General features: G+C 41.1%; 1 protein-coding gene across 1 annotated transcript; it reads right to left on the bottom strand.

Annotated features, from left to right (window-relative positions):
- Positions 1–2,480: 2,480 nt before the first annotated feature.
- Positions 2,481–57,920, bottom strand: LOC122662363 (protein SIEL). Its single transcript, XM_043857978.1, has 9 exons — positions 57,149–57,920; positions 56,152–56,232; positions 54,789–55,019; positions 53,580–53,771; positions 53,215–53,361; positions 52,407–52,496; positions 21,925–22,216; positions 21,670–21,823; positions 2,481–3,554 (listed from the first exon to the last, which is right to left on the bottom strand). Exons 1-9 carry the CDS (start codon positions 57,836–57,838, stop codon positions 2,639–2,641), a joined length of 2,793 nt encoding a protein of 930 aa, XP_043713913.1. The 5' UTR covers positions 57,839–57,920; the 3' UTR covers positions 2,481–2,638.
- Positions 57,921–61,962: the final 4,042 nt, after the last annotated feature.

Raw genomic sequence — 61,962 nt, 5'->3', positions numbered from 1 at the left:
TCATGCTGTGAATTTTATTTAAAAAATTGTTTGGTTTGCTTTTTGCACCTTATTTCAGGTTCTCTTTGGCATAGTTTTTATTAAAGGGAAAAAGAACTTTGTCCGGGAGAGTAGCCTACGCCAACACTCCCATGAGTCTATCTCTCTCCTCCCTATTTAAAAAGATAGTTCTGCCCCCTTGTTTCAAGGAGGAGAGAGAGACATGGGAGTGTTGGCGTAAGCCACACTCTCGAACAGAAAACTGCTTCCCTTATATTTATGATCTATTTATAAATAATCAATTATGATAATAAGTTACAGGCTATAAACAATGTGCCTGCTTGATAACCTAGTGTTCCTGTTTTAGTTATGTGCTGAGAAACAGTAAAACAGTTTTTTCATTTTCTATGCTAAGAAACCGTTTTTGACCCGCTTGGTAAACCTATTCTTGGAAACAAGCAAAACCCTTTCTTTTTTTTTTTAAATTAACAAAAGGATATGTTTGGCACACTTTTCCAATTTTATAAAAAAGCACAGTGAAAGAATATAGAAGTTTTTCTCGAGCACACTTTTCCAATTTTCAACCAAGAAACAACAGAACATGTTGGACATGTTCTGTCAAAAGTCTTCCAGGGAGCATAAATTTTGATTTATGCTTCCAAAAATAGTCATAAAAAACACTTCGTTATCAAGCGATTTTTAAGTGTTTTTCCATTTCTTAGAACAGAAAAACACAAGAAACTGTTTCTCGTAAGGTTATCAAGCGGGTTCAATATTTCTAAGGGGAAGAATATGTTGTATTCAGGTCATATGCTATTCATACCACACACCATGTACAGATACTGAAATTGTACCACATATACCGTACCATACCATACCGAATAGATGTGGTATGGTATCAATATGAGATATCTGTACCGTTCCAATATTCGATATAGTATCAGTATGGACAAAATGATAAAAATGAACCATACTGTACCAAATACATGTACCGAATAGATACAATACAATATCAGTATGAGATACTCGTATCGATCTGGTATTCGATACAGTATCGATATGAGGTAACTGTATAGTGTACCGTACCGATACCATACCACATACCGGATACCAGTTGACACCCTTTCCTGTAAAGTAATTTAATCAGGTATATTAACAAAAAATACTCGTCAAAGATTCAATAATTGAAAAACAAAAGTGCAAAACCTGGATAACTTCCTTCCCCGTACTTTTCATTTCAATTGCAGGTTATCATATAGTGAAGAACTTCCCCATGGTGTCAAAGTGCAATTTTCCTCTCGTGAGAATTATTATTATTTTTTTTATCTCCAACTCCGAATATATAGGCCCTATGTGAATGATACATTTTTTCAGGACAACCAATGGTGTGACGTGCAAATTCCTCCTCATAGTGACAGTGTAGGAAACCCTCTCTCTATATCATATATTATTAGTCTACGTTTAAAAAGTTAAGGTAACGATTTGATTTGAGGAAGAAAGCAGTTTTTGATGCACTTTCAATTTTTTGAGGCAGCCTGTGGCTAAATTTCCTAATGAACTTTTTACCTCCACCACCAACACTATGCAGGGTTGATCCCCTGACCAATAATGTCAATCATAATTCCTTTTCCTGGTGAGTGATAAATTTATTGAGAAGAGTCACGATACAAAGTCGAGGCATCCTGAAGACACAAGTCCCAGAGCTAAGGAATGGAATGGGGCCAATCTATCATGCACAACACTAGTAGAGCCTTCCAGGATAGGAAGTCAGCAACTCTACTGCAATACCTATTAACATGAAAGAAAGATACAGCAGCAATGTAAGTTTTGAAGGCTGCCACTATAACTAAACCATTCTTATGGATATATATCTCTTGTATGACAGAAGTTTTGATTTCTGCTCTTTCTAATATGTTAGTAGAACAGAGAACTTGCATACCCATAGTATTGCAAAATGGGATTTGAGTTTACCCTTATCAGGGTGTTTAGAAGTCCTCTTTCCCTGAGGATCATTTATCAATTGTAGCTCACGTGGTTCAATAAATTTCCCCTTCAATTGTTTGCACCCAAAAGAAAAAAAAATCAGAGAATCTCTTTACTGTGTGCATTGGCACAAAGCCTATTTACAGATCACCTATTTCTTTTTTCTTTTTTTTTTTTAAGTTTCTCATTGCATTCACATTGTAACAGTTGAGGCCCCTAAATTATAGAACGATGCATGATAGCATAACCATACTGCTAAGGTTCATTTTTAGCTTTCTCATCACCACTGGCACTTCAGGATCAAAACTTGCTTTAAAAAATCCCCAAATTTCTGGCCCACTAATATCCCCCAAATAAAGCAGCAAGAATTTCCTCCTATATCAGCCTAAATAAACAAGGTTATAGTCTCACGTTCCTGTTGATGCAAGAGCTCCATTACAAATGTTGGTGCAGACGACGTCTTGCCAGAAAGCTGCAAACGTTCTTCCCAAAAATGTCAGCTGCATACCAGAGTGTGATGGATGGCCAACACCCCCTCTCCCCCCCCCTCCCCCACCCACCCACCCACCATCAAATGTTCAGCGCGTTCCACCGGCGAAACTTCATTTTCCTGCCTGGAAATGTGGACTTACATTTTCGTGCCATCCACATTTCAAATGTCCCACCTAAATATCCCTTAACTACCATTGAGCAGATATACTTCTTTTTCCTTGCAAAGAAATGCAAGATCATGTTTTGGCCCTGGCTGACCCTTCATGAACTCAACATCATCAAATAAACATTCTCTACCTATACATGCCTTCAATACGAAAGAAATTACTTTTGGAGTTTTGTACAAGGGTACGGTTAAGGTGGTTGTTCTGACCTCATCACAACCTTCAAACTGGATCAAGTCCAAATATGCATACTGAGTGTACTCACCCACAGCCATTTTCAACCACAACCTGTCCTCCCAAGCAGAATTATACAAAGAAATCTGGAATGTGACACCCACCGGAAGACCTGAAATGAAGGTAAGAGGGTTTTCAGAGTCATTATGAGGGACATCCACTTCAGCCTTTATGTGCTTGAATCTTCCGTGTATCTCGACCTGCTTAAAGGAGAAGAACTCAAGTGACCTCTTAAATAGGAATGGATCAAAAGAAGATTCATCAATGAAGGTGCCTGCTTGAGAAAATGATTTCTGTACTTCTTTAACGAATTCAGAAGGTTCAGTGGATCCTTCCCTACAAAGAAGTTCCACACGCGAGATTGTACCATTCATTCTCTTCAAAGTAGTTTGGTGACAGCATACTTCAACCTTGGACAATCTCATTGCACAACTGAATAGCACCAGTTCTAAGACATGCAATTCTTCCTTTTTAGTCAATCCTGAGAAACTGTACCTCAACTCTCTAAGACTTGCATCTAGTTTTTCCAATAAAAGATTCAACCTCTCCATTCTACAAAATCGGAGCTTTTTTGATGGAAGAAAATGCTCGCATGCCTTTGCCAGCTGTTTGATTACCTGAATATATTGAGACGAAAAGGCCAACATTCCGATAGATTCAAGTGAGTCTATGGCAATTGTTATTAGCTCCTCCTTGCATCCCCTGCATGTGAGTAAGAGAATCAGATAGTGTAGCATGAAAATAAATTGGAGCAAGCCTAGTATACAGCTACAAACACTGAACTACTCATGATATGGTGTACATGCAAAGGATATGATGATAAATCATGATTAACTACTCTAGAATACCACTATTGACAAATAGCATTCATTACATTGATGGATAAGAATCAAAACAAGCCCTAGTCTGGAGTTTCAAGATCATTAAAAATAATAGCTCTTAGAAAAAACATTACCCTCAGCCATAGTTCAAAAACTCATCTTGAATCGGTGTCTTGACCAGGTCGAGACGACCAGAGATCTCGACGAGTTTGTGCCTTTTTTTTTGGTTTCGGTGAACAAATGGCCCCAGTTGGCTCCAAAACTTTGAGGGAAGCTTGTTTTAGGCTTAATAAACATATTTAAATTTTTAAATGGTAAAAAAAACACCCAATTTAGGTGTTTTAGATTCGCACCCTTGGTTGGCAGTAAACGTCAAACCCTTAATATAAAATTGCCTATTCTACACATTGTTTGAGTACTCTGAGACATAATTGGCAAGTAAAACAAGTAAATTATGCAATAATGAATGAATACACATAATATTGAATAAGTATTTAAAAAATAGTTAAAGGCTTAAAGTTTCTACTACAAACTCTTCCACGTGAAGTGTTCACAATGCATATTACATAAGACACCCAACAGTGAACAATACATTAGTCATAGACACCCTACTTCACTAGTCTTCCATGTCCCAACTCCCAACAATACAATTGATATCTCTGTAGGATGTGATAACCCCCAGTAGTGTATCCCAATTTTATTGAGTGATGATGTGGACAAAAAGTCAAGAAACAAGGTTTCCTTCCTTCTTTGTCGAGTCACTTCGAAATTTCGAAGTGTGCTCTCGAGTTGGTGCTTTTTTATAATGTAGAATGTAGCAGTTTACCAAAATTTCAGCGAGACAATACAAAATACCGAAATTCTGGTCGAGATATTCGAGTTTGTGCATATTCTGGGTCTCGTATGTTAACTCGTCTCGAGAAGCTCAAGATTCTTGACTTTTCCGAGATCTTGGCGAGTTTAGAACTATGCCCTCAGCAGGTGAGTGGACATCATTCCCACCACCATGACCCAATCCACCCTTTTTTTGAGTGTGTGTGGGGGGGGGGAGAGAAGAGAAGAGAGAGGAAATATTTCCACCAGTGAACAGGCACCACATGCGCATCACACAATTGTGTACATAGAGAAATAAAAAGGGTAGATTCTCTAGCAAAGTTACCTAATAGTAGGTAAACGTAACCCCACCCTCCCTTTCTCAAGGTGATCTCCATTTACACCATGTTCAGAGAACAAAACCCATCCACGATCTCAAAGAAGCCAACTGGTTACCAGCATAGTTCAAAATCTCGGTCTAAACCACCGAGATTTCATAAAATATTTCAGTTTCGACGAAGGCTGAAACGAAAATGGGTGCGACTAATAAGAAATGCAGGGTTTTGACCGGAATTTCAGGTATTGGTGTGAAACGATACCAACCATAGTTTAGAAACATAAATTCAATCGAAATGGGGTGAAATTTTGACCCATTTTGTGAGTTTCATTGGTTTCAACACAGAGGGAAAAACCCAAAACCCCCCCAGAATTCTGGATTTTTTGCCAAATCACCACCATTTCTTGGTATAACAAGGTGTTGAGGATTACTTCATCGCATTTACAGCAACAATTTGCTTGATTTGAGCAAGAATTGTGCAATATTCTAAGTTGGAGGTATACCGATTTGTGCAAGATTTCTTCAGGCATACCATGACATGGTCATTTTTTGTGATAGTCAGAGGAATGATTTTGGTGACGGCATCAATCTGCTAGCGGATTTGAGGCTCCCTGGAGCTCTATGTGGTAATGACATAGAACCAGAGGAACAGTTGTAAGTATACTATTAAATGGTTTTTTTTCATTCCTAATGCATATTTGAGTTGTTTTAATTGAATTTTGTATGTTCTAGCACTAAATTATGGGTAGAATAAGCTATATTAAAGAAAGTAGACAGCAAGGTACAGCGTACACTAGCAACCCAGGCCCAACCAAACTAGCATTTTGGGTATATGTTTTTTTACAATCTAAAGGTTCCAATATGTTTAGAGATGCTTAATTAGGGTTTCCCTGATGTTTCTGGACAAAATATGACTAGTTAACCACCAAAATGGTTAAATGAATCCAGCAGCCAAGATGTGCAAGGTTTCGGTTGAAACTCGAAACCGAAATTCCGAACTCTGGCTACCAGGATTCTTCAAAACCTTATGCGTCCATAACTCCAGTGAATGACTTTATTCACAACCCCTAAAACCATGTTTGGTCGCGTAATCCGGGCGAGGTAATTCTCCTGAATCATGAATCTGATTAAAAAAAACCGTTTGGTTTAAAAAATGAATATGGTTCCACAAATTTATAAAAATCTTGAGAATCATGTTTTACGCTAAAAAATGAAATCTCGAGATTTCACCTCAAGAGGTGAAATTGAGTCCATGATTTAGGATTGGGGTATAAAAAGGAATGAATCTTAAGATCCATATTTTAGCACGAAAAACTTTGCCGCAGGCGTTCTTCACCATCGAAGCGAGCATCAAGAATCTGCATCTCTGGATCGGTACTTCATCTCTGTATCTCTCTGCTCTCTGTACCTCTCTATTTGGTTGCAAATCTGTTGAAGTTTTTTATCAAATTCATTGTTGCAGCGAAAATAGAAGATAAAGTTCGATCTTCAGCCTGCAACTAGGGTTTTAGGGCTTGCGGAAAGAGTGATCTTTTGCTCTCCACTCTCGCTTCAGGTACAATCTTCCCACACCCTCACCCTTGTACAATAATTCTATTGAAACTTTTGTTTCTAAAATATAAAGTGAATTTTTTCAACTTCGTTTTTGCAGGGAAAATAGAAGAGAAGTTGGATCTGGTGTCCTGCAACTAAGGTTTTAGGGGTTGCGGAAAATCGGATCTTTTGCTCTCCACTCTCGCTTCAGGTACAGATTCTAGGATATTAGATATTGCTGATTATTAAGTGGGTGCTTATTTCTTACTAAACATGATTTTTTAGTATCTCTTCCTTGGTTGAAGAACAATCTACTGAATCTCTTTTACTTTATCAATTATCATTGTCTTTGGATTGCCCTCTTCTATTAGATGACTTTTCTTGCTTCCATTTGAGTTTTTTTTTTTTTTTTCCCCATCATGGTCTTTTGTTAGTATATGGGTAATAACATGGTTAGAAGTTTGGAAATTCAGGTTGTAGTAGAAAAGAATTTGTCATTTCAGGTGTTAGTTGCTTAATTGTAGTTTGAACTCTCAAACTCTTAGCCCCTCTCCCCGTATGTCTTTCTTTGTTTTGTTGGTGACTGGCCTCTCTTTGAGAAATTCAGGTTCTGGTGGATGCTCTGTTCACTATGGGATAGCCATTCTGGTGCTGATGCCCAACTGAAAGGGGCCGCGGGGGGAGGCAAACGAGGAATATGAACAGGTTAGACTATGATTTAAGTGGGTGTCTAGTTTAGAGATCTTAAATTTAATGTCTTTGGTTTAGAGATCTTAAATTTAATATCTTTAGCAAGGCAGTGTGGCTTGATTGTGTGAAACCTGCAATAAATTTGAACTTTTGGAACCTGTGTGGTTTTAGGTTCTGGTTCATTGCCCAAGCTAGCCTTTATAATGTGGGCTGTCTCGGTTGAAAATTCAGACCAATCTCGTGACCCGCCCAAGGTACTAAACCTCTGGTCTCGGTACCAACTCGACTCTTGGAAAAACCGAGACGAGTCGAGATCGAGGCGAGAACTCGCCGAGTTGGTGCATTTATTTTTTTGTCGAGTTTTGTTCAATTAGGTAAGGTATTTAAGTGGTAGGTGGGTTAAAATAATGGGTAGAAACCGAGATCCGAGATCCCACCAAGATCTCGCCGAGATATTGCACTTTTGAGACTCGTAGGCAGTCTCGTCTCGGCTTTTCCAAAAACCGAGAAACTCGGCGAGATCTCGCGAGTTCTCGAACTATGGACCCGCCTATAATGGCATTCCGAACAGCCAACTAACTTAGTCTCTATTGAGTCTGAGGTATCTAGCGGAGGACAACACATAAGCTTGGCATACTGGATTTATAGCCTGCGAACCTCACTCAATTCTAGGCTGAAATATAATTTTCTCCTTGTGGGACCCCCGTACCCGTCCGGGTTAAGTTGTCCACATACCATTGGGCCAGGTCTTAGGTAAGAATCCATTCCTATATATATATAGCATTAATGTCTGAAGCTGTTGATGCGGTCCTCTCCTTTGTTGATGCCATCAAGTCTGAAGCTGTGTCTTACTTCAACGGCCTTTTCAACCCCCCCTCCCCCCATCAACCCCTCATCCTTGATGGCCACATCAACAAATTCGTCCCTCCAAACATGCTACCTTCTCTTTGCTCCATCCCCTCCGATGAGGAAATCCTCTTGGCTGTTAGATCTCATAAGGCTAGCAAAGCGCTTGGCCTCGATGGCTTCAGTATGGGGTTCTTCACCACTTGCTGGGACCATGGTACTAAATCTCATTTCGTTTCGGTGTTTCGGTCTGACCGAAATTTTCAAGATACCGAAATTTCGATCGAAATATGGTATTTTTCTGTGGGTGTAAAATGCCAAAAATGACCGAGATTTCCGAAATTTTCGAAACGAGATGACTGAAATTACCGAAATTTTCGAAACGAGATGACCAAAATTTTTGAAATATTCGAAATATTGCATTTTTTCATATTAGACTTGCATTTCGTTTCGGACAGGTCGAGATACTCGAAATATTCGATATCTTGACCGAAATTTCGCGAGTTTTAGTACTATGGCTGGGACATCATCGGCCCTGAGCTTACTAGTGCCATCAAAAGCTTCTTCTTCAACCCCCACCAGATCACTAACATCAACCACACCTTCCTCTGCCTCATTCCTAAATCCCCCGGAGCCTCCTCCATGACTGACTTCAGACCCATCTCCCTCTGCAATCTCCTCTATAAATTCATTGCCAAAATCCTTGCCAATCGTCTCCAACTTGTCATTGACTCGCTGGTCAGCTCCAATCAATCAGCCTTCATTTCTGGTAGAAGCATCTCTGATAATATCATCCTTGGCCAGTAAATAGTCCGCGGGTTTCACCGAAAATCCATCTCCCCTTCCGCCCTTCTGAAGATCGACACCCACAAGGCTTTTGACTCCATTCGTTAGGATTTCATTTCCCAAGCTCTTCTTAAGATGTCTTTTCCCCCCGGTTTTGTCAATTGGATCCTTTTCTGTATTTCCACCACCCGCTTCTCAGTTCTTCTCAACGGCAGCCCTGCCGGCTACTTTCCCTCCTCTGTTGGTATTCGTCAGGGTTGTCCTCTCTCTCCCTTCCTTTTTTGTCTTTCCCTTGAGGTCCTCTCCCGCAGTATCCAATTCAAAACGGACCTTCACCTCATCTCTCCCATGCTCAAATGCAAACCCACCTGGCCTTCGCTGATGACCTCATGATATTCTCTAAGGCTGGCCCAACCTCCCTCCAGTCCATTATGGCCTCCCTCTACCTCTTCCAGGAGCTCTCCCCGGCAACACCATTCCGTCCCTTTTAGCTATCACGGGCTTTACTCCAGGCACCCTCCCGGTTCGATACCTCGGCCTCCCCCTCATCCCAGTCAGGCTTTCAGCCCATCATTGTAACCCTATCCTTGACCTCCTCCGAAAGAAACTTCAGCTTTGGAAAGCCAAACTCCTATCTTACGTAGGCCGCCTCGAGCTTATAAGGTCGGTTCTACAGTCTTGTTACATCTATTGGAGTGGTGTCTTTGGCCTCCCCAAAGCTACCATAAAGGCTGCTGAGTCTATTATGTGCACTTTCCTTTGGAAAGGAGTGGACTCCACCAGGTTTCTTCATCCCTTGAGTTGGTCCTCCACGTGCCTCCCCAAAGCCGGAGGGGGTCTCGGCCTCAGAAGGATCAAGGATGTCAACATGGGTGGTTCGATGAAGCTGCTCTGGAAGCTTCTCACCAACAAGACTAGTATCTGGACTTCCTGGGTATACGTAGGGCCTCTGCGTAGAGACTCTATTTGGACTGTCAGTCCCTCTCCAGACTCCTCTTCGACCTGGCGCAGCATTCTTCGAGTGAGACATATCGCCAGGGGTGCTATATCTTGCAGGATTGATGGTGGGCAGCAGACCGTCCTTTGGCTTGATTAGTGGCATCCTTCAGGTGTCCTTGCCACTATAGTAAGTCCCCGCGTCATGTATGCCTCAGGCTTGGACAGACTTGCCCCTGTGGCCTCCATCATCGCCAGAGGCACATAGACTCCTCCCCCCTCCCCCCCTCTAGCCGATCTTTGGAGCTCCCTCCCCCCCCTCCCCCCAGGCCACAGGGGCAGGGGTGACATCACTATATGGCTTCCTTCCCCATCAGGTATCTTCAGCTCCCACTCCGCTTGGGACATGGTTCGTCATCGAGGGACACCCTGTCCTTGGCATAAGGTAACTTGGTTCAAAGGGCACATCCCTCGTCAGAGTTTCACCGCTTGGAGTGCCTTAGCAGACTGCCTTCCCACCCAAGCCTTTCTCATTCACTGCCACATGCAAGTCTCCCCCAATTGTTGCCTCTGCTGGAATGGGCACAAAGACACAGACTCCTTATTCTTCACTTGCCCTTTCGCTGCCTCCATTTGGAACCAGGTTCTCTGTCATTGCTGGCCGGCTCGAAGAAGACCATTTCCCCTCTCTAGGGAATGGATCTGGATAGATACGACTTTTGGAAGGAACTCGATTTGTGGGCAAGCTTGCCTTTTGCGCTACTATTTCTCACATTTGGATGGAACGCAATCTTAGAAGATGGACATCCAACTCCCGCTCTTTCGATAGGATTTGGAAGGCCATCTTATTTGATGTTTCATCTAAAGTAGGCACCCTTCCCCCTGGTAGTGTTAAAGATACCCCAAGGAACAGGCTCATTGTTGTCTCCTGGTGTCTTCCTACCTCCATTTTGTGTCCCTGCTAGTCACTAGCTTCTGTTTTGTTGGCCCTTGGGCTTGTACATTCCTTCTTCTTTCTCCATAATTTAAATTTTCATTCATCCAAAAAAAAAAAATGCTTTATGGTATAGTAGGGGCAGAATTGTAATTTTCTCTTGTGGGACCCACACCCCCGTGTGCACCCGAACTGCCCGTGTACCATCACAGCCGGGTCCTATATTAAGCCTTGAAACCTCCATCCCATAACTTAACTATAAGTTATTAGTGAGTTATTTGTCTTTAATTACATTGGAGAATCACATTCTCCAAACTAATTCTATTTGGCTTAAGCAAACAAGCCTCAGTAGACTTAACTATATAAGTAACTCTTAGTCTTAGGATTCATTTTACACCAAAACAGAATTCGGTTTCAGCTTAGGAGCTCTAAAGGAGAGAAAGAAGACGAAGAGAACGGAAGGAGAAGGGCTTGGAGCTTGGAGCCTAATACTTGGGGCTTTGGAAACTTGGGACTGCCATCATCAATTGAACTCTAATTTCAAGTAGGACATCTAAAACTTAAATTTACTTTCCAAAATCCCTTTCTTCTCTCTTCAATTATGGTTGAATTCTTGATTCATACCAACCCTAGTATAATAAACCCTAATTTGGGTTGTTGATAACCCTAAACCCTAACCTAATTAAACCAATTTACTATTCTAGGACAGAATCCAATCTTAAACCTGATTTCTCAATGTTTCTCTAATTATTCTTGCTGAATTCTTCTTGGGATTAACACCCAATTCAGCCTAGACCTAAGGTATTAGGTAACTTGTGTTAAAACCCCAATTTAGACTTGGGTATAGTTTGTTTGACCACCAAAACCATGCTGTAATACCAAATTCTTAGTTTCTTCTTTGATTTCAGCCATATTCCCAAAAAATTGCAGAATTTTTATATTGTTTAATTTTAATTAGAAAACCTAGTTTGATCTTACATGCAAATGGGTCAAAACCTCCCCTTTGTTGTACTCTATCAAAGCCCTAAACCAATTTTGAAAAATAACTCCACACATGAAGGATCCATGAGCTTTGGATCTCAGAACAGCTACTGGTTGACCAACCGGATTCAGACAGCTGAGTCCTACAGTCAACCGGATTCAGCCAGTTCTGAATCCGGTTCTACCCACAGCTTTGGTTTTAGTTCTTGTATGCTTTGGGTCTTTGCCCAGGGTTATGTTAGACCTAACAAATGTTGTATATTGACTATATAGGTAGTAGTAACATCAAGAGGTGTAAATATTTGTGTGTATTGGAGCTTCAATTGACTAGGATCATCCTCCAATACATGTAAGGGGATTTTGACTTTAATTTCGGCGTGTTTGTGATATTTAATTTCGGTTTGTTATGGTTGCCATGTCATGCATCATATTAATAACATTGATCATGTATTTTTGTTAGCTTTAATTTCTTTGCATTAGATGTGCATGATTTTAGGTTGCATTTCCATATTGCATTTTGCATTTATTACTTGATTTTTGGAATTTATTACGATGATGATGTTGTTGGACAGAATTGTTGTATTATCTATTATGATTCATATGTCATCATGATAGTATGCATATATTTAGGATTGGCATGAACCCAGTGCTACGACCCTTACCAACAGGGGTTGAGGTGTTGGATAACCCGTGGTAGGTCCGAAGAGTAAATTCCGGAATGTCATTCATTGTCCCATGTTAACTTGTGTAATCCGCTGTGGGAACAAACAGTAGGGTTAGTCATTGGGGGTCTGCTGGGGTCCGATGTGTTCATTCCGGAACTGGTGGATTTCCACCGTAGTAGAATGGTTTCGCTCGGGTGACCGACGTCTGGTTATGTGTTTCCGGGACCGAGGCTAGCATTCTATTACAGTAGCACTTATACCCCATGAGACTTAGTATTGTTGTTAGAAGCATTCTTAGTTCTAGGTCATTCATCATGGACTATTTGCACTTGCTTGTGTGTTTCCCTTGCTGGGCTCAGTGGAGCTCACCCCTGTGGATATCCTTATTTTTCAGATGACTTGGTTACTTTTGGAGGTGGATTTGCAGTGCTGGAGGTTGAAGTGCACGATGCTTCATGCACATGTGTTGATTGCGCATTCTCTTGATCTTGGCCTGATAGTCCAGGCTATCTCCCCACTCTTTTGTACTTATAAACACTTTTGTATAGTTATAGTATAGTTTCTTGTAAAGTTTTACCTTGTGGTACTTTTGAGAACCGTATAGTTGTAACACAAGCTTTATCCTTTATATAAATGAAATATCACTTAGACTTCTCATATTACTGATGTTACCTCTATTATTTAAATTGTTTCCGCTGCGTTTGATTACTGTATTTGTGATATTTGATTGTAAATAGAATACTGCACTTACGATCCTTGGGATTTGTTGGATGTCAGAGACATCCAGTCACCCTTGGCCCTTATTAACCAGGTCGGGGTGTGACAGATTGTGCATTGATCTGGCCATGGGGTAGCCAAGCCAGCCCAAGTTTAATCCCACTCATTGGTTCAGATGTGATTAAACATAAAAGGCAAGAAAATTTTGTATTCGTAGTTTATAGTATGGCTTAAGATCAACTTGCTGTATCATTTGCATACTTCTATATAGTCTATATATCCACTGGCTTTAGCTTCTTGAGCTAAAACCTTAAACAAAATGGCCCTCCAGGCTCTAGCAGCAACAGATACTTTAACTAACCAAGAGACAGCTACCATGAATGGGCTGGAAGGTCTTTGTTGGCCAATGGCTAACGTATCATCCATCCATTCATTATAGCATATGTCTAATGGGTTTGATTAAGATTTTTTCACTAAAGGGGATGACTTGAGCTTTGAAGACTTGAATCATTACTTGGAAATTAATGGCAATCAGGTACCATCCCAGGCTTGGATACTTCCAAGTATTCAACACATCAAACTTTAATATGGAATCAAGTACACAAAGAATTTGAAGAAAGGATTTAACTGTAAGAATATCTCACTTGCTACCCACTTGTGGGTTTATGGTAATTAAAACTTCAGAAGCCAAAGGAACCAAGAGAGTTAGATTTCTTTTGTCCCTTTGCTTCATGTAATCGAGTAGGGGAAGCTATGCTAATTTATGTGGAACGTGAGTGTGTGAAACCCCCAAATTAGGCATTTTTGGCTTCATCTTCAGCTCTTATCTGAATTCTCATCATCATCATCACCATTCCTCCAATATTGGTCCCACACCCACACTGCCTCAACCCTCCAACCTCTCTTTCTACCCCTTCTATTAGAAATCAAAAGAACCTCTTCTAAGCTGAAGTGCATAGAAGTTACTTAATGAATATAAGGATTGCTTGTTTGCATTATTTGTGATTATCATTTTTTTTATTTTTTTGTGATTATCATTGATAGGACCTCTGCATTTGGGTTGAGAATCTGGAAGTGTTTGTTAAAGGGTATCTACTCCAATTAGTTGTCATTTGACACTTAAATAAAATGCCCTAGTTGTTGATTACTATGCTGAAAGAAAATTTAGTGGATTGAGTTCGTTGAGAGTTGACTGTGCGGCGTGATCCATGGTGGTTGTGTTTCCCTTCCTTTTCCCTCCTTTCTCCCTCTGATGTGATCCTCTTTCCTCTGGTTCCTTCCACTGTTCATCATGCTCTGTTTTTGGTGGTACCGCAGCCCCTAAAGTTTAATTCGAACTCCCTCATATTTGATTCCTTCTCTTGGTATTTGAGGGTTTACTTACCTACCATAAGGCAACCCAGACTGTGCAATCTGACTTCAAAAGCCAGTGTGGATTGTGAAGAGCAAATCAAAGTGCAGAACTGGTTCCCTTTTGTTCCGCTGGAGCTGTTTGCTGAGGTTAAATACTCTTATTGTCTAATCTTTGGACCTGCTATATTGTTAACCAATATTCCCTATGTTCCATAAATTCCACTGGGTATGGCAGACTTTAAGACAGCAGAAATGAAGTCATTGATTCTGGAATGATCTATCTATTCAACTCCAAGAGTGGTCCAACTTGATGGTTCAATGGGATTCGGACTTGGTTATAAGATGAAAGATCTGAGAAGTAAGCCATCCCGTAGTGACTTGAGACTTCCACATCTAATCAAATGGGAAAGACATTTGTGTCTGCAAAGAAGTATCTTGTTCATTTGGAAACCAAGATTACCAAAAAAATAGCAGATTCATTAGTAAAGGAACAGTGGTGATGGGATTTACTCTAACAGTATTATAGAGATCAGAATCCAATCATCAGATCGGAAGGCTTACAAAACCAGCAGCCTGAACACCCTCGATGCCTCAGATCCGACTGGTACAGATACCCACAAACTATACTAAAAGATAAATTAAGTAAAATCTAGTTAGATAATTAGAAACCATAAATTCTTGAGGTTCAGATGATTCTAGACCCATGAAAACCATATTTCCAGGTTAACTTTTTTTTTTTTAAGGTGAATCCTTAGCTCAAAATGGAAGAGCACCTGGAATTTAGCCAGGGTATGATAGTCCGAGTCCATCAGGATTCATACATTGTTCCATGTTGTGAGAGATGATGACATTTTTCTTTTTTTCTTTTGCCTTCTTAGAGTGTTGCATTTCCCTTTTATTTTAAGGGATAAAAGTCCATTCAAAGAGAGGTATGCAAATTAACACATTGTCTGGATTCAAAGATGCAAATTAAAACAATGTAAGTTGCTCCATATTGGTTCATTGAGCCAATAATCTTGTTGTGGAGATGCACCTTTACAAATAAATGAGATCAGAAATTGAATAGGTTTTCAAGTCATGAACATCACATGTGTTGGAATAGGTGGTTATAAGGTTATAAGGGCAGATAGGTCTTTTCACTTCATTTATTTCTGTTCTATGTTATCTCGGTTTTGTGTAGGGGCATTATTGTCCTAAACTTTATTTTATTGATGTTATTAATATATTGGGGACAGGCCTGCAATAGATCTCTATGTTCGATCACCGGCTCTCTCCCATCTTGGAGACTTGCGGCTCCTTTTCTCTTCTTCTCCATCTCCTAATTCTGATCTGATTATATTGAATCTGATATTATAACATGGTATCAGAGCTTCTATAATCAGATTGGAAATTTTCTCAATCTCTCTTACTGGTTTCTCTTTTTCGATTCTTCTCTGTGGTGTGCAGCCACCAATAGCTGTGATTACTAAAGCTGACTAATCGGCTCGATCTTTATCGTAATCATTGAAAGAAGAACTGGCCTCGCATCAGATATTGGTTGCACTGATCGGCGGCTTGCAGGTTTCATTCGATTTGTTGTGGATTGGATGATGGGAAAACCAGCAAGCAGCAAGCGGGGCTTAGTCAAGTCAAGCAGCGGGGTTTTCTTCGCAGCTTCGCCTGCTTCTTATTATGGCGGCTATGTTGGCATGGCGGAAATGAACGAAAAGCATGCATTAGAATCACTTCTTCAGCAATTAATGAAGTGTTCTATCCCTAATTACTGCCCCAACAGATTTGTGATTTGAAGATTCTATCATCTACAGCCCTTGTTGCAGGTATCCATCTCAGAGAAGGAAAAAAATCTCACAAGGATCAATCTCTATATGGGAAAATCTTTTGGGATGTTTTCTGATCATAGTTATGATCGTGAGGATTTTTCTAGTTGTTTCTAATTGATGGCATCTCAACACATCAATTTGGTAACCTGGTTTAAGAACCCCGAGATCGATTCTGGTCTGTTCCTTATCTTGGCTGCCTCTATCAGTGTGGTGGTGCTGCTGTCTATTGCTGCCTTTCTTGCTGCAGATCAGTATTTTTTTTTATTATTAGCTGCTGTTGTGGTTGCTGCTTCTCTACTTCTCTTGCTTCAGAGTCGATTTCCCTGAAGTGTGGTTACTATGGCTGATCCTAAGACACCCCATGACATTGTCAATGTTCAGATTACCACCATAAAGTTGAAGGGGAATTCCAACTACTCATTGTGGGCACAGGCTGTCTGGGTTTATATTATAGCCAAGGACAAGCTTAGCAACATTACCTCTCCTCCTCCAGAACCTGACTCTAAGGATAACAGCACTTGGAACAAGAAGAATGCTATTATCTTAATTTGGTAATAGAACAGCATGGAGCCGGACATTGCTGTGAATGTTATGTTCCACACCATGGCAAAGGGATGTTGGGATGATCGCAAAGAGACATACTCTTAGGAGAAGAGTATGACACATATCTTCGAACTCTACGAGAAATTGTTTCAGTTTCAGCAGGCAGACAAGTCTCTCCAAGACTATTACAGTGCCTTAAAGGGCATGGTTGAAGAATTGAATGTTTTCCAGCCTTTTACTACTAACATTGAAAAATTGAAGGCTCAAAGGAACAAGTTTTATGTCTCTAAGTTTTTGGCTGGTTTAAGTCCTAGTCTCAAAGCTGTTAAAGGACATCTATTGGCTGGTGAATCTGTCCCTTCTTTGAATGACACCTTTTCTAGGCTGCAGCATATTGTCTCTCCTAGCTCCAAGCCTGAAACTAACCCCAAGGAAAATTCTGCTTTCACTACTACTAGAGGTCGTGGTAGAGACCGTGGTTCAGGGGGAGGACGTGGATTTAATGGTCGTAATTCTGGAGGACAGCATATTGATAGAGCAGCCCGATTCTGTTGTTCTTATTATGGGAAGACAATCACATTGTTGACACATGCTGGTCCAAGCATGGGAAACCCGAATGGGCTCAAAACTTGGCCAATCATGCAGCTTCTGAAGAGGGTACTGATTTTGTTACACCTAGTGATACTAAGGCTGGTTCATCTGTAGGAGATTCTTCTACCAACATCCGTGATGAGATGCAACAACTCATACGTCGCATCAAGAGTCTGGAATCATCTACTTCCACTTCTAGGGCATCCACCACTGCTGCCACTCTTGCTCATGCAGGTACATATGCTGCTCTCTTTTCCACTTCTTCCACACCCTGAATCATTGATTCGAGGGCTTCCACTCACATGACTGGTAAATCATCTATTTTTAGTTCTATTTCTTCTAGTTCTCATACCCCTCCTGTTATTGTGGCCAATGGTTCCTCTTTTGTTACCGAACATGGTACTATTTCACTTAATTCTAATATTTCTCTTCCTTCTGTCTTACATGTTCCCCAATTTCCCTTAAGCCTTCTTTCTGTTAGTCAACTTACTAAACATTTGAATTGCTCCGTCACCTTCTTTCCTTCTTACTGTGTCTTTCAGGATCTTCACACGAGGAAGACGATTGGTGGAGGGTGTGAGAAAGATGGACTATATTATTTGAATGGTGCTGCTCCGTCTGCTTCAGCTGCCGCTACTACTGTTGGTGGAGAGTCTCCTTTTCAATGGCATTGTAGGCTAGGTCATTTAGCTTTGTCTAGGTTAAAGGTTGTTTTTCCCCAGTTTAAATCTTTAACTAAATTAGAGTGTGAGGGCTGCGAGTTGGGTAAGCATCAACGTGCTACTTATCTCTCTCGCTCTTTGCCCCGTAGTACTTCTTTACTTCCATTAGTGCATTCAGATGTATGGGGTCCTTGTCGGGCCAGTAATAGACATGGTTTTCGGTATTTTGTGACTTTTGTAGATGATTATTCAAGAACTACTTGGCTGTACCTTTTAAAGGATAGACCAGAATTTTTAACTGTGTTTCCATCTTTTTGCAATCAAGTAAAAAATCAGTTTAATGCTTCTATAAAAGTGTTTCGGTCTAATAATGCTTTGGAATTTGTTCAATCTGAGATATCCTCTTTTTGTGTTACTAATGGAATAATTCATCAAACTAGTTGTTCCTATACTCCTCAACAGAATGGGGTAGCGGAGCGGAAAAATAAGCACTTACTTGAAGTTGCCAGGGCCCTCATGTTGCATATGCAGGTGCCCAAACATTTTTGGTGTGATGCAGTTCTTACTGCGTGTTTTTTTATTAATCAAATGCCATCTTTTGTTCTTGGTGACAAGTCACCATTTTCTATTTTGTTTCCCGGTGTTTCGATTTTTAGTTTGCCTCCTAGAGTCTTTGGGTGTGTTTGCTTTGTTCATAATCTCCATCTCCATGGAGATAAATTGGACCCTCAGTCAACCAAATGTATCTTCTTAGGTTACTTTAGGACCCATAAGGGATATAGGTGCTATGACCCTCTCACTAGAAGGCAATTTGTGAGTGCGAATGTCACTTTTTTCGAAGGTACATCCTATTTTTCTGACCAGCCCACCGTGTCCAGTGATCCATTAGCTATGTCTGACCCTCCTCCCATTCCTGCCATGTTCCTTTGTCTACTTCTCCACTACAGGTGTACCAGCACAAGAGGCACATTGGGCAGCTCTATACAGATCAGACTGGCCCTTCTGCATCGCTTCATGTACCTTCCTCAACCTCTGGTGGAGATCCGATTTTACCTCTTCTTCCTGATTTAACAACTGATCCGGATCCTGATGGCTTACCCATTGCCACTCGGAAAGGTAAACGTTCATGTACTCAAAAATCTTCAGTTACCTATCCCATTGAGAAGTTTGTCTCTTTATCTCATCTTCCATCTTGCCCTTATAGTCTTGCTACCTCTTTGTCTTCCTATACTGTTCCTCGCACTCACATTGAGGCTCTTACTATTCCTACCTGGAAAAAGGCCATAGATGTGGAAATGGATGCTTTACTTACTCGACATACATGGGAGTTGGTGGATTTACTTCCTGGTAAAGACCTAGTCAAGTGTCGGTGGGTGTACACTATTAAGTATCATTCTGATGGGTTTGTTGAGCGGCGCAAAGCCCGCCCGGTAGCTAAAGGGTACACCCACACTTATGGTGTTGACTATTTTGAGACCTTCTCTCCTGCGGCTAGGCTGAATTCTGTTTGCCTCATTATTTCCCTGGCTGTAAATTTTGATTGACCCATGTACCAGTCAGATATCAAGAATGCTTTTCTTTATGGTGAACTACTTGAAAAAGTCTATAAGGAGCAACGTCCAGGCTATGTTGCTCAGGGGGTTAAGAGTGGGGGTGTGTGTAGGCTGCACAAGGCCATCTATGGGCTGAAACAGTCTCCCTGAGCGTGGTTTGAGAAGTTTAGTTTAGTTGTGACTGGTTTTGGTTTTACTCAGTGCTTTTCAGACCATTCGGTGTTTGTTCGTTGCCAAGGAGAGAAATTGGTTGTTCTTGTTGTTTATGTTGATGACATTATTGTGTCAGGGAATGATGAGAGTGGAATCAAGGAAGTGAAAAATCACTTACAACATCATTTTCAAACTAAAGATTTGGGCCAGCTTCACTACTTCCTTGGGATTGAGGTTATTCGAAGTAAAAAGGGAATTAGTCTGTCCCAAAGGAAATATGTATTAGATCTCTTGATCGAAACTGGTATGCTTGTTGCAAAACCAGTAGATATTCCTATGGATCCTAATCGCAAGTTTGGCTCTGATGATGTTGAGGGTCTGAAGGATGTTCATTCCTACAGAAGCTTAATTGGGATGTTGCTATATTTGACAGTCACTAGGCTAGATATTTCTTATGTTGTTGGTATTCTCAGTCAATTTATGCAGTCTCCTTGTAAGTCTCAATGGGATGCAACCATTCGGATTCTTCGATATTTGAAGGGCGGCCCCCGGAAAGGGGCTGATTTATCGTCCAAATAAATAAATGGAGCTTGTTGCCTATCTGATGTAGATTGGGAAGGTTCAGCTAGTGACCATCGATATACTACTGGATACTATACGTTTGTTGGGGGAAATCTGGTCACGTGGTGAAGCAAGAAACAGACCACAGTTGTCAGCTCCAATGCTGAAGCAAAGTATAGAGCCATGGCCCATACCACTGCAGAGTTGATGTGGGTTAGGTCTCTCCTTCTTGAGATGGGGTTTTCTGTTCCTACGCCTATAAAGATGTTTTGTGACAACCAGGCAGCCATCTATATTGCTAGTAATCCTATCTTTCATGAGAGAACTAAGCATATAGAGGTGGATTGTCACTTTGTTCGCAGTGCCGTCTTGAAGAAGCTAGTTGAAACATCGTTTGTCTCTTCGTCTGATCAGATTGCTGATGTGTTCACAAAGTCCTTGTTTGCTCCTAGTTTTTTATCATGTTGTAACAAGCTGAGCATGGGTGATGTATATGCTCCAGCTTGAGGGGGAGTGTTGGAATAGGTGGTTATAAGGTTATAAGGGCAAATAGGTCTTTTCGCTTTATTTATTTTTGTTCTATGTTATCACGGTTTTGTGTAGGGGCATTATTGTCCTAAACTTTATTTTATTGATGTTAATATGTTATTAATATATTGGGGACAGGCCTACTATAGCTCTCTATGTTCTATCGCAGACTATCTCCCATCTTTGAGACTTGCGGCTCCTTTTCTCTTCTTTTTCTTTTTTCTTCTTCTCCATCTCCTAATTCTGATCTGATTATATTAAATCTGATATTATAACATGTATTCATATGAAGAAATTAGTTCAGTAAGAAAGGAGTGGCTTTTGAGTGCACAGATAATTTAAATATTTGTTGTATAATTCAGCAACATGGAATAGTACTGCTACATTGGAGAATGAAATGCTACAATAAAGGTGTTCATAACTCATCAAATTGCCTTAAAAGGAGACATCAAAATGAGAAGGGCATCAAATTGCCTTAAAAGGAGACATCAAAATGGCAAGCAATGGCATATTTGTAATTTTAGGTTGTATTAGGTTGGGTGGTAATTGAATATGATTAATTATTTGGGTATATTAATATGGTAATGACATTATTTTTTTATTATTGGTTAAAGTGCCTTGTACTTTTATTTTTAAGATTTGGCAACAAACAGAATTAGGGTAACCAAACAGTTTTTCAGATATATTCAGGATGAATCCACCAGACAGACTCAGGGTAACCAAACAGTTTTTCAAGAAGAATCAGGGTAACCAAACAGTTTTTCAGAAAGATTCACGTCACAAAATGATGATAACCAAACAGTTTATTTTTCAGAAATACGAATTCACAGAAAGTCCATCTTGAAAATACCATTCAAAATCGATACATGCTCCCACAGATTTACGCAACCAAACGCGGTGTAAAGGTTTTTTGCAGATGGAATGCTTCTAAGGAAAACAAGCAATAAAGCAAAGAAATGTAAGAAATAAATGAGAAACACAGTAAGATTAATACCTCAATGTCTTTAGTACTTCACCGGTGCATCCTGCATGTATCAGTGGCCAGCTTTCTGCAACTGTTTTTAGAATCACTTTCACGGCATCTGTTGCTTCCTCATGTGTGGTGGTCAGCTTCTGTTGATGTTTGTCAAATAAAGTTGCCACATGCCCTGAGTTCCAGATAAATTGAAGTTCAGCACATCCATTGAGGACTTGCCATAGAGGCATCCTTTAAAGACTAATTCTCATAATTGCTCTAACTTTTGAATACCTTCTTTGACCCCAGGCGCTATGGACTCATCCTCTCTATAGCTCAATTCTTTATCAACAAAATTGAAGGATCCACTGCAGTAAGATAAGTATCCGAAAAGAGCTTCCTGATCTAATTCATCACCCAAAATGCGAGATATCCTCCCGATCAAGGGAATCGCATAACAAAATATTCTTGGAGGGATAGTGCCAATATGCCGTTCATGTGAAAGTGGTACTGAGATGGCTAACACTAACAATGCAGTCACTCTTGCTCTATCAAATCTAAAATCCCCTTCACAGGAAGGTTCTATCTGAAGCAAATAAGAAAGGCCAATAGATAAAAACAGTCATTCTCGGTTTGATATGGCCTAAGGTCCATGCATTTATCAACCAAATTGAGTTTATCAATGATTCTATATCACCCTCAAGTGGTGTCAGATGGCATGTTCCTGCAAGTTTCAATAATGCTTAACTATTATAAGACCAAGACAATTCACTAGGGAAATGCATCTTGTGCCAAAATAATTGTATTTTGTATTTAAATTTCCAAGTCAAGGTACCATTGTATAGTGTTTAGAATTCAGCCCAGATATTAATTATACTGCTTACATCACTTATCTAATTAATAAGAAGCTGATATTTTCACTGATTGGGAAACATATTGCTTCTTGAATAGACCCATTATGTTAGGACCAGCTAGCCAGTCCATCCAGCAGCCCCTCTCCCTTCTCTTTTTCTCTCTCCCCCCCGCTCTTTGGGGTGGGGTGGGGTGGGAGGGGTTATTGGGGTTTTTTATTCCACCTACAAACCCAAAGAGAGGCATTTGAGAGAGAAAGGGATCACCAACCATCAAAGCATGAAAGGTTTTTGCATGCGTAAGTCAAGAATCCAAGGAAGCTTTGAATGAGAACTCACCACAAGACGAACTCTCATTCCATCAGTGATTTTAAACTCAAAATTCTGCCAAGTTGAGTGGAGTTGGCAAACTATTTGAGCAAAGATAAGAGTCGATTTAAAACTGTGAAGGCAAAATATATATATTGTTACGTTATGTAACCCGATAAGGGAACTTTGGGCATTTCCTTTGCTATTTTGTTTCTTTATTTCTCTCCTAAGCTATCATAGTCGGCTATGGAGGCTATACTTGTAATTCTGTCCCAATTAATGAAATCTATATAGAAGAGCTGAGGAGAGTCACAACTCACTCAAGTCATTCTCACATTCTCTCATTCTCAGTTTAGCTAACATGGTATCAGACCTAACCCTATTCTGATCCAATCTCCCAAACCCTCCATCTCTGCTCTTTCCTTCTCTTTTCCCTTTCTTCTACGTTCGATCCCTTCTCTTCTTCTTCTCTTGGTTTCCATCCTTCACCTTAGGGCAGCACTAATGAGGTGATTTTACGATCTAGTTGCTGCCCTCCAACCTACCTCCTTTTCCCATGTTATAAATCCTTGCTCTATATCCGATAGATGCTGTCATTCTCCTTGCGATTTTGCTGTTCTCCAAGCTTTCAAAGATTCAGCCTCATCTAATTTCTGAGTTGATCTTCCCTCTATTGGAGCTTCATCCGCAACCATCTCCAGCATCTATCCATTCCTACACCCTTTCTTTGAAGAACCCTAACCCCAAATCGATTTTCTATCCATTTCTACATCGATTTCTGGGTTTAGAGTTGCTTGCGGCTGCTGTTTCTTTCCTGGGCTGTTTTCAGTCTTCAAGAAGGCCACTCTACCTTGCTCTCAGCCTCAGATTCTGAGTTGTTTTCATTGGCCCAACAGGATTCCTTTCCTATTTGGATCGATTTCAGCATACAAGGGTGCCCACCAGGTGTTTACTGAATTGTCTCATATAGTTCTCCTTCTCCGTTTGGTGTGAAATTTTGAGGACTTGCTCTCATCACTGAAGAGTACTCGATCAAGTTTTTTAGCCTCTTTCATTGGAGATTTCTTGGAGATATTGCTGCTGCCTCTTGTTGGAGAATTTCTTGAATCATCATGACAGGTTCAGACTCCTCTTTTTCAACTTCTGGGGAAGATGGGCAGCCCCAAACAGACCTCCTTCCTTTTTCAGCTCCACTCAAGCTTGATGGTTCCAACTATCTCAAGTGGTCTCGGACCACCTATTTGACCATTGCTGGTCGAGGGCTGACTGGCCATATCCTTGGGACCAACCCTATGCCGGCTAATGGGTCTCCGAAAGAGAAGTGGTTGTCCAATGATGCCATGATGATGTCTTACTTGCTGCAATCTATACAAGCAGATCTGTCCGAAAATTTCATGCTTCTGGAGACAGCTCATGCGCTCTGGAGTGCTGCCAAGGAGACTAATGGGCGTGTTGGGAATGCTGCCCAAGTGTATGAGATTCGCAAGAAGGCTAATGAGCTCACTCAGAAGAAGTTGTCTGTCTGTACATACTATGCTACACTCAAGAGCTTGTGGCAGCATTTGGATCATTACTCCACTTATCAGCCCTCTATACCTACTGATGTTGCTACCTACCGTAAACACATCGACAATTTCCGTGTGTACGACTTCTTGGCTGATCTGAATGTGGAGTATGACCCTATTAGAATGCAAGTGCAGAACCAGTCTCCCTTTCCTACACTGCAGCAGTCCTTTGCCATGATTCATACAGAGGAGACTCGTCGGGCTGCGATGTTACAAGCTCCTACGGTTACTAGGTCTGCCCTACAAACTACTACAGGCCTTGCTCCTATTGCCAACACCGACAGTGGTAATGTTGCCTCCAAAGAGCCTGTCAAATGTGAGTATTGCCACAGGCCCTATCACACCAAGGCTCAATGTTGGAAATTACATGGGAAGCCTGCTGATTTAGAGGCAAAAAAGGCCAGGGAAAGCTCAAACCGAAGGCCAATCTGACTGAAGCTACTGCTCCTACTGCTACAGAGTGACACTGGTTTCACTCAGGATGAGCTGCTTGTCCTCCTTCGCCTGCTCCAGCCATCTTTCGCTGCACCTTCCACGGCACCTGCATCAGCTGCCTCTTATGGTTCTTACTTTGCCTCAGGTATTCCGGTCGGTAGTCATTGTGCATCAATAGTTTCCAGACCTTGGATCATAGACTCCGGTGCCACTGACCACATGACTGGCTCCTCTCATGTATTTCATCATTATTCTCCTTGTTTTGGTAGAGATACTGTTCGAGCGGTGATTCGGTGAATGGTTCCCTTTTCTCCATTCATGGAAAGGGTTCCATTTACTGGTCCCCTCCCATTACCCTAAATTCTGTTTTGCATGTTCCTTCCTTTCCTACTAATCTTCTCTCCATTAGTAGTCTAACCAAAGATTTGAACTGCAAAATAACCTTCTTTCCTTCTTATTGTGTCATACAGGATCTGGAGAAGGGCCACGCGATTGGGGGTGGTAAGGTACATGGTGGTCTCCACATACTCAACATTGGTCAGACTTGTCCACCATCAGCTTCTTCTTCGCCTCATCAGTTACATACAACAACTTCTTCGGATCTCCATCTATGGCATTGTTGGCTTGGCCCCCCTCCTCTGAGAACTTTAGCCTTTGTGTTTCCTCAGTTAATTAAAAATTGTAACAAGGACGAGTTTTTATGTGAAGCATGTGTCTTGGCTAAGCAGACTCGTTCTACTTACTCTCCAATCAATAAACGAAGTACTTCTCCTTTTGCTTTAGTTCATACTGATGTGTGGGGCCCTGCCCGTTGTGTTTCTATTTCTAGCTATAAATGATTTGTCTCCTTCATTGACTGCTTTACTCGGACCACTTGGGTGCATATGATGCAACACAAGAGTGATGTTTTTTTATGTTTCTAGCTATTCCATTGCATGATCCAAACCCAATTCAATGCCAAATTAAAAATACTGCGGAGCAATAATGGCAAAGAATACATGGAGCGTCAATTCCAAACCGATTTGGCTGAAAATGACATCATCCATCAGACCAACTGTGTAGACACTCCTGCCCAGAATGCAGTCGCTGAAACGAAAAATCGACACCTTTTAGAAGTGACCCGAGCCATTATGTTTGCACCACAGGTTCCTCCTCAATATTGGAGTGATGCTATACTCTCTGCTGCCTACCTCACTAACCGTATGCCGGGAGTACTCCTGTCGACCTCCTTCAAGGTTCTTCCTCCTTTGTGGTCCCCCAAAAATCTTTGGTTGTGTTTGCCATGCTCGCAATCATCACCTTCATGCTAAGCTTGATCCTTGGAGCATCCGGTGTATTTTTTTGGGCTACTCCACCACCCAGAAAGGCTAAAAGTGTTATCATCCCCCCTTCTCGGCGTACGTTTGTTACCATGGACATTGTCTTCCATGAGTCCTTGGCAAACTATTCTCAGCCACCTCTTCAGGGGGAGCATAATCCGGTGTTTGAAGATGTGTCTGATCTTCTATCCGCTCCTACTCGGGGGAAACCTCTTCTACCCGCTCCTACTCAGGGGGAGCCTCCTTCCTCTCTAGAAGCTCCTGTCTCTAGTCTGCCTCCTCTTCAGGGGACACGAAGATCTGTGAGTCAAATCCTAGTGGATCAAGTCTTCGGCCGGAAACACAAAAAGCATGTTGAGATCATCTCTATTGTACCACTTTGTTGGATTATATGGGTCAGAATACCGTGGGGAGTATTCTGGACTTTTTATTGTTTTATTCTTGTTTCTATTATGTGGGTTTAGTCCCACATTTCTTACATGTAATTCTGTCCTCTATTTTCAATAATAAAAATAAAGGGCTTGGGGTGATCATTAATCATCCAAGCATTACACTAGTTTTATTCCTGTTAACATGGCATTAGAGCAGGTTTCGAATTAGGGTAACTCTCCTCTCTTCCATTCCTGATTTCTTCTTCTTCTTCTTCTCTCTTTCATTCTCAAGTTTTTCTTCTACCCTTATCCTATTGCTCTTCATTCTCCCATTAGGGCAGCACTGATGAGGTGATCTACAGATCCAGTTGATGCTCTCCATCACCTCATTCATGTTCTAAAAAATTTCAGAATCAATAGAAGCTTGTGTACCCTGCGTGCGACATTTGAAGCCTTCAGATTTTGGTACTGATTCAACTTTATCTACCAAGGGATCTCTCCACATTATTGAAGCTTAGGAACTGCAGCAGATTTATTGGACAAGGTTCTATCTCCAGCCATACTGAAGACTCTCTTTCCCTATCGATTTTTGCTCTCATCAGAGTTTTTTTCTAAAACCCTGCAAATATCGATCATAAGGTTACTGTTCTCTATTGATGCTGATTTTTAGAAGGGTGATTCAGCACTACTAGAAGGCCACTCGATCCAAGTTTCAGCCCATTCCAGTGTGTTTTTGCTCCCATTCTATCCTACATCGATCTCACCATATTCAGGGATTTTTTCAAAACCCTGAAAAAGTGGATCTAGGGGATTGCACTGGCTGCTGTTGCTGATTCTTGGAGACAAGTATTACCATATTTCCAGCAGTCTCTCCTCCAATTTTCAGCCTTTATCTTGGAGTATTTGTTGGGGTTCTCTTCACAACAGCCCCTCTCTGCGATTTGGGTTTCATACCTCCTCAAATGAGAATTTCATATCTTTCTTACTAATCCAATCAAACTGGATGGTTCTAACTACTTGCTTTGGTCTCGGTCTGCTTCCTTTGCCATTGCTGGTTGTGGCTTTACTGGTCACATTAATGGCACCACTGTTATGCCAACTGAGACTGGTCCTGCTCAAGAAAGATGGCTTGCCAACAATGGTGTTCTCATGTTCTTCCGGATTGGTTCTATGACTTCAGATCTACAACATAATTTTCTTCTCCTTGATACAGCCTCTCAGATTTGGACTGCTTGCAAGGAAACTTACGGGCAGCTTGGCAATGATGCCCAAGTATATGAACTTAGGCAAAAGGTCCTCCACACTACTCGGGGAGAAATTTCAGTTTCCAAATACTATGCTACTCTATGCAGTCTGTGGCAACAATTGGACCACTTCTCTGAATTCCACCCTACTACAGTTGCTGACATTGTTTCATATAAGAAGCATGTGGACAAGATCAGGGTGTACGATTTTTTGGCTGGTTTAAATGTGGAGTATGACCAAATTCGTGTCCAAGTATTGGGCCATAAGCCTTTTCTCACACTTGAACAATCCTATGCCTTGGCGTCCTCTAAGGAAAACCGTAGGGCTGCTATGCTGCACCCACCTATTACTGACAGATCAGCCCTCAAGGCTGCTGCCCCGGCTACTCTTGCACCAGTTGGCACTGCTTCTCTTGGTGATTCTACTACAGGGACTGTTGTTTGTGAGCACTGTCAAATACCCTACCACACCAAAGAGAAGTGCTGGAAACTTCATAGGAAACCACCTGACTTCGAAGCAAAAAGGGCTGCCAAGACAAAGACAAAGCCAAAGAATAAGGCTCATCACACTGAGACTGTTACTATAGCCCCTACTACTGACATTGGTCTATCCCAGGATGATCTATAGGCATTCCTACGTGTGCTAATGACTTTCGCTGATGCTGCCTCTACTACATCTGCAAATACTGCCAACTCCGCTGCTGCTTCAGGTTCACACTTTGCCCGGTCAGGTATTCCATTTGGTGGTAACTGTGCTTCTGTGGCTTCCCATCCATGGATCATAGATTCTGGAGCTACAGATCACATGACCGGTTCCTCTAACCTGTTCCATCGTTATTCTCCCACTTCTGGGAAAGACAAGGTCAAAATAGTTGATGGTTCCCTTTCCTCCATATCTGGAAAAGGAATCATCAACTGTACTTCTTCTCTTCCTTTGTCCTCTGTTTTACATATTCCTAATTTTACTACTAACCTTCTTTCTATTAGTAGTATTACTCGTTATCTTAATTGCAAAGTAACTTCTTTTCCTTCCCATTGTGTTTTTAAGGATCTGTGCTCTAGGAAGACAACTGGATTGGCTAAAGTACATGGTGGATTGAACCTGCTTAAAGATGGTCGTCCCTCTCAACCACCTTTACCTTCTCCGCTACCTCAGAACTCCTTGGTCTCTTCTGAACATTACCAATGGCACTCTAGATTAAGTCAGCCTCCTTTACGAATTTTAGCACATTTATTTCCTAGTTTGGTCACCCCTTATACTAAGGATGACTATTTTTGTGAGGCTTGTGTTCTGGCCAAACAGACACGATCAACTTATTCCTTATAAAAAAAACAAAGGAGTAGTTCTTGTTTTCAATTGGTGCATTCCGATGTTTGGGGTCCTAGTGTTAAAACATCTCTTTCTGGTCACCGATGGTTTGTTTCTTTCATAAAATGGTCCAAACTCAATTCCAGGCTACTCTCAAAATATTGAGAAGTGATAATGGAACCAAGTATAAAGAATCTCAATTTCAAAACTATCTAGCTGACCATGGTATTATTCATCAGACCAGTTGTGTTGATACCCCTGCCCAGAATGGTGTGGTAGAAAGGACAAACCTCCACTTGTTAGAGGTGGCCAGGGCATTGATGTTTGCTAGACATGTCTTATCTCAGTACTAGGGAGATGCTGTCCTCACTGCTACCTATCTCATCAATAGGCTACCTTCCTGGGTTCTTGACTCTAGTAGTCTAGCTGAAGTTTTACTGGGGAATTCCTCCTTTGTTGTTACTCCCAAGGTGTTTGGTTGTGTGTTATGCTAGAGATACAAAATCTCCAAGCAAACTTGAACCTAGGTGGTTACGTTGTATTTTCTTGGGTTATTCTCCAACTCAGAAGGGTTACAAGTGCTACCACCTCCCTTCCCGCCGTACTTTGGTCAGTATGGATGTTATTTTTCATGAGACCGTTTCCTATTATCCTTCACCACCTCTTCAGGGGGAGAGTTCTAGTGAAGATGTACTGTCTTTTCAGGTCCTCCTCTTAAGGTTCCTCCTTTTCTAACCCCTACGACTGCTGTCCAGCCACCTACGGCTGCTGTCCGAACCCGTACGGCTGCTGCCCAGCCTCCTTTGACTGCTGCCCAATCTCCCTTGGCTGCTGCCCAGCCTCCTCTGGCTGTTCCCCCCTCATCCGAAGGGAGTTTTTTATAGGGGGAGACCAGGGGAAAGAGTGTTGCTGATGTTCCTAGTCAGGGGGAGCTGACACCAGTCCAGAGAACTATTGGTGAGTTTCAAAAGAAGATTGACAATTCCAATATGATCACCTATAAAAAGGGAAGCACCAAAAGGGGGTAGCTTCAAACCACTGTCGCACAGATACCCATCCAGCTGCCGGCTCAAGCTCCAGATTCTTCCTCTCTTGGTAAGCCCTCGTCCTCTGACCTACCTATTGCTCATCACGAAGGTACTAGGACTCGCACTCTGCATCCCATATCTCGTTTTGTTTCTTATAGTTCTCTTTCTCCTTTTCATGCATTTGTGTCTTCTCTTTCTTCTGTTTCCATTCCTAAAAATTGGTAGGAAGCATCTACAGATGGAAAGTGGAAGGCAACAATGTTGGAAGAAATGAGAGCACTACAAAAAAATAATACGTGGGATCTTGTAACTCGTCCTCCAGGGAAAAAACCAGTTGGATGTAAATGGGTCTTTGTGGTCAAACAGAAAGCAGATGGGACAATGGATCGGTATAAGTGTAGAAACAGATTTGAATTAGGTTAATGCTTGGATGATTAGTTCATCCCAAGCACATTGTATTTATAACTATAATGAAATAGTAAAAATAATTACATAAGCAATGTGGGATTAAACCACATAAGAAACTAACAAATAATAAAGGAAAAATGTCCAGAATACCCCCCACGGTATTCTGGCCCAATATAACTAACACTCCCCCTCAAGTTGGAGCATATATATCATGCATGCCCAACTTGACTAAGATAGGATGAAACAGTTTGCTACTCAATCCCTTAGTGAACACATCAGCTAGCTGTTCAGAAGACTTCACAAAGGGAACACAAACGAGGCCAGCTTCAAGCTTCTCCTTGATGAAATGTCGGTCAACCTCCACATGTTTCGTGCGATCATGTTGGACAGGGTTATGAGCAATATTAATGGCCGCTTTATTATCACAATAAAGCATCATTGGAAGATGGACAGCAACACCAATATCCTGCAATAACCCTCTCAGCCACAGAAGTTCACAAATTCCTTGTGCCATTGCGCGGAATTCGGCTTTAACACTAGACCTTGCCACAATATTCTGCTTTTTGCTCCGCCATGTGACAAGGTTTCCACCCACAAATGAACAGTAGCCAGAGATAGATTTCCTGTCAGGAGAACCAGCCCAATCGGCATCAGTATAGGCTTCAACCTTCAAGTAACCATTGGCAGATAGAAGAATTCCCTTTCCTGGAGCAAACTTCAAGTACCTCAAAATATGACGGACCGCATCCATACGATAGGAATATGGATCATGCATGAACTAACTCACCAAACTCACAGCAACTGCAATGTCAGGGCATGTGTGGGAAAGGTATATTAGTTTGCCTACTAACCGCTGATAGGCACCCTTGTCAAACGGCTCACCCTCTTTCTCCCTAAGTTTTGTAGTAGCTTCCATAGGAGTATCTGAAGGATGACAGCCAAGTAGCCCTGTCTCAGTCAATAGATCAAGGACATATTTTCTTTGAGAAAGAAAGATACCCTTTGAAGATCGAGCAACTTCTATCCCTAGAAAATATTTTAGGGGACCAAGATCTTTGACCTCAATCTCACGGCCAAGAAGAATTTTCAAATCCCTGATTGCAGCATCATCATTACCAGTCATCACAATATCATCCACATAGACTACGAGAAGAGTAACCTTGTCACCAAGTCGTCTGATAAACAAAGTATGATCAGCATTGCTCTGCTTGTAACCTGCTGAAATCATAGCGTTATGAAATCTGCCAAACCAGGCCCTAGGTGACTGCTTCAAGCCATAAAGGGCACGCTTCAATTTACAAACCTTGCCCTTAGTCCTGTCATCAGAGAAACCAGGTGAAATGTCCATATATACCTCCTCCTCAAGCTCCCAATGGAGAAAGGCATTTTTTACATCTAACTGCTGAAGATCCCACCCAAGATTTGCAGCACAAGATAATAACACCCTGACAGTGTTGAGCTTTGCCACTGGTGCAAAGGTCTCCTGATAGTCAACTCCATAAGTCTGAGTGAACCCCTTTCCAACAAAACGTGCCTTGTACCTGTCCACCGAACCATCAGCCTTCTGTTTAACTACGAAGACCCATCTACAACCCACTGGTTTTTTCCCTGGAGGAAGAGCCACAAGATCCCACGTATTATTTTTGTGTAGTGCTCTCATTTCTTCCAACATTGCTGTCTTCCAGTTTCCATCTGTAGATGCTTCCTGCCAATTTCTAGGAACTGAAACAGAGGAAAGAGAAGATACAAATGCACGAAAAGAGGGAGAAAGAGAGTTATACGAAACAAAATGAGATATGGGAAGTAAAGTGCAAGTCCTAGTACCTTTGCGAAGTGCAATAGGTAGGTCGGAAGGAGATGGATTACCAGGAGATGTAGGATCTGTGTCTGGAGCCGGCAATTGGATGGGTACTAGTGCTATAGTGGGATGCAACTGCCCTCTCGTGGACCTTCCCCTTGTATAGGTGATCATGTTGGAGTTGTCAATTCTCTTCTGAAATTCACCAATAGTTCCCTGGACCGGAGTCTGCTCCCCCTGAGTAGGAATATTAACAACACTATTTTCTATGGTCTCCCCCTGTAAAGGATTCCCATTAGGTGAGGGAGGAACAGCCAGAGGTTGTTGAGAGGTCTCCACAGTAGGATGGACAGCATCCAAAAGGGGCTGGACAGCAGCCGTGGGTGGTAAAGAGGGTTGGGCAGCCAGAGGCTCCTCAGGTAGAGGAATCTCGAAAGACACATCTTCACCAGCACTCTCCCCCTGAAGAGGTGGCGAAGAATAATAAAAAAGAGACTCATGGAAAACAACATCCATGCTAAACATGGTACGGCGGGAAGGGGGATGGTAACATTTATAGCCTTTCTGAGTTGGAGAATAACCCAAGAAAATACAACGGAGTCCTTGAGGTTCAAGTTTGCTGGGAGATTTAGTATCTCGAGCATAACACACACAACCAAACACCTTGTGAGGCACAATAAAGGAGGAATTACCAATTAAAACATCAGAGGGGCTACGGGAGTGAAGTACCCGAGATGGCACCTATTGATGAGATAGGCTGCCGTGATAACCGCATCCCCCCAATAATGAGACGGGACATTCCTCGCAAACATTAATGCTCTGGCCATTTCTAACAAGTGGCAGTTTTTCCTTTCTGCCACACCATTCTGGGCAGGGGTATCAACACAACTAGTCTGATGAATGATTCCATGGTCAGCCAAATATTTTTGAAATTGTGATTCTTTATACTCTGTTCTATTATCACTTCTCAATATTTTGAGAGTAGCCTGGAACTGAGTTTGGACCATTTTATGAAAGTGTTGAAAGCATGAAAAAACTTGATTTTTGGTGTGCAAGAGATATACCCATGTGTTCCTAGAATGACAATCAATGAAAGATACAAACCACCGATGGCCAGAAATAGAGGGTTTACGATTAGGGCCCCAAACATCAAAATGCACTAACTCAAAACAAGAAGAACTTCTTTTATTTGAAATAGAATAATTTGAACATGTCTGTTTGGCCAGAACACACGCCTCACAAAAAAAGTCATCCTTAGTATGTAGGGTAACCAAACTAGGAAATAAATGTGCTAAAATTCCTAAAGGGGGGTGACCTAACCTAGAGTGCCACTGGTAGAGTTCAGAAGAGACCATGGAGTTCTGGTGTAGTGGAGAAGGTAATGGTGGTGGAGAGAAGCGACCATCATCAAGCAGGTACAGCCCACCGTGCACTTTACCCAATCCAATCGTCTTCCCAGAGGCCAGATCCTGAAACACACAATGAGAAGGAAAGAAAGTAACTTTGCGATTAAGCTCACGAGTAATACTACTAATGGAAAGAAGGTTAGTAGTAAAATTAGGAATGTGCAAAAGCAGTTAATGGAAGGGAGGAAGTGCAGTTGATGATTCCCTTTCCGAGAGATACATGAAAGAGAACCATCGCTACCTTGACCTTGTCCTTCCCAGAAGTAGGAAAGTATCGATGAAACAAACTAGAGGAACCGGTCATATGATCTGTAGCCTCAGAATCTATGATCTAAGGATGGGAGGCTACAGAAGCACAATGACCGCCAAAAGGAATACCTGACCGGGCAAAGTGTGAACCTGAATGAGCGGAAGAATTGGCAGTAGCTGATGTAGTAGAGGCAGCAGCAGCGGAAGACCTCAGCATACGTCGAAATGCCTGTAGCTCATCCTGGGATAGACCAGGGTTAGTAGTAGGGTCTGTAGTAACAGTCTCAGTCTGATTGGCCTTCGGCTTTGTCTTGGTCTTGGTCTTGGCAGCCCGTTTTGCTTCAAAGTCAGCTGGTTTCCCATGAAGTTTCCAGCACCTCTCCTTGGTGTGATATGGTTTGTGACAGTGCTCACAAACAACAGTCCCTGTAGTAGAATCACCAAGAGAAGCATTGCCAATAGGTGTAGGAGTGATGGGAGCAGCAGCCTTGAGAGCAAATCTGTCAGTAATAGGAGGATGTAACATGGCAGCCCTACGGTTCTCCTCAGAAGAAACCAATGCATAAGATTGTTCAAGTGTGGGAAAAGGTGTATGGCCCAACACTTGAACACGAATGGGATCATACTCCATATTCAAACCAGCTAGAAAATCATAGACTCTGATCTTGTCCACATGTTTCTTATAAGAGGCAATATCAGCAACTGTAGAGGGGTGAAAATCAGAGTAATGATCCAACTGTTGCCACAGGCTGCGGAGAGAAGCATAGTAGTCCGAAACAGAAAGGTCTCCTTGAGTAGCGTGAAGGACCTTCTTTCGAATTTCATAAACCTGGGCATCATTGCCAAGCTGTCCATAGGTCTCCTTGCAAGCAGCCCAAATCTGGTCGGCAGTATCCAGAAGAAGAAAATTATATTGTAAAGCTGAAGTCATAGAGCCTATGAGGTAGGACATGAGAACACCATTATTGGCCAGCCACTTAGTCTGATTAGGGCCTTTATCACTAGGCTTAACAATAGTGCCATCAATATGGTCAGTGAGGCCACGGCCAGCAATGGCAAAGGAGGCTGATCTGAACCACAGAAGGTAATTTGAGCCATCCAGTTTGATGGGGTTAGGTGGAAAGCTGTGATAATCTGTCTTGTGATTGCCATCATGAACAGAAGTAGCAGTAGAGTTGGTAGAGTCACCCATACCGGCAGCAGAGAAGGCCAAACAACTTTAAGTAAAGTCCCAAACAAATAGAACCAGCAGCCAAAAAGGAACCTTTATCGATTATGGTTTTTAGGATTTTGAACAAAACCCTAAAGTGATGGAATCGATGGATGAGCCTAGGCTGCAATAAATAATATCAAAGTGGCTGAAAAACTGAGGTAGAGAAGTCCTTAATAAGAGAAACACATCTGCAGAAAAATCAGATCCAAAAACAGGTGCAGCAGCCCAATATCGATAGAATTAGGGTTTAAAAAACCCTGTAATGATGAGATCGATCTCAAGGTCTTCACACACCAAAAAACAGATCTGTAGAAGCTAATATAGCTGTCGAAGGAGCCCTTATAAGTGAAGAAAACACCTGCAAAAAATCAGCAACAGTGGGCAGCAATAACCCTAAGATCGATAGATGTCAGGGTTTTGAAAAAAAAACCCTGATAATGGAGGAATTGATCTCAAGGAAGTCTTCAATCTTGAGGAATAATTTCTGAACCAATAAAACAACAATTCTGCAGCAGCTTCTGATCTTCAAAGAGAGGAGAGGAGCCCTTGTATCTGATGTAGAAGCAATCTCCAAGAAGGAACTGAAGAACAAATATCACAGCAGTGTTGATTGGAGTCGATCGAACAGAATTATAAGTCATAAATGAGGTAATGGGGGCAGCAACTGGATCGCATGATTACCTCATCAGTGCTGCCCTATATGGGAATGAAGAACAAGGGAGAAGATGGAGAGAACTAGAAGAGAAGAAGATCGAGAGAGAGAAGAAGAACAAAAACCAAGAAATATTGGTGTCCCTAGTTCGAAATCTGCTCTGATACCATGTAGAAACAGATTTGAATTAATTTATGCTTGGATGATTAGTTCATCCCAAGCACATTGTATTTATAACTGTAATGAAATAGTAAAAATAATTACATAAGCAATTTGGGATTAAACCACATAAGAAACTAACAAATAATAAAGGAAAAATGTCCAGAATACCCCCCACGGTATTCTGGCCCAATATAACTAACAATAAGGCACGACTAGTTGCAAAAGGGTTTACTCAAACTTATGGATTTAACTATCAGGAGACATTTGCACTAGTGGTGAAACTCAACACTATAAGGGTGTTATTATCTTATGCTGCAAATCTTGGGTGGGATCTTCAGCAGTTGGATGTAAAGAATGTCTTCCTCCATGGGGAGCTTGAGGAAGAGGTATACATGGATGTTCCACCAAGTTTCTCTGATGACAGGACCAGGGGCAAGGTCTATAAATTGAAGCATGCTCTTTATGGTTTGAAGCAGTCACCTAGAGCCTGGTTTAGCGGGTTTCACAAGACTAGGATTTCAGCAGGATATAAGCATAACAATGTTGATCACACTTTGTTCATCAGACGAGTTGGTGACAAAGTAACTATTCTCATAGTTTATGTGGATGATATTGTGGTAACTGATAATGATGGTGACACTATCAAGAAATTGAAGCACTTCCTTGGCCGTGAGTTTGAAGTAAAGGATCTGGGGACTCTAAAATATTTTCTAGGGATAGAAGTTGTTCGATCTTCAAAGGGCATCTTTCTTTCTCAAAGGAAATATATCCTAGATCTATTGTCTGAGACTGGGTTACTAAGTTGTCATCCTCCAGATACTCCTATGGAAGCTTCTACGAGACTTAGGGAGAAAGATGGTGAACTTGTTGACAAAGGCCGTTATCAGGGATTAGTAGGCAAACTAATCTCTCTCTCTCACACACGACCTGACATAGCCATTGCTGTAAGTTTGGTGAGCCAGTTTATGCATGATCCTTATTCCTCTCACATGGAGGCAGTCCTTCGTATTTTGCGATATTTGAAGTCTGCTCCAGGAAAAGGAATTCTTCTCTCTCCCAATAGTCATCTGAAGGTTGAAGCTTATACTGATGCCGATTAGGCTGGCTCTACTGACAGAAAATCAATTTCTGGCTATTATTCTTTTATGGGTGGAAACCTTGTCGCGTGGCGTAGCAAAAAGCAGAATGTTGTGGCAAGGTCCAGTGCTGAAGCAGAGTTCCATGCAATGGCACAAGGAATCTGAGAACTGTTGTGGCTTAGAGGATTGTTGCAGGATATTGGTGTTGTTGTCCATCTTCCCATGATGCTTTATTGTGATAATAAAGCAACCATTAGCATTGCTCATAACCCTGTCCAGCATGATCATACTAAGCATGTTGAGCTTGACCGACATTTCATCAAGGAGAAGCTCGAAGCCAGACTCATTTGTGTTCCCTTTGTAAAGTCTGCTGATCAGTTAGCCGATGTGTTCACAAAGGGGCTAAGTGGCAAAATGTTTCTTCCTATCATAGTCAAGTTGGGAATGCACGACATATATGCTCCAACTTGAGGGGGAGTATTGGATTATATGGGCCAGAATACCGTGGGGGGTATTCTGGACTTTTTACTGTTTTATTCTTGTTTCTATTATGTGGGTTTAGTCCCACATTGCTTACATGTAATTCTGTCCTCTATTTTCAATAATATAAATAAAGGGCTTGTGGTGATCAATAATCATCCAAGCATTACTCTAGCTTTATTCCTGTTAACAACTTCTTCAAGCGTCAAAACCTGATCTAGGTCCAGATTCCGCTGTGTTGCCTGGTAAGATCCCTCTCTTGACTTACCTATTGCTACTAGTAAGGGCATTAGATCTTGTACCCAACATCCTATCACCAATTTTGTCTCCTGTGATGCTTTGTCCCCTTCCTATTATGCATTTGTGTCCTCTGTTTCCTCTATTTCTATTCCTCAAAAATGGCAGGAGGTAATAGCATATCCAAAGTGGAAGACAGCCATCTTGGAAGAGATGGCGGCCTTATCCAAAAATGAGACATGGGAGGTGATGGTTCTTCCTTTGGGCAAGAAAACAGTGGGTTGCAAATGGGTATTTGTTGTCAAGCAGAAGCCTGATGGAACAGTGGACAGATATAAGGCCATGCTGGTGGTCAAGGGCTTTACCCAGACCTATGCCATTGATTATCAGAAGACAGTTGCCCCAGTGGCAAAGTTGAACACCATTCGGGTTTTGCTATCATATGATGTCAATCTTGGCTGGGATTTGCAACAATTGGATGTGAAAAATGCATTTCTTCATGGAGAACTGGAGGACGAAGTCTATATGGAGGTCCCTCCAGGTTTTTCTTGTGACAAGACTCATGGGAAGGTTTGCAGACTGAAGAGAGAATTATATGGGCTGAAACAATCTCCTCGGGCTTGGTTTGGCAGGTTCCATAAAGCAATGACCTCTGTAGGATACCAACAGAGCAATGCTGATCACACCTTGTTCACCAAGCAGAATGGAGATAAGGTTACTCTTCTCATAGTCAATGTCGATGATATAGTGGTGACTGGCAATGATGCATGGGAAGTCTCTCACCTAAAGACATGCTTAGGCCGAGAATTCGAAATAAAGGACATAGGACAGCTCAAGTACTTTCTTGGGATTGAAGTTGCCCATTCTCCCAAAGGCATCTTCCTCTCCCAAAGGAAATATGTTCTAGACTTACTTTCAGAGACTGGTTTGTTAGGATGTCACTCATGTGACACCCCTTTGAAGGCTACTACTCGACTACAATAGAAGGATGGTGATCCAGTTGATAAGGGGCGCTATCAAAGGTTGGAGGGAAAACTGATCTATCTCTCCCTTACGAGACCAGACATTGCATTTGTTGTTAGTTTGGTCAGTCAGTTCATGCATGATCCCTATTCCACCCATATGGTTGTTGTTCTTCGTATTCTCCACTATTTCAAATCAGCTCCAGGGAAGGGGATTCTCTTATCTCCACATGATCATCTCTGCAATGAGGCTTACACAGATACTGACTGGGATGGTAACCCTGACAAAAAGTCCACTTCAGGCTATTCTATCTTTGTTGGAGGTAACTTTGTCACATGGCAAAGTAAAAAAGCTAAATGTGGTGGCTAGGTCCAGTGCTGAAGCAGAATTCTGTGCCATGGCCCAGGGCATATGTGAACTATTATGGCTTCAGACTTTGCTCCAGAATATTAGTGGTTCTGTACATCATTCAATGATGTTGTACTGTGACAATAAAGCGGCAATCAGCATTGCTCACAATCCAGTGCAACATGATCGTACTAAGCATGTGGAGATTGACAGACACTTCATCAAGGAAAAGTTAGAAAGTGGGCAGATCTTTATATCCTTTGTGAAGTCAGGAGATCAACTTGCAGATGTCTTCACTAAAAGGCTAAGTAGAAAGTTGTTTCATCCTAGTTTAGTCAAGTTGGGCATGCATGATATATATGCACCAACTTGAGGGGGAGTGTTAAGTTATGTAACCCGATAAAGGTACTTTGGCATTTCCTTTGTTATTTTGTTTCTTTATTTCTCTCCTTATCTCTATCATAGTCGGCTATGGAGGGTATACTTGTAATTCTGTCCTAATTAATGAAATCTATATAGAGGGGCTGAGGAGAGTCACAACTCACTCAAGTCATTCTCACATTCTCTCATTCTCAGTTAAGCTAACATATATATATATATATATATATATATATATATATATATATATATCTCAAAAGCATAAGAAACATGTGGGGTGGGGTGGGGTGGGGTGGGGGGGGGGGGGGGGAGAAAATGTTATACAAGGCCAAATCAAAAGGGGCATTCCCACAATCTGACCAATCCAAAGTGGGGATGATTTGATTTGCTAATTTCTGAGACAATGCAATCTAGAGAAATGAATGCTTCTCCATGAAATTGCTCCAGCTACCCCCACTCTTTTGCTCCAATAGGTAAGTTTGGGGGTGTGGAGATAAGGTGGGTTTTGATCCCAGGCCTGAAACTCTGAAAGTACCACAACCCACATGCTTTACCAGTAAACCAAGCTAACACCTTTCAAAAGTGTTTCAGATACCTAAAAGTGATTATCAATACACAATTTCAGTGTTCAACATCAATTATGGATTTGATGCTTTCTGGAAGTAGCAGAAGAGGACAACATAAATTGTACTTTGGAGTAGTGAGAGAGAGTTTTTGGCCTGGTTTTAAAGATAAGCAGTAAATCAGTCAGATTGTCCAATGCAAATCGGTATCTGACAGGAACCATCCAACCTATGACAAGCAGTGTATCAGTTGTTTTGCTGTGTATATCAGGCTATTATTGGTGTCTAAGAGGAACCATCCAATCTACTACACAAAGTATATCAATAGAGCCACACTGTATATCGGGTTTTTCTCCATAGATTTTTATTACTCTCCCTCTCTTGAATTTCCACATTTCATCTCATTGGGTCTACAAGACCAAACGTAGGGCTTGCCAGATCAGCAAAAAGGTCAGTGCACCTCTGACATAGATTAGAAGTCCATGTGTAGCTGCAGGAACAAGCCCCAAAACCTGCCTAGTGTAGTTGTGGGATTCAACTGCTGTGAGAGGCAGCCTGGTCTGATGATGTGGCAGGTTTTTGTTGGTTTGATGGAGCATCACCTAAGGCAGCCCCAGCCCAAAGAGAAGCATGAAGAAGAGAAAGGATCAAGACTGAATTGTTTTTTTTTAAAAAAAAAAAATAGTTACTGTTCATGTGGACATTGCTGTGGGTCGTATGGACGGACAGCTGGCATGGAAGATTAGACATTAGTTTCTATTTTGTTAGTTATTTGTTTCTAAATTAGAGTTTCTATTTTAGTTTCTTAGCAAAGTTCAATTATTGGTAGCTCAAGTCTCACCTCTACTTTCTAATTTTATTGTTTCTATTTTGGGCTCAACCCTTGAGTCTATATAATGTAATGTCCTTAGAGGCCTCCACACAATTTAATGAATTATGTTGCTGTTTTGCAATGCATTATCCTGAGATGCCAAGGCTGAGATGGCCAAGATCATTGTTTCAACAGTGGAGATAGCTGTGGAGAGAGGCCCAAGGCTGAAATAGCCAACCTCTCCTATACCTATCCGCCCCCCCCCCCCCCCGCTTCTTCTATCTATTCATCTGCTACCTTTTATCTTCTTTTTAACATCCAATCAATTTAGTGTTTGGTGTTCTGCTGCAACCTATCATCAATTCTATTGTAGAATGGTTCTTAGTTGACCTGACTCCTACATTAACCTCTAGTCTGACTAGGACTTAAAACCAAAGCTCAATATATTAATGGGCTTTAGGTTTTCAAGCTTAAGGCCAGTCCAAGTCCATATGTACCCCTAAATTTGGGCCAAACTTTGTACAGTCTGAAGAAGTCTGTTTCTTTTCTATCAAACAAAAAAAACAAGTGTAATAATATAAAAGAAGAAGAAAAGAGAAGGAATGGAGGGAAGAAGAAGAAGAGGAACTGCTGCAATTCTTGGGAGTCACAACCATAAGGTTGAGACTCCCCATTGATATCATTAAATAATAGGGTAAAACCCCCAAAACACACATAGGGAATCGTGATTAGTATTAGCACTAATCATGATTTCCCTCCCCTCTTACATCAATACTTCTAACACTCCCCCACAAGCTAGAGCATAGATGTTAATCATGCTCATGCCCATGCCCAGCTTATTACAAATATACTCAACCCTTACATTTCCCAAAGATTTAGTAAACAAATCAGCAAGTTGCTCCCCCGTTCGAACATGAAGAGGAGAAATGATCCGTTGTTGCAGCTTCTCACGGACAAAACGACAGTCTATCTCAATGTGTTTCGTCCTTTCATGAAACACAGGATTAGTAGAAATATGGATAGCAGCCTGATAATCACACCACAAAGTCATAGGAGAATTGCCAACAAACCCAAGTTCAATCATCAACTATTTCATACACGTCAGTTCACTAGTAGCATGAGCCATAGCATGATACTCGAACTCTGCACTGGATTGAGCTACAACGGCCTGTTTCTTGCTTTTCCATGACACCAGGTTCCCTCCAACAAACATACAATATCCTGAAGTAGACCTCCGATCAACTGGAGATCCTGCCCAGTCAGCATCTGGAAAACCCTCAATCCTCCCATGACCATGGTTAGAATATAAAAGACCATGTCCAGGAGCCTTCTTGATATATCATAGAACCCGTATAACTGCATCCCAATGAGATGACCGAGGAGAGCACAAAAACTGACTCAGTACACTAACAGGAAAGGAGATGTTAGGCCTAGTCACAGTCAAATAATTAATTTTCCCTATAAGTCTCTGATACTTCTCAGGATCCTCAAGAACATCAACATCATCTGCCATAAGCTTCAAATTTGGATCCATAGGAGTATCAAAAGGTTTAACACCCAACAACCCTATCTCTGAAAGCAAGTCAAGAACATACTTTCGCTGTGAGAGCGAAATTCCTTTCCGTAATTGAGCAACCTCAATGCCCAAAAAAAATTTCAGTCTTCCCAAATCTTTAGTCTGAAATTGTTGTCCCAAATGTACTTTCACTTTCTCAATACCAGGAGAATCATCTCCTGTGATGACAATATCCTCCACATAAACTATCAAAAATATCCTTCCTGCATCAGATAGCTGGAAAAAAACCAAATGATCATTGGCCGATCATGTCAGCCCAAACTCCAACACAACATCAATAAATTGGCCAAACCATGCCCGAGGTGACTGTTTCAGCCCATACAACGATTTCTTCAGCCTACACAGCTTACCAGTAGACTCCCCCTAAGCAACAAACTCAGGAGGTTACTCCATATATACTTCTTCATGGAGATCACCATGTAAAAAGGCATTTTTCACATCCAACTGAAATAAAGGCCAATGATGTGTAGCAGCCAAAGAAATCAATATGCAAACAGATATAAGCTTTGCAACAAGAGAAAAAGTATCCACGTAATCTACACCATATACCTGGGCATAACATGTTGTAATTTGGGTTTCAAGGGTAGAATTGTCCATAGGGGTATTTCTGTCCTGTAACCTTTCTAGATTGTTCCACTCATTATAAATAAAGATCGGTTGTGTCTCATATGACACTAGTCCTATTTTCCCAAATCATCATGGTATCAGAGCCGGAAAAATCGACCTAGGGAATCAACCCTAATCCAGCCTCTCTTCCTCTTTCTCTCTTTCTCTTCCTTTCTCGATTTCAGTGCCTTCCACAGTCTAGCGCAACACCTCTGCCTCCCATCTTCTTCTAGCAGCAGCCCTTCTTACCGCAGCCCTCTCTCACCGTCCATCCACCTCGATGGCTCTTTTCTAAGCCACCGAGGGCCTTTTTTTCCCCTCTTTTTGTGGTTCCTTCGATTACACTAATGCTGTGAAGGACCTAATCTGTTTTTTTTTTTTACTCTTTGATGGGATCCAGACTTTATCCAATCCTTATTTTGAGCTGACTGGCATCGTTTTTTCTGGTTCCCCTCTTTCTAATCAATTCTTTTACAGCTTTTTGAATCGATTTTTTTCTAGCCATTGTTTTCCTGTGGCTAGTGATTTTTGTTCAGGATATCACTTGAAATCGATTTCTGTTTGCAGGTTTTATCTTTGATTTCTTGCAATCGATATTTTTTCTGATCATAATCAACTTCCTTGGAATCTATATTTTTTTCTGATCCTGTTTTTATCAGTTATACAAGATCGATTCTTTAGGTTTTTCTATCCACTCTGAGATGCCTGGTTCAGAGGTATCTTCTGGTTCTTCTGGAGAGGACAGAAGTCACCATTACCCAACTTTTCCCCCTTGTCCTGTTAAACTCGATGGGGGAAATTATCTCAAGTGGTCCAAGTCACTCTACCTCTCTATTGATGCTCGTGGATATTGTGACTATCTCACTGGTAGTAAACCAAAACCCACTGCTGAAACTGAACAAGCAAAACGGAGTTCCGCCAACTCTCTGGTTATGTCCTTTCTCTTCAACAGTACGCAGCCAGAGATTCCTGATGGTTATATGCTCTTGGACACTCCTGCCAACATCTGGAAAGCAGCTCAGGCAACCTATTCCCAAGTCGGCAACGATGCACAAGTCTATGAACTACGACAGAAGCTTCATGCGACTAGGCAGCGTGATCGAACCTTATCTCAATATTTCCCTGAGTTGCGATCTCTCTAGCAATCCCTGGACTATTATGATGACTTTCAGTGCTCCACTGCCGCTGATGTTATAGCATTTCAGAAACGGAAGGATAAGTTCCGTGTTTAAGATTTCTTGGCTGGCCTTAAGGCCAAGTATGACCAGCTCCGTTCACAGATTCTCAGTCGTGAACCTTTTCCCACTTTGGAGCAGTCCTACGCCTTAGTACAACTGGAGGATACTCGCCGATCTGCTATGCTTCCACATTCTGTCCCTTCTGCACCAAAGCGATCAGCCCTTAATTCTGATCCTGCTGTACCATCTCAGGGAAGTAACCAGAAGTCCACTGATCGCACTACTTCCGATCGGCCTCCTATCAAGTATGACTATTGTGGTCAAGAGAGACATACCAAAGATTTCTGCTGGAAACTCCATGGTCGTCCTGAGGATGGTAATACTAAGGGTCGTGGTCGTGGCCGTGGCAAGCCATCTACACGTGTCTGAAACTACCGAGGCTGATTCACCAGCCCCTGTTGGTCCTTTTGTGGCTTCTGCTGCCCCTTCCATGCCAGATAAGGTCACTATGCTGCTTCGCCGCTTGGTCACCAAATTGGATCAACCTCCCCCTGCCAACCCTACCACGGCTTCCTCTACATTTTTACCAGGTTCCTCCTCAGGTATATCTCTTGCTGGTTGTGCGTCTGCTGCTCCCAGTCCATGGATTATTGACTATGGAGCCTTAGAATACATGACCGGTAATTCTAGTCTTTTTCCCGGTATTCTCCCTGTTTTGGTAAAGACAAGGTTCGCATTGCAAATGGGTCCCTTTCCTCTATCTCTGGACAAGGATCCGTTCGATGCACTCCTACTTTAATTCTGAATAATGTCTTACATGTTCCTGATTTTTCTACCAATCTACTTTCTATTCATCATCTTACCACAGATTTAAATTGTAAAGTTATTTTTTTCTCTTCCTACTATTTGTTTCAGGATCTGGTAACGGGGGAAACGATTGGCTCTGGTAGGGCTTGTGGTGGTCTCTACTGCTCGATGAGGATACATCTTACAAGTTTATCACACCAAATCTGATGTTTCAGCATCCCTCCTTTGGCATAAGTGGTTTGGTCACCCGCCTGTGGGGACCTCAGTCAAATCTTGTCCTAGTTTATTTTCTAAATGTAGTTCGAAAGATATTTTTTGGAAGCTTGTGTGTTAGCTAAGCAAACCCGTATTTCTTATTCTATTTCTAACAATAAAAGTCCAACTCCTTTTATGTTAATTCACTCAGGGTCCAGCTCAATGTACATCAATTTCGGGTTTTCGGTGGTTTGTGTCCTTTATTGATTATCATACTCGGGTTACCTGGCTCTATCAGATGCGACACAAGAATGAAGTGTTCACCTGTTTTTAGTCCTTTCACAACATGGTCCAGACTCAATTCAAGACCGACATCCAGATCCTTTGTAGTGAAAATGGGCGAGAATACTGTGATGGTTAGTTTTGGGCATACCTTGATTCTCACGACATTCTCTATCAGACTAGCTGTGTGGATACACCCCTGCCCAAAATGGTGTGGCTAAACGGAAGAACCACCCTTACTTGAGGTGGTTCGCTCATTGCTTTTTGAGATGCATGTGCCGTTGCATTTTTGGGGCAAAGCCATCCTTGCTGCTGCCTATTTGATCAACCGGATGCCCACTCGTGTGCTAAATTTTACTTCACCTCTCCAGGCTCTTCAAGGATCGACAACCTTCATTGTTCCTCAAAAGGTTTTCGGTTGTGTGTGCTATGCTAGGAACCATCACCATCCTAGCAAATTGGAGCCCAGGGTTGAAATGTATCTTTGTCGGGTATTCTCCATCTCAGAAGGGCTATCGGTGCTATCACCCACCTACATGGCGTATGTATGTCACTATGGATGTGGTTTTTAATGAGGCGGCTCCTTACTTCTCTCCAGCATCTCCTCAAGAGAGGCCCTTGGTACTTAGTGATGACATGCCTCGAGGTTCTTCTCTTTTTCATCTATCTCCTCCTCCAGTTGTTCCTATTCAGGGGGAGATTTTGGATAGCACTGATGCTGTCCATGGTCATCAACCAATTGTTCCTTTTGACATTGTATACAATCTTCGACCTCGTGAGCAACAAATAGAGCCTACCACAGCTGCATCAACTCTACCTAGTCAACCATCATCCCCTGCACCAGATCCGGTTACATGAGGTAATGATCCTTCTGAGCCCATTATTTCAGATCTCAGTAATTCAGATTCTCCTTCTCTTGGTCCTTCCCTTGACCTTCCCATTGCCCACCGTAAGTGGACTAGAACTTGTACGCTACATCCTATTTCTAAGGCTGTCTCGCATGGGTGTCTGTCTCCTTTCTGTGCCTTTGTATCGTCTTTGTCTTCTGTTTCCATTCCTCAAAATTGACAGGAGGCTCTTAAAGATCCAAAGTGGAAAGCAGCAATGGTGGAAGAAATGGAAGCCTTGAAGAAGAACAATACATGGGACTTGGTGAGTCTTCCTTCCCAAAAGAAACTGTCAGTTGTAAATTGTGTTCGTTGTTAAGCAGAAGGCAGATGGATCCGTGGATCATTACAAGGCTCGTTTGGTGGCTAGAGGATTTACATAGACCTATGGCTTGGATTATCAGGAGACCTTTGCACTGGTGGCAAAAATGAACACCATTGGGGTCATTCTCTCATGTGCCGTCAATCTTGGCTGGACATTGCAACAACTAGATGTCAAGAATGCCTTTTTACATGGGGAGCTTCCAGAAGAGGTGTATCTTGACATTCCTCCTGGGTTTTCTAGTGAAGCAACTATTGGCAAGGTGTACAAACTCAAGCGTGCTTTATATAGACTAAAACAGTCCCCTCGGGCCTGGTTCGGCAGATTTCATAGTGCTATGATCTCATTTGGCCACTCCCAAAGCAACGCTAACCATACTCTCCTTATTAAGCACACTGGGTCAAAGATCGCAGTTTTGATTGTCCATGTCGATGACATAATGGTGACGGGTGACGACACTGAGGAAATAACACGCCTCAAGGCGTATCTTGGTCGAGAATTTCAGATCAAAGACCTAGGACAGTTGCGATACTTCCTAGGCACTAAAGTGGCTCACTCTAGCAGGGGCGTATTTCTGTCTTAGCAAAAATACGTCTTGGATATTCTAACTGAGACTAGCATGTTGGGACGTAGACCAGCTGATACACCAGTTGAAGCAAATGTTAGTTTATCTAGTCAAACAGGTGAACCTGTGGACAAAGGACAGTACCAAAGTCTGGTGGGAAAATTGATCTATTTATCCCACACACGACCTGATATCCCCTTCGTTGTTAGCATGGTCAGCCAGTTTATGCATGACCCATACTCCTCTCATTGGGAAGCTATCATTCGGATACTCAAATACTTGAAGGCAGCTCCAGGTAAAGGAGTCATGTTCTTGCCTCATCTCATCTTTGAATTGCGGCCATAGTTGTCAAGGCGATGCCTAGGCATCCAGACGCCTTTATCATGCCTTAAATTCTGGCGTCGCCTTGGTCACCTAGGCGACGCCTTGTCACCTAGGTTTCTGACCCCCTTACTCGCCTTGGTTCGCCTAGGCGCCTTGCCAACCATGATTGAGGCCTTTACCGATTCAGATTGGGCCAATTCTGATGACAGACAGTCCACATCTGGGTATTGTACATTGGTTGGAGGAAACTTGGTCACATGGCGCAGCAATAAGCAAGTTGTGGTTGCCCAATCAAGTACTGAAGCCGAATTTCATGCCATGTCTCATGGCATCTGCAGGCTGATATGGATTAAGGGCATATTATAGGATTTGGCTATTGTTGTACCTTTGCCTATGATGTTATATTGTGACAACAAGTCAGCCATAGCATTGCCCATAACCCTGTTCAGCATGATTGCACAAAGCATGTGGAGATCGACAGGCACTTTATCAAAGAAAAGTTAGAAGAAGGACTAATTTGTACTCCCTTTGTAAAATCTGAAGAACAGTTAGCTGATGTGTTTACAAAGGGGTTAAGTAGTAAACTTTTTTGTCCTTTAGTGTGCAAGTTGGGCATGCATGATATCTATGCTCCAACTTGAGGGGGAGTGTTGTAATTTGGGTTTAAAGGGTAGAATTGTCCAAAGGGGTATTTCTATCCTGTAACCTTTCAAGATTGTTCCACTCCTCGTTATAAATAAAGATCGGCTGTGTAGTCCTATTTTCCCAAATCATCACCTTAGCAACAAGTCTGGCCTTCAAACGAGCCAAAGAACCATTAGGGTTGACCTTCACCATAAATATCCATCGACAACCAAGAGCAGACTTACCAAAGGGTAAGGAAACAAGGTCCCATGTCTAATTCTCCTCCAGTGCAGATAATTCCTCAGTCATAGCAGCTCTCCACCTAAGAATAGACAAGGCTTTTGCAACAAACTTAGGAATAGGATGACGCTCAGCAGTAGACAAACAAGCAATAAAACCAGGAGACAAACCAGAATATGAAACAAAGTTTGAGATGGGATGCTGGGTACAACTTTGAACACCTTTATGATGAGCAATCGGAACATCTAAATCAGAAACAGCAGGAATTGTAGAAGAAAAGGAAGTACCTAGTGCAGGATCAAGATCTGCCAGCAAAGAAGGCGAGGTAGAAGCATTTAACCGAGTGGTGTATCTCTCGAAAGGTGTGATATGGGGTTCAGCCTCGTCCAAAGTCCGACGCTGAAACACAATAAGAGATTCTGTAGAACTAGGAGGCGAAGCAGACGACAAAGGAACCTGCAAACCAAGAAAACTTTCAACAATATATACGGGCAGATCATAATCCAAATCAAAAGAAACAATTGAATACTCAACATAAGGAGTAGACTCAAAGAAGGTAACATCAGCTGTCACAAAATATTTATTCAAATCAAATAACAACGATAACCCTTTTGAGTTCTAAAATACCCAACAAAAAGACATTTAAGAGCTCTAGAATCCAACTTAGAAAGGCCAGGACGATGATCCCAAATAAAACAAACACTCCCAAAAATACGGGGTGGTAACACGAACAATGGTGCAGAAGGGAACAACAAAGAGTATGGAATTCCACCACCCAAAACTGAAGAAGGCATGCGGTTAATGAGATAGCATGCAGTCAAAACCGTATCAGCCCAAAAAGGTTTGGCCACTTTCATCTCAAACAAAAGAGATCAAGTAACCTCCGTTAAATGTTTATTTTTCCTCTCTGCCACACCATTTTGTTGAGGTGTGTCAGCACAAGAGGACTAATGTACAATCCCATGCTGCCTCATAAAACTACTAAAGGAAGCTGAAAAATATTCTTTAGCATTATCACTACGAAAGATTTTCAAAAAAGTACTAAATTGATTCTGAATTTCAAGAACAAAAGCACAAAAAATTGAGAACAACTCAGAACGACTTTTCATTAAATAAATCCAGGTAACTCTAGAGTAATCATCTACAAAAAGTGACAAAATAACGAAAACCCAACTTAGACATGACCGGACAAGGACCCTCCACACATCAAAATGAACTAAAGAAAAGGGTTGGCCAGACAGTTTATTGACTCTAAGGGGATAACTTACATGGTGAAGTTTCCCAAATTGACAAGACTCACACTGTAAACTGGACAACAATCGAAAACGACTATCCAACATTTTAAACTCTCCAAGAAAGGATGACCCAAACGACAATGAATTTGGTGAGGAAGCACCACACTCGAACACGCCACGGCCGCTGTGTCTTCAAGTAGATACAACCCCCCAGATTTACGGCCTCTACCGATCGTCTTCTTTGACGTTAGATCTTGAAAAACACAATAGCCAGGGAAAAAGGTAACAGAATAATTATAAGTTTTGGTGAACTTCTAAATAGATAATAAATTGAAAGGAAATTTGGGCAAATAAGAAACAGAAGATGATGACAAAAAATGGGTAACATTCACAGTGCCTATACCCCGGACTATGCTAAAGACCCATCAGCTAACACACATTTAAAGAGGACTCACGAAATGAAGAAAAAATACCTGAAACCCCAACCATATGATTCAAAGCACATGAATCAAGAATCCAGGGAAGATAAGTGGACGAAAGGCACGCGGTAGCGTTACCTGTCTGACCAAGTGAAGCAGTATAGAACTGAGATGACTGGGAATTCTGAGATTGAATAAAGTGCTATACTCATCATCAGACATCTTCACTGTCTTTCCCTCAGACTATGGAGATGAAGCAACGATAGAATCACTACTGGCCTAATTGGCAAACTGAGCTGGTTTACCATGAAGTTTACAACAAAAACGTTGGATGTGACCAGACTTGCCGTAATGATGGCAAATTCTCATAGCCCCCGAAGCCTATGAATTAGCCTGAGTACCAGATACTGAGCCCTTACCAGCCCCACGACCACGGCCAACACTACCATTCCCAACACTATCCCCACGGTTGGGAGTGAAGGACGCCAATGCAAAAGTATCCACAAGTGCATAGTTGTCAAGGCGACTAGGCGGACCAAGGCAATTGAGGGGGTAAAAAATCAAGGCGACACCAACAGGGCAACCAAGGCAACACTAGAAATCAAGGCGTGACAAAGGCGCCTGGACGCTAGGCGACGCCTTGACAACTATGCACAAGTGTGGTATCATGTGTATTCTCACTTGACACACGTAGAACACGAGAAAAGGTCTCTGGAAGTGTGGCCACTTAATCGCCACCCAAAATCGGGGAACGGACAACATCAAATTCTTTACCCAAACCACCTAAAAATCCCATGACTGCGAGTTGCTCTAGCTGATTTTGCATCTTTTGTATGTCAGAAGTAACAGGAAGTAAGGAATTCAACTCCTCATGCATCCTCTTGAAAAGTCTCAAAAATATTGGGGCAAAGAACAACCCTTTCGATCAACTTGACAAAAGTCCTGAGACAGCTCATAAATCCGAGAAAGGTTGTTCTGTCCAGAATACAGAACATTCAGACAATCCCCCAATTCCTTCACGGTATTGATATGGGTCACCAAGTCAACAATGTGGTGACCCATACAATTTAACATCTCCCTAAAAGTCGAGCATCCACCACTGTCCATGACATATCAGTATCATCCTTGGTCTGTGTCAAATGCTTCTAATGACCACGACCAGTCAAAACCAGCCCAACAATTTTCTTCCATTGTTGAAAATTGTTGGCACCTTCCAACTTCTTCTCTACTAACTTGTTGGAAGAAACTTCAGTAAAAACAGATTTGTTATCACCCATTGATCCAAATAATCTGTCCAATTAATGATGCCGAAAAATATAACGTAGAATCTGCCCAGAAAAATATGCAGAAATTGATGCCAAGTCTGCCCAGAAAACGATGTCCAGAAAATACAAGCAGAATCTGCCAAGAAATCGATTCAAAACTGGTCAAACTAACTGCCCCAAACAATCAACAACACATAGCTGAATGGAGAATGAAACCACAACCTTCTACTCCATAAATCGATCACCACAAAAAGAGAGAGAGAGAGACACCTAGTTCTCAATACCGAAACATGAACTAGTCTCTAAAACATTCCACAATACAGCATAGGGTGCTGTAACCCTTCAAACGAAAATCCTAAAGAAGTCGCAAACCACCAACCAGAGATTAATCAACCAATATAGGTTGAAACCTTGAGAAAGAGGAGAACACGATACTAGGGAATATGTCACAGCCCTAAGTACCTTGCTTTGATACCATGTAATAATATAAAAGAAGAATAAAAGAGAAGGAATGGAGGGAGGAAGAAGAACTGCTGCAACTCTAGGGAGTCACAACCGTAAGGTTGAGACTCCCCATCGATATCATTAAATAATAGGGTAAAACTCCCCAAATACACAAAGGACAAAAATACCCCTCATAGGGAATCGTGATTAGTATTAGCGCTAATCACGATTTCCCACCCCTCTTACATCAATACTTCTAGCAACATGTTAAGTGCCAAGTGTTGGATTATGTTCATGCTCATCCCTTTATCATTTACTATAGTTGATGTACAATTTCCATACTTTGGTGATATCTTGAGGGAGAGGAGGGAGAGAATTATCAAATGGTTAATTGGTAATAATGCAGGCAAATCTTCTGCAGAAGCTTATACAAGTCATACGGGACAAGGATATTTTGATCAATATACAAAAACTATTACCATACATATAGACCAAAATACCCTTTGCAGAATATATGCCATTTGCCGATTGTTACTTGTACAAGATCCTCAACCAAAGTTTTGCTCCTGATAATAAACATAATTACACAATTGATAGGGAGCTTAAGATTCAAGAGAGGAGATTACAACCTCATGAGCAACATCCTTCAAAAAGCTTACTGTAAAGTTTCCATTACTTCTACCAGTATTAAACAAAACAGAGCAGATATCATCTTCATCCTGAAAAATAAAAAAAAAGGGGGGGGGGGGGAGATGAAGAAATTATGACAACTGGTACAGGAAGAAACAATTATTCACTTATCATTCGGCAAAACTTTAATTGATCAGGGAAAATAAAAATCTGGCAGATAAACAGTTTGTCCTGACCGTAGTAAGAACTTTCTATATTTTATGCCATATTCTTTACGATTTCTAAAAATACAAACCAAACTCCATATTTTCAAAGTTTGGGATGATTCACATATTTTATACCTCAGTCGTGTTATTTGCTAACTTTCAGTAGATTATATATAATTTTACAATCTTTTTCGAAAGGCAATATAGAGTCTACATATGCTTGGGTCAAGCTGTGGGATCTTAATACAAAAAATCTTGGTTTCCAGATATTTTGGAAGAAATGTTCAAGAAATACAAGTGTAACCTCGACTAAAAAGGGGTTACGGGGGTCCGTTTGGTATATATTTCAATTTAAAATTAATGATTTAGATAAAATATATTCATATGCCAATTTTTTCCATGTATAATTCAATGAGAACACCATATTACAGAGGTAAGTATCTCATGCTGTATTTTTTCTGTACTGAAATTTGCAATGGCCCCAACAAAAATATGAATAAAAATAAATAGACTAGCTAAAAAACAGAGAGTGAAAGCATTAGCCAAGATGGTAACAAGCTAGAAGGAGAGATGGAGCAGAATAAGCAATAGATCAACACACCTGTGGGTATTTTTCCAAATTAGTTACAAGGCCACGGATTAAACATGCAAACATCTCTGGAACAGGTAACTTCACTAACTGAAAGATCTTTCTAACTTGATATCTAATTATGGAACTGGAACTGGTATCCATCAGACAATCAATGAACTGCAAATACCAAAGAAGTACAAATCGAAGAGTCAGTATAAAAAGCCAACTCTTTTAAGGAAAAAAGATGTTGAAGAAAAAGAATACAGACAATTTTTACAAATTGTTATCAGATTATTTGATCAAATTAGCAGTATCAAGCTTGTAGATGTCAAGGTTTCACAATTTATAGACTGTTTGATTAGCACAACAGGACATTGGCAATGACCAGAGAATACCATATGTATATGTGTTTCTTGCACCCGTAGATTATCAGACTTTGCCATATGGTGCATTATTTCCAAAGTTTGCAACCGAACAACAGTTGAATCATCTTTGAGCATGTCCATCAGCAAAGTCAAGGCATTACTGGCAAATTGGTCAGAGAAGACAGTAAGCACTCCCAAAGAATTGCAGGCCGAGCTCCGCACCTTCAACATATTCATGATGGAAAAGTGACTATATGACATATATAATAAATTGTGCTCCAACTTAACAAGGAAGAAACAGATATTGAAGAGGAAAACAAATGGACCCAGTCATGGATTATCACAATACACACCCACCAGTGACATGTCATAAAACAGGTGCACAACATCCTTAGGGTATATCATTCCTAGCCTCCTACACCAACACACTGGACAAAAAAGAACTCACACAACAGGTCCTAGACCATCTACCTACAAACAGGTAGACTGAATTGAGACGATCATGATGATTTACTAGTTTGGTATTGCTACCGCCCATGATGATATTACTGAGGAACGTCTTTATCAGAATATTTATTCTTCTCACTTCGGCCAGTTAGCAATAATTTTTCTATGGACTTCCGGAAATTTTTTTCATTTAACTTGGCAGGGAAATTTTGAGTCATGGGTACAGGACCCTTTATATTTAAGACCTATTGCTCATGCAATTTGGGATCCTCATTTTGGTCAACCGGCTGTGGAAGCCTTTACTCGAGGGGGCACTCTCAACCCAGTGAATATAGCTTATTCTGGTGTTATCAGTGGTGTTATACAATCGGCTTACGCACTAATGAAGATCTTTATACTGGAGCTCTTTTTTTATAATTTCATCCTGCCATATCCTTAGTAGGGGGGTTGGTTACACCTACTTTCCACTAGAACTGTGAAACAAAAACATAAATGGTGGGAAGGAGCAAGAAATTAAGGTCATTATTAGATTTGAAAACACAATGGGAATATAACCAGATCTTGCATACTACTGCAGATTTTCTTGTTAGAAATCACAACCTATAAAAGTCGGTTACCCTCACCTATCATGTCCACCACAAGCACACCTAATACAAACTTTTCTAACAGTTGTCAGTAAGATAAGCTGAGACCAGATATATCCCTATCTGAAATACAATGGGAATGAAGAATAATAAGGATGGGGGTAAATGGCAGAACACAGTCAACTAAAGTTACAATTCATCTTCTTACCTTACAGAATTCATCCTCAAGCCCATGTACAAATGCACCAGCAGCACCTGATACTGGTAGTTCATATTGTTTTGTGCTGCGCTGACCAACTTTCTTTTCTTTTGTAGCTATAAGAACTTTTTTTGATAGAGTCTGTAGCAGTAAATCTTCAGATATAAACCTCATTTTCCCAAGAGCAACAAAAACTTCATTTCTGACCTCCATACTCATATCTCTTACCATCGAGCAAAGCTGCAAGCAAATATGACACAGGACATAATGCACTATATACAACACACTTAATAGTTATCCAATAAAAGGACTCCTTTCAAAGGAGAACACGAAAGGATTACAGAAGACATTTCACCATACACATGACACACAGGTAGAGTGAAATGACAGAACATGTTTCTCGTAATGGTGTTCTTCATTGCTTTTTTTCCTGCTTCCTTTCTCTTCACCACCCCACCCCCACTTCCTCTGAAATTTGAAGTCCATGATATAACATCTGTGTGTTTTCACTAACCATTATAACAATAAAAAGACTTTACATGAGATGGTAAAGCTCTCGATTCACCAAGTTTCAGAACACAGTCTATGGTTTTGAAGGGAAGATAACAATCAGAAATACTCAAGAATTTTCCTTAGGCTTTAGCAAGCAAGTTGCATTCAGGATTCAAGAATCAAGGGATACTAAGGAGTGGTTGAGGAAGCATGATTCTGCTGAAGGTGGCTGCAATTGATCAGCAACTAGAGAGGGAAGATCTCAGAAACATAAGCAGAGTCAATATTATGCAATTAAATATTCTGGTCGTACTTTGGGATTGAGAATCAATGAAGAGCACCTAAACATGTTGTCCTTTTCAACTAGAGGTGTTTTGTCAGATTACAACAATAAGAGCCTTTAGAAGATGTGTCTCTGACACACTGTATCCATGTCTAACTCTACATCAGAACACATGTTCCCATCTCAGTTTACAAATATAAGGCACTGCTTCCTTCTCATACCAATCTGAATCCGACTGTTTTGACATATATGCATGCAGCACTTTCTTTTAATTGTCAAGGAAGAAGTTACTCAACCTGGCTGAGGGAACAACTTCTAGCCCCATGTAACATAGTATGTCTCAGTGTATGCTCTTATGGATGGGTATAAATCAAGAATTCTAATAGTACTTGAAGAGTTGCTTGCATTAAAAATACTATCGGTTCCAACCTCCAATAAAAGCAAGAGATTCCGCAATGCAAGTAGTGACATGTCCAAAATTTCAAAACTTGACCACTCTCAATTCAAGCAGAAAAATAAGTGATATTGCAAGGACACCATGGTTAAATGCAAACAGATAAGAACAAAGAGGCATCAAAAGCAACTCTTATAAAATACCTGAATAAATACAATATCGAACCAATCTGTGCTATCCACATCACTGCCAGGTGCAATTAAAATTTCCCCCAACTTACTGACCTGGAATCACAATGAATAAATGTAAGAAACTTATAGGGTACACATACACAAGAGTTGTTGTCAAAGACATTCAGGCAACAAGGAACATGAAGGAGGTGGACTCCAAAATTTATGAATCCCACCCTGAATATCAGCTCAACATAACCAGGAAAAAAGGACCAATATGAACAAAGTCACCCAACCACTACATCCCACAGAGACATTAATAAATGTATTTGACCCTTCCTACGCCATACAAACCATGATATTTCACCTGTAATAATGGAAAGCAAGGCTACTGGTTTCTACATACTTGCAAATTAGCAATGTTACCATTATCCTGATCGTGGATGGTACTCATGGCCTAATAAACAGAAACCTCAAGATTACGCCAAGATATACTATTACTGATGGAAGATTGAATTTCCACCCCGCCATGTATCATGAATGAATGATCAAAAATGTACTTGGACAACTAGGGCTCAAGAAGAAGTTTGATAAGTTGCAAAGTTGTCAGCTGTTTCATATATTGTCTGCCATGTGTTGCTTTTGGATTCAGTGGAAGACAAATTTTTATCATTCAATGCATCATGCTAGTGAAACTCTTAATTACATCCTTCACAATTCTATGAATTTCAATGATGAATTGATTGTAAAGTCTTAACAGCACAACAGAGAGCAGAAAGCAACATGGTCATAATAATTCAAAACTTTGAGAAATCAGCAAGTGCCATAAAATTTTGAAACTTCAAGGAGAGAGCAGAAAGTGACACAATCACAAAAATTTGAAGCTTTAGGCCAACCTGGAAATTGGCAAAAAAATATCAACAGAAGGAAAACTATGTAAAACATATCGAAAGGAGTGGGGGGGAAAGAAAAAGGTAACAAAAACAGTAAGGAAAAGAAGCTTGGAAAAGAAGCTAAATTGCTCTCTTACCACACGAACGGCAGCCGACCTTACGCACTCATATTCATCGAGAAAAAGCTCAACTGCACCATCATAGCATTCTGCGATCAAGCCATGTCCCTCAACATCTGTGTACTTGCTTAGACTGGCTAATACACACAATGCAGCTCTCCTCACATATGGGTAGGGGTCCTTCATAAAGCCAAGCAATAAAGTAACCAGGAGATGTGGATGAATGTGAAACCTGTCAACATTGAAGAGAAACCACAACCTAACAGTAACAGAAGGACTGAAAGAGAACGAGAGAGCTAGGTCCTCTCCAAGCTCCAATTTGGTGGATAACAAGTTTCCGTCTGATTCTGCAATTGTAAAAAGCACAGAGAGGACTCGGGCAGTAAGTTTAGATGCATTTTTTTCCACCACTGTGTAAGGAATGATGATGTCAGTTATGGTATGTGAGAGATGCTGGTGATGGAGGGCAATATCTGAGAGGAGTTTATATATGTGAGGGAGCAGGAAATGGTCACACTTGAGTTGCAGAGATCGGACTAAGTTTTCAAGAATATGAGAAATTGTCTCAACGGATGTTGACGGGTTAACGATGAGAGCCCTTGCAGAAGCTAGGGCTTGAAGATAGATGAATCGTCTGTTCGTAGACTCGATGGTAGTGAGCGTGAGTTGTTGTTCACATCTGCGCCAGACTTGTCCCTCTATCCCCATGGATGCATTATATAGCTAGCAGTCTGGGAAGATTAACAATAAGTCAATAACCTGAGAAAACCAAAATGGGGTGGGGAAAACAAAAAAATAGAAGCCATAAATTCTCATGACATTTTGAATCATCTTCAAGTTCCAAGTTCCAAGTTCCAAGTTCATGCCAGAGAGAAATCCAATCAATAGATTAAGGGCTGATTTGGTTTGATTTCTATTTCGATTTTGAATTGATTTCATGAAATAGTCAACAAATAGATTTTTGGTCAAGATATTGAAATTGTTTTGGTTGCATCAATCTGAAATATTTCAAGAATTAGAAATTCATTTGGTGATTCAAATTTCTAAGAATAAATTTTCTCTATTTGCATCCCAATAAACACTTAAATCCTGCGTTTTCTGGTTTTGGAAGGTCCACAGGCTGAAACCCCTTCAAAAATTTGCACTTTACATGATGAATCAAAGTCCATCATCCAAGTATGTTGATTTGGTTCTGCGTGTACATGCCTCACTTGTTATTTTTTTTCTCTTTTATGAAGAGAAACAATTAGAGATGAACTAGAAGACTACTAACCAAGAATAGAAAATTGTGATGCAGGGGAATCCCCGACTTCACCACCTGAAACACTACCATAGAATTACCACCGTGGAGCCTACTGAATAACCACAGCAGGGACGTGAAATACCACAGAACTGAAAAGAAAAAGCTTCTTTCATTACTCAAGTCATGGGGAAGGCTAGGCCTCTTACATCTATAAATAAAACTGAAATAAAACTAAACAAAATATGACTTTTAACTGAAAAGGAAACCCCCCATACGCAGGTGCTTTGAAGGAATCCTAGGATGACTCAACTACTTATGTAATAACATAGAATAAAATCTAAAGAGAAAAAGGTAAACTCCCAGCCACAGGCAGTGTTCGGGGTGTCCTATCTAGACACTAACAACTATATAAAAGTAGACAACTAATTTGCTTAATAAAGGTTTGCTTCTAATTGTTAAAGAGATACCCATTTAGATCCAAGAGATACTGTGAAACCCACCTCTAATTTGAACTTTTTCGAACTTGTGTGATTACAGGTTCTGGGTCAGTGTCTATGCTTGCCTCTATGTTGTGGGCTGCATCGGTGGTGGATTCAGAGCAATCCATTAACTCACATATGGAGGATTCCGAGGAGCCAGTACAGCTAGCTATCCTTGAGTCTGAGAATCCTGCCGGGTCCCAGCATATCAGCTTCATATGTCAGACCTGCTGGATCGAGCATATGCAGAACCTCACCATCTCCTAGGCCAGTTTCCAGGTAAGGATCCCATTCTATAAGTATATATATTGTATTTTTGCTTAATTAAAGTATTAGGGGCAATATAGTAATTTTTACTTAGTGGGACCCACACCCTTTGTAGATCTGGGCTGCCTGTGTGCCAACATACCTGGGCCCACCTCCATTGCCTATAAAGGCTTAAGTTATAACTTAAAAACTTGAACTAAGTAATTAATTAACTGTATAAACAGATTTGAAAATTACATTTTTGAAACTAATTCTAATTAAAACATGGCAAACATGCCTTAGTAGAGTATTACTATATAAGAAACACTTAGTTTAGGATTCATTTACACCAAAACCTGAATTCGGTTTCAGCCTTGGGAACTCTAGAGAAGAAAGAAGAGAAGAGAGGACTAGACCTTATAGTACTTGAGCTTCGAGCATAAATTAGGGCTGCCATCATCAACTGTACTCTCAATTCAGGTAGGTCACCTAACCCTTAAATCTGGTTTCCCAAAATTCCTCTCCTCTCCTAAAATTCTGGGTGAACTCTTGACCCATACCAGCCCAAGCATAAGAAACCCTAAGCTGGGTTGTTAATGACCCTAAACCCTAACCTAAGTAGACCAACCTACTATTCTAGAGCATCACCCAACCCATTAGAACCCTAACCCTTTTGATCTTATACATATCTACACATTTAACTACAAAACTCAGAAATTCCTTTTAATCCTTTCTAGGGTTTCAACCCTTGCATGGATGATACATGCAATTGGGTCATTTTAGACCTAAGACCATACCCTAGTATAGCCTTAATTCAATTTGGGTGATGGGGACCTGTGCATGGTTTAATCCAACAAAAATATGACATAAAACAGCCACTGTTTTGCCAACTGGATTCAGACAGCTAAACCCTACGGCCAACGGGATTCAGCCAGCTCTGAATCCAGTTTTACCCACAGACCTAGTTTTGGTTCTTGTGTGCTTTGGGCTTTTACCCAGGGCTATGTTAGACCTAATATTTGTTGTATATTGTTTATATAGGCTATAATAACATCAAGTGGTGGGGTAGTTTGTGTGTATTGGAGCTTCATTTGGCTAGGAAAATTCTCCAATACAGGTAAGGGAATTTTTTACTTATTTTGAGAGTGTTTTCTTCTTTAATTACTATTTATGCTGGCTGCCATTGACATTCATCATCATAGTAGTATTTATTCATGTAGTTTTGTAGCTTTTATTTTGCATTAGATGAATGCATGTTATAGGTGGTTATTTCATATTGCATTTGCATACTTTTACTATGAGCTATTTTGATGTCTTGAGAAATGATGTTGGAACTGCTTGATTACTATCTACTGCTGCCTCATATGACATCGTGATTAGAAATGCATATGGTTAGGCTATCATAAACCCAATGCTACGACCCTTGCCAACAGAGGTGAGGTGTTAGATAACCCGTGGCAGGTCTGATGGGTTAATACCGGAATTCCATTCACTATCCCAGGTCTGATGGGTTAATACCGGAATGGGAACAACAGTAGGGTTATCACTGGGGGTTTGTTGGGGTTTGATGGGTTCATTCCGGAACTGGCGGGTCCCCACCGTAGTAGAGTGGTATTCTTGGGAAGACCGATGAGTTCATTCCGTGACTGAGAATATCATACCTATTACAGTAGCATTTATACCTCATGAGACTTAGAATTGATGCTCGTAGCATTCTTAGTTTTAGGTCATGCATCTTGGACCATATGCACATGTTTGCATGTTTTCCCTTGCTGGGCTCAGTGGAGCTCACCCCTGTGGTACCTCTTTTTATTCAGATAGTACTGCTGGTTCTGAGAAACCAAATGATGTGGTTAATACTGCTTCAGACTTCCACACTGATGAGGGCCGTACAGTGCAGGAGTTTGAACTTCACGAGGCTTTCTGCGGATGAGATGCATACGCGTTCACTTGATCCAGCCTGATGGAGCAGGCTATTCTTTTTGTGCTTATAAATTACTTTTGTGAAGTATAATATGTAGATACTGTTGCACTTTAATCTTGTGGTGCCTTGTGAAAACTATACAATCTAACAAAAGTTCAGTTAATATAAATATATAATTATCACTTGTTTTCCTCTATTTATTGTTGTTATTATTACTGTTTATTCTCTTCCGCTGCTATGATTTACTGTGTTTGATGAATTGTGAATGGGAGTACTGCACTTATTGATCCTGGAGGATTGATTGGGTGCCAGATGGCATTTGGTCACACCTTGCCCTTACTAACCGGGCCGGGATGTAACAGATACATACCTATCAGGGTTGCTAGGCCTAGGGTTTATTTACACTGAATGCTTGAGTGATCAATATGGATCACCAAGCCCCTTTATTTATATTCAAAGAGTTACAATAATCCTACCAGGAATAGGAAAGCCTACTAGGAATAGGAAAACTACCCTTGCCAATTCAGACTAGGAATACCTAAATAAGAATCAGCTAAGGGAGAATAAACATAAATATAAAAAGGGACTAGTAATACCCCTATTGGGTAGAACTAATTATTCTAACACTCCCCCTCAAGTTAAAGCATAAATATCAAACATGCCCAACTTGACAAGAATAGGATGAAAAACTTTTCCACTTAATCCTTTAGTGAACACATCAGCTAGTTGGTCAGCAGACTGCACCAAAAGGAACACAGATCAACCCTTCTTCCAACTTCTCTTTGATAAAGGGTCTATCAATCTCCACATGCTTTGTACAATCATGCTGAACAGGATTGTGAGCAATACTAATGGCAGCCTTGTTGTCAAAATACAACATCATGGGAAGATGGACAGGAACACCAAGATCTTGCAATAAGCCTTTGAGCCATAGCAAGTC

Source organism: Telopea speciosissima, chromosome 5 (genome assembly GCF_018873765.1).
Source record: "Telopea speciosissima isolate NSW1024214 ecotype Mountain lineage chromosome 5, Tspe_v1, whole genome shotgun sequence".
In the NCBI taxonomy this organism is placed as follows: Eukaryota; Viridiplantae; Streptophyta; class Magnoliopsida; order Proteales; family Proteaceae; genus Telopea; species Telopea speciosissima.
The sequence above is the reverse complement of the archived record's forward strand: the minus strand, read 5'-3'. Positions and strand labels throughout refer to the sequence as shown.

Coding starts and splice junctions, on each gene's coding strand:
- LOC122662363 (XM_043857978.1), bottom strand. CDS start 57,838: ATGGGGATAGAGGGACAAGTCTGGCGCAGATGTGAACAACAACTCACG. Junction 55,020..56,151: donor TCGATATTGTATTTATTCAG/GTATTTTATAAG, acceptor ATTTGCTTGCAG/CTTTGCTCGATGGTAAGAGA. Junction 53,772..54,788: donor TTGAGGATGAATTCTGTAAG/GTAAGAAGATGA, acceptor AATATGTTGAAG/GTGCGGAGCTCGGCCTGCAA.